General features: G+C 46.6%; 1 protein-coding gene across 2 annotated transcripts; it reads left to right on the top strand.

Moving 5' to 3' along the window:
• The first annotated feature begins 34,462 nt into the window (after positions 1–34,462).
• On the top strand, positions 34,463–69,224 carry PARP1 (poly(ADP-ribose) polymerase 1). Of its 2 annotated transcripts, none has more exons than XM_059829846.1 (23): positions 34,463–34,594; positions 38,509–38,671; positions 39,582–39,694; positions 40,770–40,984; positions 46,261–46,357; positions 48,021–48,137; positions 49,095–49,271; positions 49,720–49,861; positions 51,233–51,373; positions 52,091–52,333; positions 53,456–53,524; positions 54,279–54,411; positions 55,854–56,049; positions 58,211–58,339; positions 61,653–61,736; positions 62,557–62,679; positions 63,096–63,224; positions 64,002–64,100; positions 64,632–64,784; positions 65,063–65,190; positions 65,582–65,643; positions 66,745–66,859; positions 68,390–69,224. In XM_059829846.1, exons 1-23 carry the CDS (start codon positions 34,475–34,477, stop codon positions 68,469–68,471), a joined length of 3,030 nt encoding a protein of 1,009 aa, XP_059685829.1. In that variant the 5' UTR covers positions 34,463–34,474; the 3' UTR covers positions 68,472–69,224. The 2 variants fall into 2 exon arrangements, with proteins under 2 accessions (XP_059685829.1, XP_059685822.1); XM_059829839.1 differs by having other exon boundaries at positions 39,576–39,694.
• Positions 69,225–70,778: the final 1,554 nt, after the last annotated feature.

Genomic DNA, 70,778 nt, shown 5'->3' with positions numbered 1-70,778 from the left:
TAGTTAACCTCAATAACCAGCATTCCTGTGATACAGAAGTATAGCATCTATTTCTCTGTTTTATAGAGCTACGTCAGACTTCCGAGGAAGAGATCATACATTTAGAAAGCAGCAGAGGAGAGGCTGTGGCCCTGGAGCCTTGGTGACTTTTGTGCATCTGCAAAAGGTTAGGACTACTTTGTTACTCGTATTCCCCAAGTGGGGAAAACAGCTAGAAAAGTCCCTAGCAGATCAGCTCTGCAGCAAGACTCAGGCTGCACTCAGGCAGTTGAACTGTGGCTCTTGCGCACCCCTGCCACATCCCACGACCACCACAGAGACTGCGTGCACAGACATTGCTGGGAAATTCCCCTTCCCCAAGAAGAGAAGGAGCCAGGCAGCTCTGGGCTCCTGTTTGCACATTCCTGTAGACTCCAGCTATGCGCCCATTACTGTCACCTTGCAGTGTAACCCCCCCGGCAGGCTGCCATTGTTCCCTGTCTGAGAATCCCTGAAATAAGTGATGTGTCTCTGGTGGCTCTTGGCTGGATGAGAAGTCTGGCAGGAAGCTGAGGGTAGGTTGGCTGCTCCTGCCAAAGAGCTTGCTGTGGAGCCGCCACATTACTTCTTTCAGACACTAGAATCTGGCCATCATCATATTAGGGAATATCCATGCACAAGTAGCCTCTTAATCTTACAAAACAAATAGGTTGTCATGAGGTATAAGGGCATAATTTCATGATTAGGGCTGTGCAAATAAGGCACTTAAGGAGATCGATGTAAAATAACATCGTTAAAGACCTGTGCAAGCAGCTGGCTTTCTCAGCTGGGAAGGTGCTTGGAATCAGCTGAACCCAATTCCTGGCTAAGGTATTTGAGTAGGGCCCTGGGTCAGAGGGAAGGATTGGAACATGTGAATGGCACTTCAGGGTGCAGTTTCTTGTCAGACATGGATGTAACAGCTGCCAGCTGGGGAAGAGGGTGTTCTTCCCCCAACCCCTGTGTGGTCCTGTGGCTTTCCTTATGCCAGCCCTGACATTTATCTGGCCACAGACAAATTAAATTCAGGTAGCAAAGCTGGCAGAGACCCAAGCTCCACAGAAGAGGAGGAATAGATTTTTCACTGGCTCAACTTTGGGATCTGGTTTGCAGTAGCAACAGGCAAGTGGTAGAGCAGAGCTGGAAAGGGCTGGGAAAGGAATGGAGCAGGTCCAGCTCTGACCTGCAGCTAGTTGTAAGGTAGGCTGTGATTTCAGGTTGCAGCTGTGCTAAGTCCCCTTGGGATTTTTTTTAATTGATTTTGCATATGGAATTTTTTCTTAATTTCTTTCTCTAATCAATAATACTTTATTTGACTGAAATTTGCTAACACTTTGCTGTAACAGAAGCAATTGTCAGGTCTGGTGCATAACTACTGCTTTACCTGCAAAGGTCTCTTTCTTCCCCTAGCAACCCTCTGGTTAAAGAGAACTGTGCTGGAAATCTGCTCTGGGAATCCATTTTCAGAAGATTAAAGTCTTTGATGGAAGCCTATGGCTCTTAAATGAATGTCCTTTTGTTATGCTGAGATTGCCTACAGAAACGCTAGCAGAAAGTCTTCAACTACCACTGTGTTTGTAAGGTAGGAACAATTTAATTGCAATAATAACAAGGTGATTCTCAAAGAATAAATCATCTTTGCAGCAAGCTATGCCTTAAGTGTAGATTATTGTTGCAGTGACATGTCTAAACAATTATTTGTCACAGGAGAAGTCAGTTAGCATGAGCTATGGAGCTCAGTGACCCAGCAGCTGGAACATGCTGGGAACAGTTTTCTTGTATTTCCTGCCCTGACCTATTCCTGGGGGTGGGGGGGAGAAATGGTGCTGGGAAAACTGAGATTATTTATGTGTGGTTACCACAAGCAAAATGGCCTTTTCAGAATGAGCTGGGTAATTCTTGAGAAGGGAGAGAGCTTAATGAAATAACCCTTATGCGTGACTGGGAATGGGACTTGAGTTATCTTGCTGATAGACTGTGAGCTTGAAGCAGCAGATTGCTGCAGCTCTTCATCTGAGACCTATGGGGTGGCTTTCGCAAAGTGAGTCTGAGCCTCTTGAATCAGCATGACAACCTGGGAAAAGAAAAAGGAGCCCTCACAGCATGTAAGTATGGAAATGTTCACCCATCTTATTTCACTTGCCCACAGAGCACCTATGAGCCATTCATTTCCTTTTTTTTTTTTTTAAATTGGATATGTAACTAAAATAAAAAATACCAACTGCACTTGAATGCAATTGTAGCATACACTTCCGGAAAGAGTTATTAACTTCTGGAAAGTATAAGTGAAAACTGTACGGATCAGGAAAGACTTCAGTATGTAGTTTGGTGTAGTTATTGTAGTTGACTGCTCAGTTTAAAATGACTAGTTGAACTGGCAATTCTTGCTTTCTTTTCCACAAATTGAATAAGTAGTCCTCTTGAGGAAAATCATGGAGGGAGTAAAGAATGATTTTTCTAATTATTATTTTTTATTTTTTGTGACTGTTCTTCTAGTATGATTCTTGATCTCCCGGTGGTTTGTCAGCTCTCTGTTTGAACTTTGGAGGGGGTGGAGTTGATAGGACATAGTGATCCAAGTATAATTCTGTTCCATGTTGGTTGATAGGGAGTTCAGATACTTGTCCTGGGTCTGGATTCACTTGGATGAGTTAATTTAAAAATGTGTTGTAACTGTGCAAACATATACCAAGAACTTCATTTTCTAGAACACTGATAAGAGAATGAATGAAGCCAGCCTAACTCACATCTTCATTCAAGCAAATACCAGGGTAATATATTTGAGCAAATGACTTAACACTAAACTAAGCATATATCTAGGGACTAATAATCATAGATACTCCTCTTAGTCTGCCAAGTGCATATAGCACTATATATACTCTGAATAACCAACAGGGACATGTATTACATGTAGTGAAATAAAATAGAGTTGCAATCGTGCTGTTTCCATCAGCTGCTGCAGTGGCAGCTTATTTAAGTAAAGGGAGGAAATGTTTTGAAGCTATTTCCTTTCTTACTGGCACTGAGAGGACCAACTCATTCTGAAACACTAAAATAGATCAGGCAGCTCAAATGAACTGAAGCAGGCCTGAAATTCTGTATTTGGATTCACATCTGACCCTGACCTTGGGCCTCTCTTGATTAAGCAAGCCACTGTAAATTCATTAACTTGGAGAGGTGCAGGGATGAGCACTGAGCTATTACAGAAGAATGTGGAATGGATCTTGGTGTTTTCTTTCTTTAGTGATGAGCAGATTATTTTTTTTTTGTAGTTCTGAGTACTACTTTGCCATGACTTTAACCTGGCGGGGATCAGATAGCAAAATGCAAAGGGAGGGCTAACCAGGCATTCACAAGTGCACTTGCCTTGCATTTGGGAGACCAGTGTTGGAAGTCTCTGCTCTGCCCCTGATTCACTGTCTCACCCTGAGCCAGGCCGCTTAAGCCCGTAGCCACAGAAGTACTGAGGCTGCTGTCTCCTTAGGCTGACTCAAGAGTGATGGGCAGAGCCATCAGTGAGATGCTGATGGGGGCCGGTGTGGGAGAGACCAGCTCTGGCCATGGGAGCTGGAGCTTCTTAAGGCAGCATGTTGCAAGCCTGCCTCTCCAGCCCCACTTCTGCACGTGCCAGCCTTGGTGGCAGGGTTGGTGGTAGGGACCACGGGTACCTCCCTCACCAGCTTTTGGCCCTATGCAGCAGGACATGGGTGCTGTGAGGGTGTGCTAGAGCAGCCAGGCCAAATGCAGTCACTGGCACTCGCCAGAGGGGCAGGAACTCCCTGCAGAGCGACAGGGCACACAGCTCAGCTGCTGCATTGCAGAGCCCCTTGTCTCCTTGTACCGTGGTTCCTTGGGGGCCCTTGGAATGGGGATAACAACACTGTCTGCCCTCACAGAGAAGTTATGAGCATAAGGGAATTAAAGGTCACAAGAGTGCAGAGACTAAGCTAATTGGTGACAGACAATTGCCTGAGGTAGATGCGCTGGATTTTGATATCTATAAGAAGGGCTGGAAGGAGGATCTGGGGAACTACAGGCCTTTCAGCCTGACCTCGGTGCCGGGGAAGATTATGGAGAGGTTCATCCTGAGTGCATTCACAGGGCACATGCAGGACAACCAGCCAGCACAGGTTCATGAAAGGCAGGTCCTGCTTGACCAACCTGATCTCCTTCTATGACCAGGTGACCTGCCTAGTGGATGAGGGAAAGGCTGTGGGTGTTGTCTACCTGGACTTTGGTAAAGCCTTCGACACTGTCTCCCACAGCATTCTCCTGGAGAAGCTGGCGGCTCATGGCTTTCACAGGCGTACTCTTAGCTGGGTAAAAAAACTGGCTGGACGGCCGAGCCCAGAGAGTTGTGGTGAATGGAGTCAAATCCAGTTGGTGGCCGGTCACGAGCAGAGTCCCCCAGGGCTCAGTTTTGGGGCCGGTCTTATTTAATATATTTATCGACAATCTGGATGAGGGGATTGAGTGCTCCCTCAGCCAGTTTGCAGACAACACCAATTTGGGCGGGAGTGTTGATCTGCTGGAGGGTCGGAGGGCTCTGCAGAGGGATCTGGACAGGCTGGATCGATGGGCCCAGGCCAGTTGTATGGTGTTCAACAAGGCCAAGTGCCGGATCCTGCACTTGGGTCACAACAACTCCAGGCAATGCTACAGGCTTGGGGACGAGTGGCTGGAAAGCTGCCCCGCAGAAAAGGACCTGGGGGTGCTGGTCAACAGCCCGCTGAATATGAGCCAGCAGTGTGCCCAGGTGGCCAAGAAGGCCAATGACATCCTGGCCTGTGTCAGAAACAGTGTGGCCAGCAGGAGTAGGGAGGGGATCGTGCCCCTGTACTCGGCGCTGGTGAGGCCGCACCTCGAATACTGTGTTCAGCTTTGGGCCCCTCACTCCAAGAAGGACATTGAGGTGCTGGAGTGTGTCCAGAGAAGGGCAACGAAGCTGGTGAGGGGTCTGGAGCACAAGTCTGATGAGGAGCGGCTGAGGGAGCTGGGGTTGTTCAGTCTGGAGAAGAGGGGGCTGAGGGGAGACCTCATGGCTCTCTACAGCTACCTGAAAGGGGGTTGTGGTGAGGTGGGTGTTAGTCTCTTCTCCCAAGTGACTAGTGACAGGACAAGAGGAAATGGCCTCAAGTTGCGCCAGGGGAGGTTCAGACTGGATATTAGGAAAAATGTCGTTCCTGAGAGAGTGGTGAGACACTGGAACAGGCTGCCCAGGGAGGTGGTGGAGTCACCCTCCCTGGAGGTGTTCAAGGAATGTGAGGACGTGGCACTGTGGGACATGGTTTAGTGGGCGTGGTGGTGTTGGGTTGATGATCTTACAGGTCTTTTCCAACCTTAATGATTCTGTGAAAATACAGCTTCCCTTTCTCTCATCTTCCCTAATTACACAAAGCATCTGAAAGACCTTTTTCATTCTCTGTATTATACTGGAACATAATCTATGGTGTTTATCAGTAGAAAGTGACCACAGCAACAGGCTGCTGAAGGAAAGATTGATTTCTTTTTTTTTCTTTATCATTCTAGTGTTTTCATTATTTTGCAAGAAATACAAAGGCTTTCTCACATTTATTCCTGCCGATTTCCTTCTGTGTTGAATTCAGTGCTTCTCCACTCAGATATTAGTTTGTTAGATAGATATACTTCTGCTAAACAGAAGGCAAGAATGATCTCAGGTTAATTTACTGCCCTTAAAATATTCGTCCTCATGAACCATGATGCTGATACACATGCTAAAGCAAAGATGGAGTCTGCCACTGTGCAGTTGCAGCAGGGCCTTCTGCCTCCCCAATCTTTTGGAAGATGAGACATCTGAAACTCTCCAGCTCAAATGTTAAGAAAATCAGGAAGTGAATTATTACCTCCTAAGAAAAAGATGAACTACAACCCCTGTAAATAAAGACGTGTAGTCAAGCAGCTGCTTCACACATGCACAGTACCACTATAGGACCACAACTAAGCCTCTGTCTGCTTGGGGGTTAGCTGAAAAAAGCCTTCAGCATAACAGCTACTGTTATTTTTAAACATTTATTTTGTGATAGTGCTGCGAAGTCAAGCAGGTCAAGCCCCATTGTTTGAGGCACTGCACAAACACGCTGCAGAGAGCTGATAGTCTGAGAGGTGACGCTTTTGAGGTGTCTAAGACAGAGAGGCAGATGAGAGAGACACAGCAATGTAACAGCAGCAGCAGTTAATGTTGTGGCTGTATTCAAAGTGATGCTCTCTGTTCTTTCACCCATAAGAAATGCTAGAGCTGAGTGGCCTCTTCCTCAGGCACCTCTTTGTGTGGTCAGTTATTTTCTACGCATCTCATTTAGGGGAGTTTATGCCCACAGCATAATCCAACTCCTTTATTCAGATACCTTCGTACTTTGTTGTCTGAACCATAAGTTGACCCAGAGGTAGGCATTTGACATGGAAATCTTAAATCTGCTCCATGGAAAATTTTTCCAGGTTGGAGGCCACTGAACATATGGCCTTACAAAGGGGAAATAGTCAGGACACATCATTATAAGCAGGGCTCTTTTCCTCAGCAATCAGACGCTGTGTGCACAGTGCCTTCTAGTCTTTTTTCATGATTCTTCTCCTGCGTGTGTTACTGATCATCTCTGGCAATGTATGGGGAAATTAAACAATTTTTCTATTACATGTAAAAGAGAACAGGAAATGTTAGAAGCAAAACTTGTGCTTTCTTTTTCTCATACTTTGTAAAGACCCCATTTCTAATAAAACAAGACGTTCTACACTGACAAGTCTTCCACTTGCAGCATTTGGCTAAGCTCTGTTACTGTTAGCTGGGGTAATTGGTCTGTTGTCATTGGACTTGGCCAGCTGTCAGTGTTGCCTCCCAATCACACTGGTTTAATCCTCAGTCTTGTTTCATTTTGTGATTATTTCTTGCTGCTCTGTGCTCTTGTTTTGATATTTCAAAAGGAAGTATTTCCATCAAGTGTCAAAGTGTGACCAAATGCTGGTTTACATTTTTTTGTTTCCCCAATGCAAACTTCATTCTCCTCCTCTTTTGCAAGGTTATAGGTCAAGATATGCAATGGCCCAGCTTCATTCCCATTTAATTCACTAGGAGTGTGCCTGCTAACTGAATGTGGGTCTTACTTTACCTATTTCCTCCTGCCTTTTTCTTCCCATGCACACCCTTCCAACCTCTCAATTTCTCTGCACCTCTATTTGCTTCTGATTCCTTTCTCTGTTTTATGGCCCCTCCTGGTATAGCCCCTGAGACCCAACAGCGGTTACAGGATTTGGGACCAAAGAAGCCTACATGAAAGCACTTCACCTGTCGCAGCTATATTTTGTCGCACCTGCATTGGTGGTGTGAGAGGGCACTAAAAACATTGAACTGGATCCAGACTGAAAGGCCTGGCAGTTTTGTGATTCTCAAAGCTCCGCTGCCTGGGAAGGTTTTTAGTAGCTGCTGTCAAGTTCTGAGAAACACTTGGGTCAGCTGAGCACCTAAAATTCAGGGCAGAAACTATTTGTGCAGCCCTTAGTCCGTGTGCCGGCCTCCTCAAGGAGGGATGTGTCAGCTCTTTAGCCCTTTGCAGAGCATGGGGCCTCTTCAGTCCTTCAAAGAAGGACAAAAGTGGTACCTGGTCCCTTCCACAGAGACAAGGGAGTCAGGGAAGGAGCTCTTAGATTTAATCTGGACCAGCAGCTTTAAGGGAAATCAATGTTAATTAAAGAAAACTCATTCCTGTTTAGGATGAAGCAAACGCTGGTTAAGTTGCAGGATTAATCATTCCAGGGGCAGACTGGCATTTCCCGTTCTCTCTTGCTCATGGGTAGAAACCACCTACATGTTTATAACTTCCAGCTCCCTCCTGCTGTGTGATGGCACGAAGGTGCAGATTTGTCAGTCTCTGGGGACCAACCATATGAAACTGTTTTCTTTGCTCAGTCATTTGCAGAGGGTGTAGGGAGCGGAGCTGCCTGGCTGACTTGCGCCTGGGAAAGCCAGCTGGTATTGTGATGGCTGCTTTAACAATTAGGAAGGAGTGCTATTACTGCTGTCTCTGGGGGAGTAATCCATCAGAGACAGCAAATACCTTCTCACTCAGCACAAGTGACCATCTCCACGTGGGTGGAGCCAGGAATACCTTCCTAGCTCACGGCAAAGGTAGTATAGCTATTCTCCTGGGGAGCACGAGGGTGGAGGAGAGAGAAATCAAAGCCACGGGAAGGGCTTTTCCTTTCCCTCCTGATAGATTAGGGTACGCTAACCTTGATTAGAGCATTAGTGTAAAATCCCTGTGTCCAGCAACCCTTCAAGTAGCAGTTCTCCATCTTTTCCAGGGATGCCACCTTTGAGTCCCAGGCCCCAGCAAAGGCAGTTCTGGCCCTGTTTTCCTCTTGCTCACCTCATCACCTTGGGCTCAGGTTAAATATTATGCTCTTCATGCCACTGCCAAAGAGAGCAGGTCTCAGTAGGGGTTAGAGGGAGGGAAGAGGCGAGGACAGAAGCCAACTTCCCTGAGGTTGCTCTAGCCCTGACCGGAATCAATCAACCCTCTCCCACCTGCGAGCAGCAATGCCTGAGTGGGCAAGTTTGGTGTCTGCCCTGGAAAAAGAGCAGCTGGCAGCCGTGAGGGTTGGATAGGAGCCCTGCAGAGAAGGAATATTTGTCACTACCTGCTGACAAGCGCGGGAAAATAACTTACAAGGGCAGGCCTTTTCAGGTACCGTGAAGTTTGGGGCGTTTTGCCAGCTAATTGAAGGGAAATAGCCACATTGACAAAGCTTCAGCCTGAGGCTGCCCTGCAAGGGACCCTAAAAAAAAAAACCAAAAGGAGATTGAGTGTTTTGTTTTCTTGGGTTTTTTTTTTGTGTTTTCTTTTTCTGTAATGGCCTTTTTTAATTAAGAAATCCTGTTAAGAGTCACATGGACTCTTTCTTAAGAGATTCAGATGGATACTTGAGTGGATCTGAGGCAGTGGACAGGCACTTGGACCAGAGCAAGTGGTTGTGATGGCTTTGAGGAGGTAGCCACAGCTGCTAGGTAGCAAGCATTGGAGGTGTGGCTGGGGCTAGGATGGCTGGGGCTGCACAGACAGCCCTAGGCAGAGGTGTCCCATTTTAAGAAATATGCACTAAACTGCTTCTCTGGTGAGGGTAAAGGAAGGCATCCCTGGGGTACAGCAGCAGTCAGGACTGGTGGAAACTGGAGGAAAAAGCGAGTGAGGTATAGAGAGGCAGTTAATGCAAAAACGCATCTCCTAAGAGCACCTTCACTGCAGGAAGACTAGGATTAAGAGGGTTGTCTGCTGTCTTCTGTCCTTCTTTCCCACTGCCTCCCCCAGTATAGCCACCTGTTTTAGACCCCAGTCTCGGTTTCCCGATCTGGGAGAACTCATTATCTGGGCAGCAAGCTGAAATGATGCTGCTCTCCTGTACAGGGTGAAGGATAACACTTTTCAAATTGTCCCCTGAAGTGCTTGAACCCAGCCCCCATTAGAGCCTGCCAGGAAGGGCTTCAGATGCAAATTCAAATGTACCCACAGAACAAACTTTTCCCCATCCTGCAGAGATTGTAGCTTAATTAATATAGCCTAAAAACAGACCATCCTACAGCTGCTTTCCATGCTACTGGTTTTTGCCAGGAGCAGAACAGCTCCGTATTATAAACTCTGTGGTGCCAGAGGCTTGTTTGTGCCTAGGCTCCCACTACCCTGGGAGGGGAAAGAAAATAAAAGCCAAGTGCAGACAAGATGGGGAGGCAAGGCCTGCTGATAGAACTGAGCACAGATGGCAAGCAATGCAGTTGAAAGTACTCCAGGGCTTGCTTCTGATCCAGTGGATAGTTTGGAACAGAAGAGGTAACACCCCGTGGCCTATCCTTGGCCTCTTGTCAAGAAAAGATTGATTACTGTAGGAGTGGTGGTGAGCCATGGGCATCTGAGAGCCCCCACACATTAGGCTTCATGTCAGCTTTCAGCCAGTTCTAATCAGAATCTGATTTAAGGTGCAAGATTTTTGTAGGCTATTCCTGGTCTCTCTCAAGTTTTGTTCAACCTTTAAGTGTCCTTTTCCAAGTTACGTATTTCTTTGGACATTTTTCTACCAGCCCAAACACAAAAAGTCTTGCAAGCTGGACAGAAATGTCAAGTTATTTTCTGGATGTCTCACTTGCAGCCTCCTCTGTCTTATAGTGAAGGCGACTTTCCCCTTCATGCTACCTACAACAGATGCATAAATTAGACTTGCTTTTGCCCATTTGCTAGCAGCTGTACAAAGGCTGTAAGATCTCATGCACTCGATAGTAACTGAATTATCGAACCAGCTTTCTGTACAGTGTAAACCAATATGCTAAGGAAGGGTGTGCCGCGTAGTCAGGCATTTTCTAGATTACTTGTCCATTTACTAAAAGCAAGCAATTGCTCGAAAAAAAGCCAGCTTTTGTCGTGCTGTGCAAGATGTGCACTCCAACAGCTGCAGGTTTCTCAGAAGGCTTTTCGGAGTTATTCAGCAAAAGGGCAGGCAAGATCTGGGCCAGGAGATTTTCTTGGTGGATTCTCAATATCCATTAAGAACAGCTCAATCATTTGTGGGGTGGAGGACCAGACAAGATGCTGGGGGTAAAGGCAGAAGCACTGAGTTGCTGGAAGGAGCGCTGAGCTTGGCTGCATTGTGATGGCTGAGAGAGGGGAGAGGAGTCAAGTTTCCAAACTGGCAAGACCACAGCACCAGTATGTGGCACAAAGCACTGAGCAGTAGCTGGAGAGGGACAGTGTTTCATCATATGCATTTCTGTGCCAGTGGCAGCCCGTGGGTGCCTCAACCATGGGATTGGGGGCTGTGACCTGTGTTCAGTCCCCAGGGATGACAGCAGGGAGCTGTGCCAGGGGCGGCTCTCTTGCCCAGGATTGTTGCCTCCTCTTGTTGCCCTGGCTTCTTGCTCCAGCTTACCATGGGCTGAGAGGCTTGTCTGCATCGTTGTTGTGTTCACTTTTCTGCTTCTGAGAGAAACGGGGCACTTGGACCTTTGCTTCTCTCACAACCTCCAGCATGTGCCCGGCACGGGGGTCACTGGTTACCTGTGCCAGGAGCCAGCAGCGTGTTGCTACACGGGAAAGCTGCTGCGTGGTCCTTGGGAGAGGTTTCCTGGTCCATTAACAACACACAGATATGTCTGGGAACAGCATGGAGAGAAGCTTGCAGCACCCACTCCCTTCAGCCGGCTGCTCTGGCCCCGTGCTCGCCAGCCGCCCTCACGCCAGGAGCCCTGCCACACAGTCCTGAAGTCTGTGCTTCATTCTTGCCACTGGTGTTTGTGTTGGCAGAGGAACCTGGGAAGACATTTTGATGCCAGAATGCGTTCATGTAGTCTGGATGCCACTCCAGACCCTCCTCGGCTGACTCCTTTTCTCTTCCGTTGGGTCAGGAAGCCTCCCCTCTGTGGTTAGTGGGGCTGGATCCTATGTGCCTGCATTCGATCTCTTGCTATCCCCCCTTTGCTGTGTGCTGTTGGCAGGGGCTGGGAGGATGTTTTCCTAATTTCGCAGCACCAAAGTGCTAGGAGCAGATGGGCTAAGCCTGTTGCTGGGTCTGCTTCCTCCCCTCGCAGCGTATTTGGCGCAGGGGATGGGGTGCTGGCAGCTCAGTCTCTTGCTGGGCTTCTATTGGGGCCGGCCCCCGGCAAAGGGTTGGTGCTTGCTGCAGATCCTCAGCCAAGTTTGCAGGCTGGGCTCAGCCCCATGGCTCCCACTGAGCCGTGGCATGAGAGTGGGCAGAGTTACACAAATCTGGTTCTGGCTCCTGGGGACATGGGCATGGCCTGGGGTACGTTGAGTGCTGTCCATGGGCTTGGCTTGCTGGCCAGCAGTAATGAAGACTTTGCATGTCCCTCAAGAGCTGAGGCTCCTGTGCCCAAATGGAGGGAGGGGGGTGAGAAGCTGTGCAGGAGCAGCTATATCACCGGATGTCCCGGTCAGTGTCACTGGACGAAGGGCACTAAATCCGCATTTATCCCATGCTTTGCCCTTTTTCATGTGCAGCCTGTGAAAGGGCTTCCCTTGCTGTTGTGTTTGCTTCCTTACAGCTGCACAGTGCTGTCACAGCATAGAACATGTATGACAGATAATGATTATTCACAAGAGTAAGCACTGCCCCTGAAAAAACCCAAACCTTTAAAATTTATAAAGTAACAGAAATAGGTAGTCAAGATTAGCTTCCACGAGACAAACTTTCTGCCTTGCTTGACTTGCAGTAGCATAAAGCAGGAGTAAATCGATAGGATTTAACAGTGTGGCTACCTAAGCCCTCTTTGGCTACTTCTTTCTTAACCAGGGAAGGCTGGAGGAAAGACTAGCAGAAAAATCATGAGATCACTCCTTTCTCACCTACACCATAGCAAATGTAGGCATAAACCAGCCATGCCGCAGCAGCTCAGGTGAGTGAGCAGAATTGTGAGGCACCCTGAGCAGCTCTCGGATGAACAAAATTGCGCTCAAGGGTAGGCTGAGCCTTTCCACTGACAAAATGAGGAGCCTAGCGATATTAGTCTTCACCATAAATACCTCAGTTGAATGTTTTAGATGGGACAAATCCATGCGGAGGACCTTGCACCAAGGACACATCCTCCAAAGCATTTTTCCCCAGCAGTCTTTTCCATGGTGGGTCCCTGGACCACCCTGCAAGTGCTTAGCTCGCCCTGCCCACAGCCATCCCTGTTCACAGCACTTATCTGGCCCTGCAGCATTGGCTTTGCCTGCCGTTTAGGGAGCACGTCCTCCAGCTTGTACAAGCCCTCCCTGGGCACTGTACCAGCATTCCTGGTAGGCCAGCATGGAGGCAGGGAACAAAGTGAACACAGTGAGCTCTTGCTTACCAAATCGCACAGTGCTAGGGCTAAGGTGCACCTGACAAAGCTTGCGGGGATGGGTTTCCTGGAGAAATAAGGTGTAACTCTCTAGACAGGGGGGAGCAAGCTTCTGCAGATTTATAGCCTGTAACATTCCTAAGCCAACCGTTGTGCATCTTGAGGGACTAAGCAGGGAGTAGGCTGCAGAAAGTGGCCAGGCTCAGGGGATCTGAGACAGGATAATGGGTCTGGATGCCAGTTAGGGTATTTCTTATATTCTTACAGTTATTCAATGAACAAGAGACATAAACCACATTTTTGTGATTCAACAGCCAGTCTAGATGATATTGTATTTCATGACTTTCAGATTCAGACAGTTTGTTAAAATTAGAGATGATAGATCTCTGGCCCAGAAGGGATAACTACGGCATGCAGCAGACCAAACTTCGCTATCTCATTTCAGCATTTCTTTGCCCTCTTTCACACTATTGGTGTTCCCCCCTCCAGGGCTGAAGCCTTCAGGCACAACCCTAACATAAGCAGAGATGAGCAGTAGCCCAAAGGCTGCCGCTCTTTGCCAGACTTGGCTGTAGCCACCGTGATACAGTAGTCCCAGGGTGCTGTTCCCTTCCTCCTCTGACGCTTCTGGCCCAGAGAGCTGCCTCAGCACCTTCCCTTCTCTCCTATGGCTGTGGGCCAGGACAGGAAAACAAATATTTGTTTTTTGCAGGTTACACAGCCCCTAACTGCTGTGTGCCTACTTTTTTTTTTTTTTTTAAGCAATGTTTCTACCATAATTCTATGGGGTAAGAAACTGATTAAAATGTACAAACTATATAATCTTTAGTGCTTTGAAAAATCCCTGCAGTCGGTGGGTGGTTGTGGGGGAGGGAGTGATTGATGCAAAATGTCCCCTCTCCCCAGGAGATCTTTCTCCCCCACACCCATAATCCTACTACTTCGTACTTATATAATGTTGTCATCTCTTGTAGTGCATATGCAATCGATCTGTCACCAGAAGGAAGCTCAGCCAGAAGTTAGAGCAAGGGACTGAGAGTCGGGGGGTCCTGACTTCTGCTGCTGGCGTGCAGTGGGCTCTTGGCTTCGATTTTCCTCTCTGCAAAAGAGATCCCACTGATTTTTGCCTTGCCCACTCAGCTGATGTGAAATGAAGTTTACGTTGGTAGAAATGTTTTGAGATCCCTTGATGGAACATATTAATTTATTAATGGAATCTTCTCTAATCATCACATTTCTTTCAATTAACTAATGTAACTCACTTGCGAGGGTGCAGTATGCAGTTCAGCAAGCAAAATAAAAGCCCTGACCCTCAGGCAGCTCTCCTAGGTGCACAGAGAGAGGCAGTGCTGGAGTCTTAAAGGGTAGCAGGACCAGAGCTTTGCTGGTGCTGCACATTGCCAGGCTGCGCTGGGGCCCGGTAGCCTGCAGCATGTGGGATGGACTTGTAAAGGATGGGGATTTTTAGGGAGAAGGAATTAGGCAATATGGACAAAACAGGTCCCAGCTGAGGGGAAACGCTGAGTGATGCTTAACATGTATGTGCATGATGCGTGTCTGTTAGTGTAGGTGGTCGAGAAAGCTGATCTGTCTGTCCCCTAAAACACATGGCAGTGCTGGGACACGGCTCTTGGGCTCCGTCAGCAGCCTTGTGAAGCACGGGGGACCACAGCCCTAAACTGAACTGGGGAGAGTTTTATTCAGCCTCAAAACACCATAGATGTTCCTGTAATCTTGGCTCAAGGGTGCTAAGGGAGCTGGTCAGCCCAAACACGTTTATAAGAAGTTTTGCATCTATGTAGCAGCAATGGGAGTGTTAAATTACTGGCACGAGTGCCACATGGCTGGGATATGACCAGGTAAGGAGAGGCTCCTGCCAGATCCAGCATGCAAGGGGCAGTAGGGGAGGGAAAGAGTGCGTGCCGAGTCGCTGTGCAACAAGTCAGGACTGGGAAGGCAGAATTAATTTTTGCCTGCTGTGCAGTTTCAGTGTAACACCACTGAATTAATCTCTTCAGCTTTAATATTTAGCTCTGTGTATTTCTGTATATTACATCTGAAGAAGCAGTTCTTGAGGCAGGAGCAGGGGTTATTTGTGTTCCTGCAATGCCCAGGTTGGGTAGCTGTTTGTATTCAGCTAGCAGCAGCGAGTAGCATTAGGTTTAACTGGTGATCAATATGTCATTTCAACTAATGTTGAGAAAGTTTACCAGATAAGAGTGTATTGGATTTGCTAGGAGTAACACAAGGAATGGAAATATTTCAAGAATCCTTGAAATGAGCAGACGCTGCTGCTAGGCCAGGCTTATCTTCATGGTGTGGAAGAGGGATGTGCCTATGACACTTGAGATTAGCCTTAGCGCAGGGGCAGATGGGAGTCGTTGGTCCCTGGCTCCCAAGCCCCTTTTGCAAACTCACTTGTTAGCTTTCTAACTTCTTGATTTGTTAGGTTTTCTTACTTTGAAATACGTGCTATTCATCTGCCCTATTAAGGTTAGCCCATCACTGTTAGAAACACCCTGTCTCTACAAATTTAGCCTGCTTTTTAGCAGAAGTTCCTCTCCAGTAAGGCTCCCTGCTTCGTCAGAGCCATTCCTCCTCCCAGTTCTGTGCGCAAGGCATGCACTGGACATGGTCCTCATGGCGGGACCTCTGGGAGAGCAGCAGGAGCAGCTACGCACCAGCTGGCCACGGTCACAGCACTGTGTGCGCATCCTTTTCTCCAAAAGCTCCGACGCACAATTGCAGTGCGTGACTATGTAGCAAGTGTGTCATATCATCACATCCAGTATGAGCTTTAGTGAGTCTGGTTTATTTCTGGCTTTAGGTTCATGAACAGCAGCCTTTTTTCTTCCTTTCCCTCCATCCCTTACAGAACCTTGGATCTGGTCTTTACTTATAGGGCAGCATCTCTTCAAATTGCTTTTTTTTGTCCCATAAAATATGAGTGCTCAGCTGGAACTTGCACTGGATAGAACACGAGGAATTTCTTTCTTGGTTAATGCAGCATACATGTTTTGTAAATTCTATGTCTCCCATAGTATTCTCTTGGAGAAGCTGGCGACTTGTGGCTTAGACAGGTGCACTATTCGCTGGGGAAAAACTGGCTGGACGGCCGAGCCCGGAGACTCGTGGTGAATGGAGTCAAATGCAGTTAGCGGCCGGTCATTTACCAGAGTCCCCCAGGGCTCAGTTTTGGGGCTGGTCTTGTTTAATATCTTTATCAATGATCTGGATGAGGGGATCGAGTGCTCCCTCAGCAAGTTTGCAGACAACACCAAGTTGGATGGGCGTGTTGATCTACTCGAGGGTCGGAAGGCTCTGCAGAGGGGTCTGGACAGGCTGGATCAATGGGCCCAGGCCAATTGTATGAGGTTCAACAAGGCCAAGTGCCGGGTCCTGCACTTGGGTCACAACAACCCCAGGCAATGCTACAGGCTTGGGGACGAGTGGCTGCAAAGTTCCCCCGCAGAAAAGGACCTGGGGGTGCTGGTCGACAGCCCGCTGAACATGAGCCAGCAGTGTGCCCAGGTGGCCAAGAAGGCCAACGGCATCCTGGCCTGTGTCAGAAACAGTGTGGCCAGCAGCAGTAGGGAGGTGATCGTGCCCCTGTACTCGGCGCTGGTGAGGCCGCACCTCGAATACCGTGTTCAGTTTTGGGCCCCTCACCACAAGAAGGACGTTGAGGTGCTGGAGCGTGTCCAGAGAAGGGTGACGAAGCTGGTGAGGGGTCTGGAGCACAAGTCTGATGAGGAGCGGCTGAGGGAACTGGGGTTGTTCAGTCTGGAGAAGAGGGGGCTGAGGGGAGACCTCATCGCTCTCTACAACTACCCGAAAGGGGGTTGTGGTGAGGTGGGTGTTGGTCTCTTCTCCCAAGTGATGAGTGACAGGACAAGAGGAAATGGCCTCAAGTTATGCCAGGGGAGGTTCAGACTGGATATTAGGAAAAATGTCTTTCCTGAGAGAGTGGTGAAGCACTGGAACAGGCTGCCCAGGGAGGTGGTGGAGTCACCCTCCCTGGAGGTGTTCAAGGAATGTGTGGACATGGCATTGTAGGACATGGTTTAAAGGGCATGGTGGTGTTGGTTGATGGTTGGACTTGATCTTACAGGTCTTTTCCAACTGTAGTGATTCTGTGATTCTGTCATTCTTTTCCCCTAAAGCTTTACTCTCTAGTTAGATGTTGGATTGCGATGATATCCAGTTTACAGATACACCTGGCAGAAGCAGTGAAGGCAAGAAAACATCAGATTAGGGGACAAAAGGAAAAAGGTAGAATGAAAAAAAGAAAGAAAGATGTATAGTTCAATTGTGCAGGTCACACTGTTCCTTTGGGCCATTGAGTTTTATTGGTCTGACTGGGACTTCTGCTCTTTGCTAGGTCCCACTAAGCACTTTCCATGTACCTTTGGGAACTAGCACAAGCTGCAAGAAACAACTTCCAGCCCTTGTTTCACAAGGCCAATCCAGAGCTGATTACACCTTGCTGGCCACTATCCTGTGCCTCTGAAAGTCAGCAAAACAAAATTAGATCTCATTAAACAGGACAGAGTATAGCCCCTGGGTCTGGTACATTTTGATCAGCGTGTCTCTTTGGCTGGCACATCTGAGCAGCCAAGGTTAACAGACGTGCTTCCACTGACAGCTCCTCTGGTCAGGCTTGCAGGACTCACTCTGCAGGGTCAGTGCTGGCACCTGGGTCACCTGTGGTGCTGGGCCCAATTTGCTGCTCTTCAGAGCACAGCAAAAGCTGGTATTTCCATCCCAGCATTTGCTGATTCAAAGAGAAATTAAAAAATATTGAGATGTAGTTGTAGGTTAGCAAAAGGCTATTTGACCATCAGGCACAAAATGATTTTAATGTTGTTCCTTTAGGGCTATCAGTGTATTCACACTCTCAAGCAGTGGGTCTATTGTGTGGATACATTCACACCTCTTAATGTCTCCATTCCTATTCTGGCTGAACTGTCTTAAATATTATGTGAGCTATGCATTCTTCCGCCACTTTCCAGATCCATAAATTCAAAGTACAGCTGGGCTAACACGAAATGTTCGACTTAAGAGTAACTTCAGAAACAGGATTAAGTACTGAAACACAGCTACATCATGGATTTGGATTTAAAAGCACAGCACTTGCACTTTTTGCATGAGTTCCATCATCCTGAGTAGCGGAAACCAGCTGTTTTCAAATGCTTCCTGCTAATGTTGAGTGAAAATCATGTCCTCCTAACATGTCAAACGTTTCTACCCAAAAATACAACGATCTTTTGATTTTAGATTAGAAATGGAGACATTGTTTAGAAAATTGGATTTGTAGCAGGCTACCCTTTAAAATCCAAAGACCTTCCATGTATTTATTAAACTATATTGTAACCAAAATGTCCCAAGCTGTCACACACTAAAGAGGCAGTCATTGGTATGTCACAGTCATTTTCCCTTACCAGTGGAGAACACCCAGCCCAGAGAGATCACTGGCTGGCTGGACTTCTCCAGCGTATGTGACTTGCTGCTCTTCTTCATTAGCAGATATCAACAGCAATAACAACAATTAGCAGATAACAACACCAGACTTGCACACCAGAGGAACCAGAAGGTTCCTACCCAATAAAAAGTAACGTTTTGTTCACTTTGACCTAATAGTCAGAGATACGTCCTTAAATTGGACTCAAAATACGCAGAGCCGCAAAGAAGAAACCACAGGCACAAGGTACTCGGTTGCTACTGCGGTCACGTTTTTAGGCCTTGTAGCTCACCTACTTCTGAGCTGTGGGACCCACAAGTCGTGTCACATGTTGGAGGAAATCCCGCCCAGGGACACGGCTGTCCCACTCACTCTCAAAGCACGCACAGGCGGCAGCTCTCTGCTGAAGTCATACTGAAACAGTATTTTTAACATGACTTGAGAGAACTGCCAGCTCTTGTGCTGCTGAAAATGGGGCTATTTTTAGCAATTAGCTGTATTCAAATGTTCCTTTCATGATTTGCACAGGCAGCAAATGGTTTAGTAGATTACCAGAAAAGATCAGATACTCCCCTGGGTAAAAGCAGTGTTTACCATTTTTAACACAGATGGAAATCTTCACACTTCACAGTACAAACTGACCCTGAGGCAGGGTCGGGAAGGGATATAACCTTGGGGCATCCTGTTAACATTTGTTTGCCCCCATTCTGAGAAGAACTTGACTATTCATCTGTCTTGCCTAGTTCATGATAGCACTTTGCATTACTATAGCTTCTTTCAGCTCACAATCTCAAACCTTTCCCTGAAACATCATGGAGGTGGACAAGATACTCAGTAGGTGAGTGTGATCTGTTCCCATCTGGCAAACTCTTGCTGTTGAATGCAGGTCCTCGATAAAATCCATTTGAGCTTCCTGGCACGTGGCAGTCTGTGCCTTCCCATAAACTATATTGTGTTGTTAATAATAGCCAATTAATATTCCCAGGATTCACAAAAATACATTTTAGGGGAGTTCCCAGGGAGGCCCACGGCTGCAATACTGGCTCTAGTCTCAGCTTAACACAGCAAACTTTGGCGTAAGGCTTGGTGCTGCAGTATGAGGGTTGCAGCGGCAGCCAGAGCCAGCTTTCTACTTGCAGTAGTCAAAGCTTTCTCCTGCTCCCTGTAGGCAAAAGACAAAGGAAGGGGCTGACAATAAGTATCTGGCATTTTGCAGATCAGGCTATTATTTCCTTGGCCTTGCCAGAAGGTGCAAGTGTCTGCGGCAGTAGAGCCTGCCGTAGCCTGTGCCATGGGTTAGTGAGTGTGTGCTTTGCGGTCTGGGAGAGCATCTACTGCTGTGAGGGTGGTGGCAGACAGCAGGGCCAGGGGGGCTGGCAGGCAGTTTCCGAACACATGGTCATCCTTCAGAGCTCAGTGTGTCATATTATATGTGGCACTTCACTAAAATTAAAATTAACGCTGGTTTCTTAAACAGGTCTGTCATCAGCCATCAGGCTGCCGTGGGGTGGCAGGAGGTGGCTGTGATCTATTACATAGACTGTCATGTAACACGAACAGTGCCTCAGATGGCCCTGATTCTGCAGATATTTGAATCGCTATTGCACAAAGCATATGCTTACGCTTTAAGTCTGCAGTCAAGGAGTTTAAGCAGAGACACAAGATTAAACAAGTGTTCAACAGATTTGTTATAATTATAAGTCCTCTGTTTGCTTCAGAGGGCCTGGCATTCGGTATTGCAAAGCAATTTTAATGCCTCTTGCTTGATCTGTAAAGCTGGGGAATTATTCAGCTGGGGAAAAATGCAAAAACATTGATTGCATGCAATGGGCAGGTTTCCCTGACTTCTGGACACAAGCAAGCCGCAGGTCTGCCAGATTCAGTGTTTCTTTGAATGGAGCGTGTGGGTGCTTGAGGTAGTGGGTGCTGGAGGCAGCTCTCCCATCACTCAGAGCCCTTCAGGAAGGACTGGGTGGAAAAAGCTCCCTTCAGACATAAAATCACCTATGCAATCAGATAGCAGAGCTACTCCAAGACAAATCCTTTCCTATGTATGGCAGGGAAGAGGGGCATGGTCTGCCTTTTCTTTCTCTTGACAAGTATCTGTGAGTTGAGATTTCCTCTGCAAGCCAATGTGGAAACTTTAATGTCTGACATTAAATATTCCTTTTTAAAGCTGTATTCAACTGGGGAAAAAAAGCAATTAGAGCTCTTGCAAAGGAAAGAAAAAAGTGTATTAGCTAAAGCAGTGACATTTCCTTTTGATAGAAAGCTGGTGTTTCCAAGAGTCTGAGATAAAGGCTAATAGGCAGTAATCAAAGAACACAGGAACCGGTCCTTACGCAATACCTCTCCCGTCTGTTCAGCACAAATCCGTGTGATCTTTACCATTAAGCAATGGAATTTAACTTCATCCCACAAAAAAAATCTCTTGCAGCACATGAGAAGAGTTGTGTCCAGGCCACAAGCTTTCTGTCTGGGCTCTCCGGTGCATTTCCCCGCAGTTGAGCTACGTTCCTATGTAGAGTTTGTTTTGGCCTACTGTAAAACTAGTCACTAGGCATAAATGTAGATCTCGGAGCTTGAGGAGGTACTAGAGCCAGAGCCCCACACTCAAATTTGTCTCTAAAATGCGGGGAAAGTGCCACTCTGTGGCCCAGCTCTGGATCTTAGGTTGTCCTTCATCCTTCTCTTTCTCTTTTCTCTGTGTTCCTATTCTGTTCTTTTTTTATCCTCCTCCTAGAATCTCCTCTTACTTACCTGCTGATATTTTTTTCTGTAGTATTCTTTCACTATGTCATGTTGCCAATACTAAAACACCTATTTCTAAAAGTCAAAAGTAACAACTTCTTACTCCAAAAAGCATTGCATCTAACATACGAGGAATGCTGTATTAGAACTGAGTTTTCTGGACAAGATTCACTAGATAGAGAAGTAGAATCTCTTGTTTTGGTGCCAGCAGTGGCATTTTGATTACATTTGTTACGTGCAAATAGATAAAGCGCAGAGCACAGCATCCATAGGTAGTGCATCACGGAGCGGGGGTCAGGTTCGCCAAGTGAAGCCACTTCTTGAGCTCGGTGGGCTCCATACTCAGATGCAAAGGAATTTGGAGTGTGACCTGGGGCCATGTTGGCGGGGGTAAACAGAGACCTGGGGGTGGAGGGCTAATCACCAGCATCCTTAACCCCTTCAAGCCTGGCAGCCACCTCTTTTTCAGTCACAGGCAGGGTATCTGGCACTTGTCTTTTCCAGTCAGACCTCTGCTGCTGCCCAGCGAATCAGGCCTTGAAAAACTGTTTGCTTGATTTAGTGCAGCTTCGCCCAGGGCTGTGACTTGTTTTGAAACTTGTGTGTGTATCCTCTTTACATATGCAAAGTGAAGAAGAAGCAGACTTTACAGTCATGGTACGCTGAATTGCAGAGAGGGTAAAGTCTTCTAACTGTGCACCGGCCACTATGACTTGAAGGTGGGGGTATTGGTGAAGCCAAATGTTTGGTGAGAAAGCAAAGATCCAAGCTCTAACATACATACTCTGGAGGCAGCAACAACAGAGAGCCATTCGCAGAAAAGCAAGACTGGTCAGCTGTGAGGAACCAGAGAGAAATGCCCTGCCAGAGTCTTTCCTTGGCAATGCATCTGCTGCACTTGTGCAGGTCCTGGGGGATGGCCGGCTGCGGAGGCTTACAGCATGTCTTGTGCTCCAAGATCTCTGCCCACACTCTGAATGCCGGGGCGGGGGAGGCCGATATGCGTGTGCCAATATCTACTTGGAACAAGCAAACACCAAGAGGTTTATTCCTTTGGCTGCTTTGCTCATCCCAGAGCCTCAGTGTCCTGCGCCGTAAGACTGTGTATTGCAAAATACTTTCAGGGCAGAGTCTACCTCGTGAACTTGATCCAGCCAGCAGGATGCACGGGCTCTCCGTGAGGAGTACCATGGTTTTTCTCCTTGTGGAGCAGGTGCAGAAATCTGAACCCAGGAAAGGCAGGAGCCAGGCAAGGGCTCAGGACCACTTCTCTGTGCTGCCAACTGCGAGCAGAATGGGGTGACCCTGTGGTTTTTGAGGTTGGCTGATAAGGGACAGCCCCCAACTCATGAGTTTGTAGAGCAGGACTGTGCCTGTCCTGCTCGGTGAGTGGCCAGAGCGCTGTCGTACCTGGGGTTAAGGGCTGGGGCAGCACAGCCATCAAGGAAGGGAAGGACTTCAGCACCCAATGCCTTCTGACTCAAAGCCTGTTGGAGTTATCTGCCAGGCTGCAGTCCTGGAGCCTCCTCTGCTCTGAAAGATGGGGTTAAATTCCTGACTACAGCCACAGCTGCAGGCTACAGCAGGAATTCCTGAGCCTCATATGGTTGGTTTTCCTACTGTGAAGGTCAGAGGAGCTCAAAAGGGCAGAAACATACTTTTTCCAAATGTGGGGATTTTTTTGTAGCTTCTTATAAGCAGAGACTTCTGCTGCTTGTAAAGCAAGCTAAAGAAGCTGCCTTCAATGGGCTTTCCTCCTCACCCATGAATGAGATGTCCAAACAAGCATTTGGAAACCTCTGGAATTGTATCAGGCAGTCCAGTTCCTTCAGGCAACACTGCTTTGGTTGTGAGTTCAGGTAATTTCTATTTTGAATACCCAGTGGATTTTTTTCTAATCTTCTTTAGAGGAAACACTAATTAGCCTCAATCAAGAGTAAAGAATCTGATGCTTCATCCTCTGGCACTGCATGTTCCTTGATTGAAAAGAGACAAGCTGGTGTTTGTGTCCTTCCTCCGTGAAGACGAAAAGCTTGAGTGGGATTTGAAACCTGGTGTGGAAACAGGTTTTGCTGAGAAAGTCACTGGAAGTCAGAAAGCCATCCAGAACAGCTGAGGCCACCAGGGAGGGCACTGAAAGGAAATGGTTGTGATTTCAGCCTCCCTTCAGAAAGCAGCCACTATGTCACCTTTCTGGGTGCGCTTTCTGGTTTTAGCTATAAAAAAGGATGGGGTGAAGCACTTTGCACAAATCTTTATCAGACTCCACTACAATGCGTATTCTGAGCTTGAAAACTGAGGCATCCATGCTTGCATTCACTGAACTTGCTGGACATTTTGCCATGTAGTACGAAAAGGTTCTCATATTGGTGCCCTTTCTTAAAAACTGATCTTACAAAATTACGAACAGCCTCAAATTCCATTAAGCTCGATGCATGTGCTCAGCTACTGTCAGGATTTGGTCCCTATGCTTGTATGTAGTTTATGACACTTTGGTGATATGTCAAATGCCATATTACGCCATTGGTTCTTCACCAGGAACACAAGAATTACCTCTCCTTTAAAGAAAATGTGGAAATTATGACTTTTTTCCATGTGCTGCTACGGGCTTCGTAACAGAGTCATAGATGGGGGGGAGTGGAAAGGGACCACTGCTGGCCTCTGCTTGAATCAAGTCCAGCAAGAGCAGGTTGCTCAGGGCCTTATCCAGCTGAGTTTTGAGTATCTCCAAGGATGGAGATCCCACAGCCTCCCTGGGCACCTGTTCCAGTGCTTCATCACACTTGTGATAATCCTTTTTACGTGCTATCAAAGTCATAATCTCTTGTGTTTCAAATTTTCTCTATTGCCTTTCATCCTCCTGCTGTACAGCTCTGCAAAGGGTCTGGCTCTGTCTTCTGTAAACACTCCCAATTAACAGAATTTGGGTGACATAAGAAAAAAAGATGGGCAGAGTTGCAGAATGTGTATCCAGACTGACACTTTAGATATTACAACTCCAGGGGAATTAGTCTGAGCTACTGGTTCAGGTGACCTTTAAAAGTGAGGAAGAAAAATGTACAAAAGTCACGTTTGATCTGAAAGTCAAACATCGCTCAGAGGCTTGCACAGATCAAGAAATTCAGACCAGATCTGTCACTAAGAGGAGCCAAAGAGAAACTCCTTTCCAAACAAGTTTCCAAATAAATTGTCCAATTTTCTTTTGAAAAAGCCTGTGAGTGCCCCAAAACTTTGTGGTGGTCACATCTGAGATGGCCCTTTGTCCTTTCAGGTGGATTTGATATGTGATGTTAAGTGGTGATCCTCTCAGGAATACAGATCCCATTAAAAGTGGTTGGTGTAATGAGTCAAAGCCAAAGACGGAGTAAAAGGCTGCAAATTCTGTCAATGTGTTCAGACTTCAAGGTCAGGTCTGAATTTGGCTCACTGCATTGGTCACCTGATGGCAATGGCAGCGATGTGGGGTCATAAGAGTAACATCTGTGAAACAGGAAACCTTGAACTGTAAGTAAGAGGTCTCTTGGGAACTGTACTCTCAAGTATCTGAAGAGCTATAGTAAGTCTCTTCTCCTGTTGAAGCTCACATTTTTGGGTGCTAGTGTCACCTCGATAGATAACAGTGTAATACAAAGTTATGAAGAAAATATGTGTTGGGCGTCAGGCTTAAGGATCCAACAAGACATGTTAAGTGTATGTTTAACTCTAGACAGGCATATAAGACCCATGCACATGACTGAGTTCAGAAACATTGCTGAATCAGGACTAGGGAGGGCAGAAAGCTTTGCTAGCTCCTCTTTTTTAAAAAAATCGGTGGCATTTGAAAACTAGAGGATACATCAGTCTAAAGGTCTTCATTTTCCTTATAGCAGCTAAAAAAGTACATGCCACTAACCACACAGGCACTGGAGAAAAATTCAGTGCCTATTTCAGCAGCAGGGCTACAGTTCATCATCCGGTTTCAATAATGATACCACAGCAGCGTCAGGGTGGCCAGGAGAACTGCTGACATATAGAAATGGGACTGGCTGCTTCGCCATGGCATCGCCATCACCCGCCCTCGCGTGACTTCTGTGCCTCCATGTACCAGATGCTGCAGACTGGCTGTGACCAGCACAACTGACACCAAACTCCCTCAGAGCCACCCCAGGCTCGGTTTGCTTCTCTGGGTTGTGCAGGTAGGAGTGACTGTGCGGGGCTGCTTTGCCCCAGGATCCTCCCTGGCCAGGATGCTCTGACCTCTGAGGTGTCAGGCGGCCAAAATAGGGATGCAGTATGAAAGCTGCGCCATATGAAAGCTGGTGTAAACCAAAGTGCTGCTATACATTTATTTATTTTTAACTTTGTCCTGAGAAGCATACACTGTCATATACTGGCCTATTTTGATTCCTGGGGATGGGAATAGAAATATGACGCATGATAACTAATTAAGACTAGTTGCAGAATGATTAAACTAAACAGTATTTTCCTTTGGGAGAACCACGAGCGTTTCATGCCCTAGATAACTGATTTCCATATGCTTTCCCTTGGCTAGGAAATGCGAGTTCCTTGCTGCATGTTCCCTGCTGGTTTTGGTCACTGAATTCTTGATGTTAGAGAAGGAGATAATGAAAGTTATCATATCCCATTCACTCCTACAGACTCTCGGTTCGGTGGGGGGTCTGAGCATTTCTTCCCGTCGTCAGCAGTAATGATAATGGGTCTCACTTAATGAGCAGCCACTGAGATAAGTGTGCACATGACAACAAATTAGCAACTACACATGCAACTCTGGAAAGAGAAAGACCGCAGGACTCCAGGATCTCTCCCAGAGGTCATTGATTTGTCGGACCATTAATGAAACAAAGGATTACCAGCCTCCACACTGATCCCTGCAACTAGCTGATTCTGTTAAAGAGACACTGTAAAGGAGGACCACGCTTTCCAAAAGCAGTTTGTGAAATGTAACTGTAGACCATGGGATCAGGCTGACACAGCAGAGGGGACATGACCTGAGGAGGCTGAGAATAGCAACGAAGCCTCTGCCAAAGCTGACTCTGGAGCAGGCGGGAATAACTCCCTTACTCAGACGGGGCAAAAGTAGGGATAAGGCAAAGTACCTGTAAACAAGACCCGGTGAGCAAACTTGGAGCCTTCCACTTTGAGAAATGCCAAAGCTGGTTTCTCTGCAGCAGCAGCAGCCCCTGCCAGCGCGACAAGACAGGCAAGAGCTGCTTGTCCTCGGCATCACCCTCCACAGCGCTGGACCGTAGCCAGCGGTGTTGCGGGAAGTCAGGGCCATGTAAGCTCCCCATAGGTAATTGGAAGTTGATTGTATCCAAAATCAGCTGCCAGCAGCTGAACGTGTGCTGAGCCTCATGAAGTGGGAACCTGGTCTCAGCTCACTTGCAGAAGAGATGCATCCACTTCTCGGCACCAACGGCACAGCCGGCCGGCTCTGGCTGCCCGTGACCTCAGCAAAGAGGTGGATTGGTTCCCCTCCTACCCCTACCAAGAGGTCAGTGTGCCCAGGAATAAGATGTGTTGGTGGCAAAACTGGCCTTGTACTGCCCTCATGCAGTTTTTCTCTGGGTGAAGAGAGGACTTCAGTTTCCAGGACTGCTAATCCTCTGTAAAGTTTACTTAGTAGCTGGAGAGATTGCTGCAGCTTTACTGAAAACTAACATCTTCCTCTGAAATGTGTTGCCTTTGTGGACTGATGTATTTATCGAGCAGTCACTTTCATCATTGCTTTCTTTAATTTATGCCATATATTATCACTGTCCTGTATGCTATAGCTCCCTGGTGTGCTTTATGTATATTTTGTCTACAAACACGGTGCAAACAAAGTTAATCTGATTGTACCTGGTTTGCTCTAATTAGAGCAACACTGAAGCATGGGTACTCAGTGTTGACATTGTTCTCCGAGATCAGGAGAGCAGACATCAGGACTCCTGGGTTCTGCTTCCAGCCTTCCCTTTCTGTGTGATCGCTACAGAGTAAATGGTGTAAATGGAATCTCTAGAATTAGGACCCTGAATAAATGCAAGGCACTTAAATTAGTGGCAGAATATTTTGCAGATTTGTGAATACATAAGATGCCCTTAAAAAATTTCATTTTTATGTGGGCAAAGAAACCAGTTTTTTGGTTTAAGCAACTCCCTAACAGTTATTAGTCACAAAGGACGACTAAGATTCCCTATCAGGAATATACAATTTAAAAGACTGTCAAGATAAAATCCATATTTGGAGATACTTATTGACATGAACTCACGTGATTGTAATAGTCAGAGTTGAGAAATACTTCAGAAAGCAAACTTGATTAGATAAATGGTCAGTGCTCCTTGTTGGGGCATTTTATACAAGCAGTCCACAGTTTTTGGAAACTAGCTGATTACAGAGGAGCTAGGCTGGCTTTTTACCGAGTTATGACCCAGGAAGAAATATTTGGCTCTTCTAAATGAGTGTACGCAATGCTGAGCTCTTAGCTAAACCTGGGGTCCTGTATAGAGAGGAAGCACCTTGCAGATTTTTGGCAGCTGAGGAAAAAAAACATACAAAGTTTCTGGGACCGGACACGTTTGTGTCTGAAGGCAACTGAGAATGAAAGCGAGCCCATAAGGAGAGCGATGAGGATGGGTCTGTCCAGCGAAACAGGAGACCTTCTCATCAAGAGGCAAGGGAGATCAATTATGGGGTAGGGTATTCTCCACTGTCACCACTCATTTGTTGCACTTAATGAATTACTGGAATTAGTCACATAATGGATGCTCAAAGACCTGAAAAAACATCCCGCTGGCTCACCTGGGCAGAACTGCAGAGCATCCGAACAAATGCATGTCTGCCCTTTGCCTGAACAAAAAGAGCCAGTATGCGTACAAGCAAAGCAAAGTCTGTCTTCAGCTGAGCTGGGAAAGCAAGGTCTCAACTGTTTGTGTCCATCAAAATCAGATGGGATTTAGATTTTGGATAGATTATAGGCACTAGCTGGGTCAGTAACTTGACATGTTTCAATTCCATGTGCAGTTTCACGGCGTTTTAACAGAATGCAGGCTGCTGTAAGAAATCGCCATTTTAAAGATGGTTTTGTTTCGGAGGCGGGTGATATCTGCAGAAGGGGCCTATAGATCTGCGCAGCCTGAATCTACCACAAAGCATGCGCAAGACGGTGGAAATGTCATTTTCTTCTGTAGCCCATTAGCGCAATGCTACTGAGAGAGTCATTGGCTACTCTGTCCCTTTTAGCCCTCTGGCTCTTCTTTTTTGCTTTTCATTACTCATTTTCAAGAACCCAAACTGGGAGCCATATCCAGACTCTCTAGTTGGTATCTTGTGCTGCCCAATATGTATTTTGGCAGCTGTGCTGGGGCAGAGGATACCCAGACTGCTGGCAGAGGTAGGGCAGATACCTGCCACCCCAGGGGTGTGGTCATCTGCCATGGGGCCAGAGTGGCATGGTGCTCTACTCAGAAGTCACAGCTTGGTTTCAAGCCTACGTGGAGACAAGATGTATTTGAGATTAGAGCTTCGGATGGGGAAGCTGCCAGCTTTAACTAAACTCCTTCTCCATAACGCTACAGCTTGGGACTGGCACATACCGATCTCAGAGCATGAACTTTCCAATGCTCTCTCCTGGTACCTGCTCTTGAACGTTTCCAGTGTTGCAGCTGGGGCTTCATTCCTTTGGCAGCAAAGGTTTCTACGAGTGGCATCCAGACAGCCAGGATGCTTAACAGGCACACTGCACCACATGGGGGAAAGATGGTGCTTGGGAACTCAGGCAGGGGAACAAGCTTCTGGGCAGCATCCACACAAAAAGGTAGCAAGGCAGCCCAAGAAAGAGTTTGCCATAATTTTTCATGAACTGTGCGCAAGGCTGACCAAATGGCTGTGGAATTAGCCCAGGATTTGGGAGACCTGTGATCTGCTTTTTGCTTGGATGTGATTTCTTATTCTTGTGGCAGGTAGCAGAAATCAAGAATGGACCACAGCTGTCCATTCGGCGAGTGCTCGTCCATCTCCAACTCACTGGACTGAGCGTTTCAAAGGAAGGCCCCATGGTGAGACTGAAGATCATCTCTTCGCCATGTTATGTCTCCTCATGACCATCATTAATGAGGTATGGGCTTAATCTCCAAAGCTCAATGTTTTATGTCCCTTTTAACATTTGCAGTTAGGAGAACTCTAAATAATTTCTTTCAGCATTGCTTTGCCACAACATCTGCCTTTGGCTGTAGACTGTGGTTTAATTAATCTGCCATGAGAACAAATTTCCTTTTACCCTTTTTTAATTTCCCACTCTCTAATTTCATCAAATAGTCATTTGTGTCTCAGTTGCCGCACGGGGACTGTAAAACAGGGATAACGGCACAGTCTCTCCTATACGGGGATAATGTCAGAGTGAATAACCTCAGAGCCTGGCAAGCACCCAGATACTAACTATGGCAAGTACTGCGGCTGCACTCAGCTCTCTGCCACTGACTTCAGACTGGGATCTTCCCCAGGCTCAGGATGTCTAAGTCACACCACTGTTATGTTGTCACTGACTTTACTGAGAGAAGGCTGCTCAGTTAAGCTCCCAGTCAGTCTGAAATGCTGCTTCTCCTCTATCACCCGCTCCTTCCTTGCCTCTTCCCACATCTATTTTCCCAGGCATCTGGAAAGCTGAAAAAACAGGTTTATTTAAGGAAGCTTTCTAAAGAATGGAGGAACCACCAGAGCTGCTTCCCAGAGAGCTCTGTGCTGGTCTGTAATGCAAAATTGCTCAGGAGGGCTGAGAAGGAAGTCAGCTCCAGGCACCAAAACTTCACCCCTGCCCTGTGGGAACACTCCAAATTCAGCTTAAGAGATTGCATATGTTAATTATCATCCAGGAGAGAGGAGCCATGGGAGGTTATTAAGCTATTCAAAACACTTTTCAGAACCCCCAGACAGGAAGTTAAGCCCTCTGATTTATTCAGTGGAAAGAAAAGACCATATGACGCTCAGTTAGATGTGGGGTGCATATTCTTGCATCCCTTTCCCATTGGCATAGTCTTACTGATGTCAATGGGATGATCACTTGCATAAGCACGGAAGGCACAGCTGAGCCATAGCAGTCGTTGCCCGTAGCCTATTACCTAAATGCAAACAGGGTCATACCAGCCATACTGATTACGTGCAGCGGCATGAAAGCAGCAGATCATCAATATAGGCAGGATAACCTAGCACTGAACGGGTTTTTGTTACAAAACTCTCCAGCAGTCCAATGTCAAAGGCCAGATAATATAAAGTCTCCCCCAGCAACAAATGCAGACTTGAGCAAGAACAGTTCTGACTCCCCTACAGGCAATAATGCTCCCTATATATGTCCAACATTTTCTCACCCTTTATGAGATGCTTAGCGGGGTGGAAATCTTGTAGGAAGGCATCTCAAGCATGTGTCAGAAATGGAGCCCAAAGCAACACAGTCCAGAAGGTTTAGTGCTCAGGGTACTGTCAGCACAATGTGAGGGGCAGCATTTGGTCCTGTGACACTGAAGAGATATCTTAGGGCTTCCTGGGGCCAGGAGTTTGGCCCGCTTCCTGCTGGCTTTCAGAGGAATCTAATGCAAAATGGCCCAGAAAGGAAAAGACAATTCTCTGCGGTGCCCTGAAGTCACAAGCCAGGCACCTGAACGCTTGGCATTGAGTTTCATGTCATGAGATACTCAAAACTGTCAGAGCTGGGGTTTCTTGGATTGCTCTTTTCGTCTTCGCTGTTTTTTGGGGTTTGGCCTCTGGATGTCAGAACTTGCTGGGGGCATCCTAAAGGTGAGTGAGATTCCTATATAATCACATGACTCCAGAAACAGAGGCTTTAGGAAAAATACCAAATATCCTGACATTTGTGATGAAGCCTGTAAATCAGACCCTTTGATTAGATCTCCTTCCTCACCTATGCTCCTGTCCGCAGTGTAGCAAGCTATAGGAGCCCACGGTCGCATGTGTGATACGGGTTTTTCCTGGCAAGCACCGCATTGTAAGCACCAGCAGCCAGTTTGGCATCTCAGCCTCAGTATTTGGAGATAAACAAAACTTATCTCTAAGGATTTTGGGGCTGTAACCCACGATTTCTGCTTTGGTAACAAAGAGGAAAACCAAACCATTGGTCTCACATGTCTGGGCAGCATTTGTCATCCAACGGGATCCCAAACGTCAGCAGTCCACTGAGATGGGAATATTGTTAGAAAGGCACGTAGACAGCCTGTATGGGATCATAAAAATTTTTCCCTCTAACTGCCCCTGCTCCTGCTGCAGCCTCTGGTAAAACCCAGCAGCCAAATGCTGGGGCTCTTGAAATACCGGATTTACTTAAAGGGATGTTTCCCCGCGAAACTGGCCTTGCGGGTGCCACCTCTCACGGCTGCCGCCAGAGCATTCTCTGGTTTGTAACAAAACTTGGCATCCTCAGCGCTGTTTGTTACTGAGGGCCCTGCGTGAGCACTAACTCACTGGTCCCCCACTGCCCCGGGAGAGGGGAAGGGATGTGTCGTGATCCGTGTGTCACACTTGGGAAGCAAAGATGCAGAGCGAGGCAGGTCTGTTGAGATCAATAGGTTTATGAAAGGGATTAACGTGATTTGGCAACTCTAACACCGCAAGTCAGGGTGACAGTTTGCTACAGAGGAAATTACATGGTAATAAAAAGAATCATAACGATGTAATTCTTTTTGTGTAGACATTCCTGTTTCAAAGCAAGACTTACACTGGTTATAACCATACAAACTCCTGTACACATTCTCAAAGTAAGATTGAAAAGGTAAAGTGCCCAGAGCTTTGAGCTTGATCCTTTCAAGCAGTGTGTTTGAGCTCATTCATACAGAAGAACCACCTACCCCTTTTAAAAAAGAAAATGTGCTAAGCCCCATTTTGTATAGTATGAATTTAGTGGTTTGCATTCACAACCAAAAAAACCTAGGCTAAACTTCGAACAGCCATTTGTTACTGTCACTTTCTTTGCTTGTTTTCACGCTTGCATGCCTGTGAATGTCTCTGTATGGTTCTGTAGACTGCTTCATGATATCTTACAGATCCCTGGCTGGTCTCTAGGCTGCAGGTTGTGGAGCAGCACTTCAGTATTCAGACAGGGCTGCCTTTCCTTAGAAGTGAAAATGGCTCCAGCCAGAGGAAACACTAACAAGAAGCCATTTCTCTTTCGCTCAAACCCTATAAATAAATCCCACATAAACAAGAGTATTTTCAGAGAAACTGGACAAATTCTTGGAAGAAAAATTCCCCCCAGGATGATGGCATGCAGGAAATCCCTGAGCCACTAATCTCGTGAGGCTGGGAAATATTTGGGAGAGCAAGTACTGCTTGCTTGGCCTTTCTTGTGTCAGCTCCTGGCAGACGGTCACTGGGAGAGGCAGGATCGGAGTTAAACAGGCCATTGACTTGACTCAGGACAACCCTTATTTGTGTGTAATTTGCTTTTCTCTTGGAAAACCTTGGGTGGAGGAGGCTGGCAGTAGGTTTGTTGAAATGGGTGAATGGAACTCCACACTTCACTGCTAGTCACCTTCAAACTGGGCAAAGCCCCTGGCAGGCATGCCGGGCAGCATGGGGAGCAACCTCCTCTGGCTCCCGCTCAGATCATCTAGGTGAGCTCTCTTGGGTCTTTCCCCCTTCTCCAGCGTGAGACTATATACGAGCGTTTGCACCGCGAGGACATTTCACACCAGCACATCATCAGTCTCCAGGTATTCACCTGGAAAATGTGAGCACTCTGCCACATAAAGGCCTTTTCTTAGCACACTTCCATTTTGATAGAAAGATTGCACTGAGCCACTGGGGTCTGGTTCAAGAACTTCTGTAAGAAGTCGCTAGAAACAGCGAAGACTCTGCCGTATTGAGCATCTGTACCTGACTGTGTGTGTGCGGCACCATCTAGTGCCTTACAGAGATTTTTTTTTTTTTTCCCTCCATCCCCAAATCTGTATTGACGTATTGGTCTCTTCTCCCAAGTGACGAGCGACAGGACAAGAGGAAATGGCCTCAAGTTGCACCAGGGGAGGTTCAGGCTGGATATTAGGAAAAATTTCTTTCCTGAGAGAGTGGTGAGACACGGGAATAAACTGCCCAGGGAGGTGGTGGAGTCACCATCCCTGGAGGTGTTCAAGGAACGTGTGGATGTGGCATTGTGGGACATGGTTTAATGGGCATGGTGGGGTTGGGGTGATGGTTGGACTTGATGATCTTACAGGTCTTTTCCAACCTTAGTGATTCTGTGATTCTGTATTCAAGGTACGTCCTTTCACCCCTGGCACACTGCTAGTCTGTAGGCTGTTGGAGGGCTCGCCGTGAAGGCGAACGCTGTGCGCGTTCATAGCAAGCGTGTGACAACCTGGGAGATGGAAAGGACGGGATTAGAGGTGCGTCAACATCTCGGGCTGTACAGGCTTGCCGAGATGCCGGTGTGCAACTCCGACTGACGCCTGCGAGGTGTCTGAAGCCCAGCCGGGATTGAACATCCTGGTTTAGCTGAACCCCAATTCCAGACTCTCTATAATAAAGTGATGACAAATACATAGTAAGGGTCTGGGATAACTTCAGTGCTCTCCTCTTCCTTTCTCCAGTGAAGCTACGGAACCGAGGCCCTCTGCTGATACGAGAGGGTATTACCTCCCTTAAGAGAGAAAAAGGCAAGATGTAACTGATCGAAAAAGCTCTTCTTTTTGCTTTCTGCAGCCCCCATACGGCTATCCCCCGGGGCCGGAGGGAACTCCCCTGCCCAGCACGTGGCCGAGGACAGCCAAGCACAGCTTCTCCCACCACCCGGGCAGGCCGCTTCCCGCGGCGGGCTCTCCCCGGCCTGCAGCCGCCCCTTCGTGCGGCGGCACCCGCCTGCCCGCGCACAAAGTGCCCGGTGCCTCTCCACCTCCGCTCCTGAGGCGCGGAGAGGCTCCGCTCGGCCGTTAACCCAAGGGCCTTTTCTCCGCCCCAGCAGCCGCGGCCGCCGGGCCCGGGGCGCGCAGAGCGAGGGCGCGGGTGATGGGGCAGAGGCAGAGGCGGGCTGTTGTGGGCAAGGGGACGCCCTGCCTTCAGCGCGGGCCGGGCCACCCGGGCCGCTCCCGCCTGCGGGCGCGGGAGGGGAACGGGGCTGCGGGGGGGGGGGCACAGGCCTCGCCCCGAGGGCTGAGCGACCCCGCCGGGCCGGGGCGGGGCGCCCGCGCCACCCGCGTGACCCGCCGCCGCTCCCCACCCCCCATTGATACACCGTAGCAAACCGGAACGTTCCAGGCGCCGCCAGGCGCGCCGAATCGAGGCCCGAGCGGCAGATCCGGCCGGCCGCCGAGGCGGGGGTGGGCGCTCGGCGCTCGGCTAGCGCTGCCGCGGGCACGGGGCGGGGGAGAGCGCGGAGCGGCGAGGTGCGCGGCGCGGGGCGGCTCCGCGAGCGGGAGTCGGCGGCGGCGATGGCGGAGCCGGCGGAGAAGCTGTACCGGGCGGAGTACGCCAAGAGCGGCCGCGCTTCCTGCAAGAAGTGCGGCGAGAGCATCGCGAAGGACTCGCTGCGCTTGGCCCTCATGGTGCAGGTACCGCGTGGCGGGGCCCGGGCGGGCAGCGGGGCGGGCGGACCCCTCGGCTCCGCACCGGCGGCGGCGGCGGGGCCCGGCCGGGGCTCCCCTCCCTGCGCCCGCCTCCCTGCGCCCGCCGCGGCGGTCCAGAGCCGCTCGGCCGGGCCTCTCCCCGCCGCGGGGGCGAGCGCAGCCTATTTTTAGCGGCGGTGCCTTCGCCCGCCGCTCCCCGCGGTGCCCCCGGTCCCCGCAGCATCCCTGCCCGCAGCAGCGGGGCGGTCGGGTGGGAGCGAAGGCATGTTTTGCTGTCAGCCGCCCTCGAATTAGTCGCCTTTTGGGGACGAGACTCGCTCGGCTCCCTTTCGGAACGAAGGGGAGGGCCCCGTCCGGGCTCGGAGGGCCGGGGGGCCGCGCCCGGACCTGTGCTGCCGTTTCGGCCGGCCTGAAACGGCACCCTGCCGCGGGCTGGGGGTGGGGAGGGGATCGGCCTCTCTGCCGGGGAGGCGACCGCCGCTTTTCCCGGGAGGTGGTGGGGTTCGCTGGGGAAGGGCGCCGAGCTGCCTTCCCAGGCCGCGGGCCGTGGCCTGTCTGGCGAGGGAGGTGAAGAGGCACCTGCAGCCTTCAGGCGGCACAGAGGGCCAGCGGCCCGAGCCCGGTGTCTGTCCCCTGGCAGATACGCAAAAGCACCTATGCGTATTTCTGGAAGACCAGCGAGGAGGTGGGGTGCTCAGGCTGGAGCCAAGCCCTGCGGGCGGGTGCTGTGGCTCCCAGCCGCTTGAGGAGCGATTTCTGGAGGCCCTACCACGCTCCGCGGCCCGCAGTCGCTTGTGCCCCGGGAGCGGGGGGAGGAAGGGCCTGGCGGCCCCTTGCCCGGGGGCTGCCCCGCGGGGCATGCCTGGCTGCCCGGGCAGGGCTGGCAGGGCTGCCCGGCTTGGAGGCAGGAGCTGGTTCCCCGGAGGAGAAATACCTGCCTCTGGTTTTGGTTCCCCAGAGCCTCCGTCCCCGGGGAAAGATGCTTAACCGTGCGGTGCCAAGCTGCAGCCTTTGCTCGCACGTGTTCCTGCTGCCTTCTTTTGTTTCTCGGGCTGCCCTCAGCGCTCGCTGGAGGTGTCTGCTCCGCTCCTCCTCCCCTGCTCCGGCTGCTTCTTCTCCGGTTCCCTCACGTTTCTTACCCCTTCCTGTCTTTCCCAGCAGTTTAAGCTGGGTTGGCCTTCCTCACTACGGGGGCCTGTGGACCGCAGCATGCGTAGCTCAGGATGCCGAGCAGGATGGATGTGTTTCATTTTGCAGGGTTAGGTTTATTGAGCGATCTCCTAGGGGCGGGTGAAGGAGGACGGCTGGGACCGTGGCATCCCTCACAGAGCCACTGCCTTGTAGCCAACCATCTCCCCAAAACCGCTGGTCTTACCCCAACCGCTTGTCATTTTCACAGAATCACACAGAATCACTACGGTTGGAAAGGACCTGTAAGATCATCAAGTCCAACCTGGGAAAACAAAAAAAAAACAAAAAAACCAAAACAAAACCAAAAACCCACCACACAACAACAACAAGCCACAACCCACCCAACACCACACAGCACCATGTCCATCAAGCTACATCCCACAATGCCACATCCACACGCTCCTTGAATATCTCCAGGGAGGGTGACTCTACCACCTCCCTGGGCAGCCTATTCCAATGTTTCACTACTCTCTCAGTAAAGAACTTTTTCCTAATATCCAGCCTGAACCTCCCCTGATGCAACTTGAGGCCATTTCCTCTATTCCTGTCCCTCGTCACTTGGGAGAAGAGACCAACACCCACCTCTCTGCAACCCCCTTTCAGGCAGTTGTAGAGAGATGAGGTCTCCCCTCAGCCTCCTCTTCTCCAGACTGAACAACCCCAGCTCCCTCAGCCGCTCCTCATCAGACTCGTGCTCCAGACTTGTTTTCCTCCCAACCTCTTGAATTTGCTTGATCTCTTCTGCAAAGGGCTTTCTCCCCACTGCCAGTTTTTGTGCCGGCAGAGCACTTTTCACACCTTGCTGCTGAGCAGCCCCCCCACAAGGGCCCGAATTTCCCCAGAGCGCCTGGGCCCCTCGTTTCCTCTGGGGGAAATCCCCTGCAGAGCAGCCTCTGCGCCGCCTTCAACACGCCGAGGTCTTTTGCAAATTGTGCAGAAGAAAATTACAGGGAGGCCCAGACCAAGTTGTTAGCTGGGTGCCATTTCTACTGTAACCGCCCTTTTGTTTTGGTTTTTCAAGTGACGAGCTCTGAGTGACAGCGGGATGCTCGGTGTTCGGCACAGGGTGGGCACCCAGGCACTGCAGGACCAGCACGGCGTCGGCTTTTGCTTCTAGCTGGAGCTGAGTGGTTTCTGTTATCTGTATGTGCAATGCGAAAGCGAATTGGTCTCTCCTTTTTCCATAGTTTGTTTAGGAAACTACGGTCTAGAGATAGGTGAGCTGAGGGAAGTTGTATAAACAAGGTCTAGCTCCCCTGGAGGTTTCATTTCCCACACAGAGAGAAGTCCTGCACAACACATGTGGTGGAGCAGATCTACTCACTGCTTGCATGGTTGTCTTAAAGATTGAGCCAGCTCTGCCCCCTTCCATGCACCCCAGTGCCTTGTGCCCCCAAAGCCTTTGCGTTAGGGACAGACCCATGAGGAGTCCTCCAGGAAAACTCCAAACAGAGCTCAGGGGTGATCGACTTTCAGTGCCGGAGGTGCGTGTGACTTCCAGACACCTTGAGAGCACCCCAAGGGTGGCTGCTGTGGTGCTGTGAGGATAACCGGGTAATCCGAATCCTGGCTTGTGGGAAGAGTCCAGCTGGAAATATAAATGTCCTCTTACAGTTTGGGTTGATGGTTAGTTGTAATCGGGTCGCCCAGCTCTCCTAGTCCCACGCTGTGGTCTTCGAAGCCCTTTCCTCTTCCTTCCTGCTCATGCACGAAACTCTCTGCTGTTGTTCTCAGCTTGGAGATCTCCCTCCTGTTGGTGAGTGATACGCAGAACGTTTTCCTAGGTTATTAATTCTGTATCATCAGTAATAATAATTATACAACGCTGAGTATTATTAGTACAGCAGTTGTTTGTGTGCATTACTTGGAGCCAAACCACTATACGGTTATTTTGTCTGATGGGTAACCGGAACGATGCCAGGCAGGTACTTAATGTGTCTGAGTCATAAGCAAGCGGAGCACTTCCACGACGAACGAGGCTGGTGCGAGGCAGGGCACTCTGGAGCTGCATTTCGGGGAGGATTTGGCTGATGTTTCCGTCCTGATGCAGGACTTTGTTGGGCTCTGGTGTTTCCCTCAGATTTTGCCTCTGCCTCCTGCAGCCCCCTCAGGAATTTCTTCAGGCCACAGTCCTTGGAGCTGCTCCTGTGTCTTGTGCCTGGTGATGGGCTCTCCTGGGCACGGACAGTTTGCTTGAGAAGTAGCTCTCAAAGGGACTGCGTGTTGTGCTCGGAGGTCAGCGGCCTCTTGCGTTGCCGGAGTCTCGAGGGAGGTTGTAGCAGATGAGCCAAGTGCTGGTACTCGTGTTACTTTTTCCACAACCTCTGTTTTGCTTTGCTCATCACTGCAGACGGTCTGAATCTCATACAGAAGAAACCTTTCCTTGTCTGCTCAGGGTTGGTAGAGCCACTGAGGCTGTGACCTTTTTGTTTTGGGTAATACAGATGGGCTAAGCAGCAGGGCGATGAACTGGTTAAGCAAGGTAAATGCTTTTTCCACATCTATCCCCTTTGGGACCTCTCTCCAGCAGCTTGTCTCTCATATTAGATTTTCTTCTTAGACTTTGTCCTAAATAGTAACCATCTCTTAATTTAAAAAAATAAAGAGAAATCACTTGTATTTACCCAGATTCTCCTTTTTTATCTTGTTTTTTTCCCCTTGATTCTGTTGGAGTTGCTTCATCTTGGCCTAATGTGCTTTCTTCCTAGTCGCCCATGTTTGATGGCAAAGTCCCTCACTGGCACCACTACAGCTGCTTCTGGAAGCGGGCTCGAATTGTGTCCCACACGGACATTGACGGCTTCCCTGAGCTCCGATGGGAAGATCAGGAGAAAATCAAGAAAGCCATTGAAACTGGAGGCCCTGGAGGAGGTAAGCAGAGGTCTCCTGGTGTTTGGAGGTCCAGCTGGAACCGCGCTCCCTCTTCTCAAGCTGTTATTGTGGTTATTTGATTGCCACGTCCCTTCAGCAAGTGATGTCAGAAGAATTGTTGTGGTGTCCCCACGCTCCAGGGCTAGGGCACTGGCAGTGTGATCCAGCATGTTAAATGAACGAGGGAAAAAGCCAAGTCAGTTGGCAGATGTACTGCCAAGTATTTCTTCTTATCAAGAAATCTATTTTGTTTCCAGTTCTTTAATATTAACAGATGTCTTTAATATTAACAGGTGCCTTTGTGTTATGTTGTTGTTAATGGCACCTTCACTGCAGGGTATGGTTATGGTGGCTCTTTGAAATTGTTGCACCGCAAAGTAGTGAGCTGGGGAGCAAGTTAGAAGGGTCTAGGTACAGACCAGGCTAAACTCTCAGCATCTCTGTGTAAACCAAGGATGCTGGGCAGTTTTAGATTGGTGTCTGCCTGTTGGAATGTAGTAATACAAAAAATAAAAGGAAACTGGCACTTGGGAAGAGGAGTTCTGCTTTGAAGCAGAGCCATTTGTGACTCCTGTTACAGTCAGTTCTTCAGTAAGATCTCATTTTGCGCTACTTTCAGGAAAGAAGTAAAAAGGGTCAGCTCTGTAGACCTTTAAAAGTCTTTTAAAACCATTAAATAAGCAATCCCGTACAATTGCTACATGGCTGTTTAAAGAACTCTGCCTATTTTAAAAGTGCTTTTGAGCATGGACCGCTTATCTTGCTCTGTATTCAAATTCTTGACATAGGGGTTGCTGGAACGCAGAGATTTATTGATCCGGACTTCTAACGATCTGGGACAGAGAGTAAGAAAATAAGGGAATGCCTTTGAAAGCCGAATTCTGTGTTTGCCTTTGTTCTCCAGGAAAAGGAGGGGAACAGGAAGGAGGTGGCAAGGCTGAGAAGAGCCTAAATGACTTTGCTGCAGAATATGCCAAGTCTAACAGAAGTACTTGCAAAGGTTGCGAACAGAAAATAGAAAAGGTAAAAAGCTTTTCTTTAGTTCTCCATCCCTTGTCTTTTCTCCCATCGGTTCCAATTCAAACAGTGACTTTTATAATAGCTTCCTGTCTGTCCTGCATATGGAAAGCACTTGCAGAGCTGCATTTCTGTGTCTGAGGAGCAGCTGTGTCCTGGATAGCTGACAGTAAAGGCATCCCTCAGGCGTTGTAGCCTGGGCTTCGAACCTGCTGATGCTTGCTTTCACTTGGGTCTTAGAGCAGGCTGGAACGCCGCTCACCAGCATTTCTGTGGCGAGAGAGCCACCACTAACTGCAGCTTTTCCTGCTTGTTGCAGCACTGCAGAGGTGTTGGCCTCTTCCTCCTCCTCAGCAAGACCAGCTCTGTTTGTGTGCAGTGTATCCATATTAACGCCACGAAAGCAGACAAAAACAGCGATGCAGCTAATTAACGACGTAGCCCTGTAGTTGAACGTGTCTTGGTGCTCTGCTTTTAAGGACAGTTGGCAAAATGAAGCTGTGAGCCTCTGGTAGATGTAGCTAGACCTGCCAGTTGGGTAAAGTTGGCAAGGGCCAAACACCAGTGCTGGTATGCTTGTATCTGCAGAAACGTTGGTGACTGCTGTGTGGACATCTCCTTGTTGGAGCATGAAGTATTGTTTTAGGTGCTTTTAGACCACAACTACTTCTTGGGCATCTGAAAAGTAGTTTGCAGTAAGGTGGGGTGAGATCGTGTTAGCACTGATGCTTGAGTGGTAGCGACAGAAAGTTAGTTTATAGAGTCGCCTGCATGGTCATGTGAGTTCTGCTTCTTCAAGCTTACTGGGAGTTGGAGTAAAGACTACAGGATTACCCGTTTTGAGTGGGTTTTGAACAGAAAACTACCTAGAAAGCTGAGGTTTTTCAACCTAGAAAGAGTATTGGAGAAAGCAGAGGAACTGTAGTGAAAGGCCTTGAGCAAACGTTGCAAGCTCTGATAGAGGAACCGTTGGTATTTTATGAGTGTTTAGGAAGCATCATGTTGGTAAGGAGCTTGTTAACATCCTGCTCTTACCTGAACGACCTGACAGTTGCTCTTGTGTTGCCTTAATCTGTCTCAGGGCCAGATCCGGATTTCCAAGAAGATGGTGCATCCCGAAAAGCCGCAGCTGGGAATGATAGATAACTGGTACCACCCGGACTGCTTCGTGAGCCGCCGAGCAGAGCTGGGCTTCCTCCCGGCGTACGGGGCCGCCCAGCTCCTGGGCTTCAGCATCTTGAAAGCTGAAGATAAAGAAACTCTGAAGAAGCAGCTCCCGGCTACCAAGAGTGAAGGGTATGTGGGGAATGCAGCAAATTGCATTGTCTTGAGGAGCATCCGTGATAAATGTTATGTGACATTGTTGTCTCTTTTAAAAGAATATTGGTCGTAGGAGGATTTGGTCCTTCCTGTGACCTTAGGCAGATGCCAGCAGAGAAATTCCCCATCCCTGGGAGTGCGCAGTCCACTTGCCCCCTGTGACTGCCTTGAGAAAATGCAGAGACCAGCAGCTGTGACTTGGAGGACTGATATAGGGCTTTCAACCATAAAATAATGCATGCTTAATACAAATGGATGCTGGGCTCTGCGCCTCCTTGTGTGATGCTGTTATCAGTGATGGTTTCTCTGCTCTAACCAATTGTTAGAGAATTGATTTGACATGTCTTATCTATGAGCTGCTGATCTGTGACAGGCACTGAATCTGGTAATGGTGTTTAAGGGCTGCGTAGTGCTTACACTCGGATGCTTTTGTTTGCTAAATCTTTTATGGTACTACTGAAATTTCATTGCCTTGCATTGAAATTTTCAGTGGAGGCTCTTAATGGAACTTGTACTGACAGAGAAGCGCTTCCAGGTGGCTTGCTAGCTTTGGTCAATCTTTCTCTGTTAACGAAGGCTTTTGTTACTTGTTTTTGAAGTGACTTTGCCGAGCGTCATGCTTCATAATACAAGCCAGCGTTGCATTGTCCCCATGGAGGAAGGAACATGAGGTGTTCCTGGGTCTTACAAATAGGAAAGGTCTTGTTTTTGTAAAACATTGGGCTTCTCCATGTGCCTTGTAGGCTGAATTCAGCTTTGCCTTTGCAAGCGCTTGCCATGAAACTGTCCAGCGAGAGTGATGTTGGGTTCTGAGAAGCTGTAGCCATGTCAAATCTGTGCGGTCTTTGTCAGTGTTGGTGCTCCAGATACGTGGCTGATGGGCATGGCATACTGTTCAGAACCATGCGTGTGTGTGAATGTCATCCATCGGCTGAACCACTGGAGGCTGAGATGAGCCGTCTGCATCTGCCCGGCAGCCTGCCGTCTTTTCCTGCAGGCATTTTACCTATCTGTGTGTTGCAGGATGTAAGTAGAAGTACAGTGTTTTAATGCACTGGCAGCTGTTCAAGTAGTCCTTTGCTTTTTGTGCCAAGGTGCGTGCTCAGCTTTGTCCTAGAGCAGTGCGTGAGTTTAATAGGGTTATTTGTAGTTTTCTCCCATGTCTTCAGCAAAGCTCTAGAGATTTGACCGTGTAAGTGTTTCTCTTGTCTGCCCCGACTGCTTTTCTGGGACACTTCTGGGATGCTGTGCAAAATATGAAGGCTTTGTAAAGATGGGCCACAGGGTAGTTTGCCAAGTCACTGTGTAAATAAAAGCCTAGAATTGCAGTGGAAAAAAGCTTAGACGGGTGATGTAGGGTAATGTGAACTAGGACCTCACGCCAGAAAAGCAGCAGGACGTCTCGTCTTTCCTGCTTTCTAAGCACTGCATGAACAAGCCCCTCAACCGTGAAGGTGCTGGCTGGCTCTTACGCTCCACTACCTTTCTTCTGCTGTTTGGGCTGTGTGCTTGAGCCAAAGGTATTAAGGGTCAATTGGAAAAATAGTTGTCTGTCAAATAAACTGAATGAGTGAGCATGTAAATAAATAGAATGAGTGTAGAGGTGTGGTGTGCTTCCTACCTGGTGATTTTTCTGCCAAGAGAGTGCGGAGGTTCTGGAGGAGCCAAAAGATAAACACCCCAGAAGGTTGAATGAGATGCAGTTACCTCCGATAGTTCATCTTGTGTGTTCAATCAGATAACAGAAATTAAGTGCAGAAATTACAGCATCTCGCAGAAATGATGTTACAGCATCTGCTGTAGGTGAGATTCTCAAAATTATCTTTAAAGATACTTCTGATTGTGCTGCGTCCAAATTATATCTTGACTCGGATGTCTCTGCAATTCAGATGTGACGCACACAAACTCATGTGCTGCTTCTGCATGTCTAGCCCAGGCTCCGAGGAGAAGCCCAGACTTTGGGACTGCCCTGTCAGCCCTTTCCCGAAGGTCGGCAGTGTGACGTGCCTATTGCAGATGTGAGGTGCCGAGCAGGGCTACGGAGAGTAGATTGGAAAATCCCTTCCCTCTGAAGGGCAAAAATGGGAAGGTTTCCTGCAAGGGGCCTGGCTCCTTTCCTCGGTCAGCTCCGGGTAAGGCGTGCCGAGCCTCCCCTGGGCTACGGGCTGTCGTGCCCGAGCGCCGGCACTTTGCAGGCCTGGGGAAGGAGGATCTTGTGTCCTTGCCAGCAGCTCCTCTGTGGAAAGAGTGCTCATGTACTGATGTAGGAAATGCAGTAGCAGCTTGTGAGCTCCCTTTGACTGTGCTTCTTTGGTAGCATGTGTTTCTCGCTCCTGCTCCAAGCTGTAATACTCTCCTGTATTTTCTGCCTCACTTGTTTGGGTAGAATTGCTGCCCAGGGCAGGAGCAAAGTGTCATTCTGGAGATGTTGTGCAACGCGGGATTAACTGCAGAGGTTGCCTGAGGCAGAGGGTAAATACTCAGGTCAGCAACAATCTGGCAGTACTTTACAGGGAGAAGGAGAAAAGGGGAGATGTTCCTCCCTGTGGCAGCTGCTTGCTTTATCCAGGGTTGCCATGACTGTCCTTTCCAACCTTCACTTTCATCATAGGGAGGACATGGAAAATAAAGTAGATGGTAAGGAAGGGCTAGGCTAGAGTAGGACAGTTCACCTCCCTCTTCATCTTCTCGAAAGTTGGAATAAATCTTGTGTATCCTCCACAAAGGTGAGACGGAGTGGTTTGCGTTGGCTGGTGAGTACCAGTCCTCCAAAGCAAGCTGTTGGGCTGTACCTGTTCAGCATGGGAAGACTGTCCGTTGGGCTGTACCTGTTCAGCATGGGAAGACTGTCCCTTCCCCAGGAGGAGGAAGGGTGTACGCAGTAGCACCCAGCTGCTATTAGCAGCACACAGTGTTTGGTCCCAAGTGGCAGATCAAGTGTGTGTATTTCATCAGTTGTTCTAAAATGTGCCATTTTGGGAAGGTGTGAGGTGAATTCACCTTTGCCGTTCCCTTCTTCAGGCTGTATAAAATGATGATTAGTGTTTGTTTTAAGCCTTGGGCATAGCCAGGGACAAAAGAGAAGGTGGTGACTGACAGTTTTACACCTCTCTGCAATTGGGATGATCCCTTCTGCTCTGCAGTTTGTTCAAGTGGCTGGAACAGGTACAGTAATCGCTCTGTCCGGGAGAGCAACCCGCTGTCCCCTTGCCTCTGAGGAGAAGCTGCCAAAAGTGTGAGTCCCTGCTGGAATTTGGATGCTTTCCCTGGGTCATGGGGCCTCTCGCCTTCCAGCGGTCGGTGTGCTGGCTTTTCTCCTTTTGGAGACTGGGAAACAAGTTACGGCGTAGAAGCGAGCGCTGGCTTGCTGGAGGAAGCCTGACTGTCAGCCTGCTGAGGGGGAGGCACTGCAGATACACGGGGTTTGGGCACCCGTTCTAAATACTCACATTATTAAGCCCTCTGGCTTGGGAAGGTGCAGCTGAGCGCTTTGCGCTCGAGCTAGTATGTTTTTCCCAGCTTATGTTGTGTACCCCTGGCTCTGCTAAAACTTACAGAAGTTGTGATGCTCGTGGCAGGGCTCAGTGGATGCTCTGGTCTTGCCCCTTGCAGGGGCTGCAGCTGGGAAGGAGAGATGACTTGCTTGCCCTGGGGGCTTTTGAAGGCACGGCTGTGTGTGTGCTGTATCCGGCTGTGTGTGTGCTGTATCCGGTCCTGCCACGCTGCTTCCTGCTTGCCTGATTTAGAAAACAAGATGGAGCTTTGCTCAAGAAATGCAAGCAAATTCTGGTAGCACAATGTGACTGTTGTCCCCACCGAGGCAGCGCGCCTGAAAGCGTCGAGCTCGCATAGCCCCAGCTCGGGCTGATGGGACCTTCCAGGGGGACAGCTGAAAGATGAGCGCTTCTGCAAAACCAGTCCTTAAAGACTTGCAAAATCAGTCAGAGGTGCTGATGACGGGCTAGTGGTAGCCACTGCAAATAGAATGAGAACTTGGCCCAATTTGGGGGCCAGGACAGTTACTAGAACTTACAGGTCTCATGCGTGAATCTTCAGGAGAAGAGTACTTTTTAAAATCCTCCTGCAGCTTTATAGCTAATAAGCTGTCATACAGGGTTAGTCTTAACGGTAGCAAAGTACCAGAAAGTGAAATGTTTAAAATTGTAAGTAGGAGAGCAATCGAGAATGTCAACTTTATGGCTTAACCATCAGCCACAGCTTATAAAGTTAAGACAGATGCTTTCCTAAAAAGAAACCTGGCTGATGTTTCAAAACGATAGCAGCTCTGTCAAAACGAAGTGTGAGATCCAAGCTGTGTTCATGCTCTGCCTTAAGTTCCAGACCCGTCCTGCCTCCAGTGGGGCAAAGTTTCCCTTTATTTCCTCACTCTGAGAGCGCACACTAGTTTGATTTATTGATATTGATGTATTTTTGAAGCCAGGCAGACCAAGGGGATGATACGACTCCGGAAACATAAATGATCTTCCTCTGAGGTCTCTTGTCATTCTGAAGTCTGCCAAAATCCCCCGGTTTTCATTTGGCTTCCTCTTATTTCCAGTTTTTCTCGAGCAGCGTTTGCTGTAGCTTCTCCCTGCACAGCTCTAAGGCCCCAGCTAATAACAATAAATTTCCTCACACACAACTGCACGGTAGTACATCACGAAACCGCTGTCAGCCTCCTGTCTGATTTCAGAGACCCGACTAAACTGCAGTCTGAAGAGAAACTAGCTGCGAAATATCTAGTTTCCCTTGTTAGCTTATTAAAGTTATCATGTTTGCTGTCTTTTATTCCAATATGGACTGTCAAAATTGAAAAATCAAGCTGTCGATTCAGCTGACACTATATTCTTTTAACCTGCATTGCTACACCTCCTCAGATTTGCAGAGGTATGCTTATATTCAGTGATTCTTAGGTATGCCTTTGGTCTAACTAATACAGGTGTAGGTGAATATGCCAGAAAATGTTGCAGTATTTCATGTGCTCTTCTGCCAGACCACATGGTTACCCTGTGGAAAAGCTTTATGTGTACCTGACCTGATTGAGGCAGCTCGCATTGCAGAGCCAAGTACGTGTCTACAATCTAGCACTGAGGAATTTGAAAAATGGGTTTGCCTGCCAAAACGGAGGATATTCAAGCCTCTGCAGATATCAGCAGTCAGTAAACTGAGCTCTGGTAACTGCTGGACAGGCATTTAAATAACTTCCTTTCGTGTATGTGTGTGTGTTTTTTTGTTTTGTTTTTCTCTATTAGAAAGAGAAAAGGAGAAGAGGTAGATGGAAATGTAACTGCGAAAAAGAAACAGAAAAAAGAAAAAGAGAAAGAATCAAAGCAGGAAAAACAGCTGAAGGTGAGTTTTAGCTGATCACATCCTAAAAACGGCTTCGTTAGAAGAGTGCAGTGTCAGACGCTAACTGAAGAGCTGTGGCACCTAGAGAGGTGCCCAGGCAAAGCAGAGTTGCAGCACAGCCAGTCCTAGTGTCCTGGCGCGGGAGATGCCCTGTCACTAAGGCTTTGCTGATGGCAATTCGCCCTGCCGCTTTCGACTGACAGACAGGAAGGAACTTCTCTAGGTCTTGTGCTTATTGGATTTAAACAGATTAGGTTAAATGCCTTCTCTCTCGGGGAGGCTGGCTCTGCCATCCTTCCTGGATCATCTGGCTGGGGTGGCTGAAGCTCTGAGCCTGAGCGCTGCTGTTGCAGAAGAGCTTGGAAACCAATAAATAGCTCATTGCAAAAATTAAACAGAGGTGAAGTGCGGAACTAGATTAATGAGAAGTCTTATCTTTTTCACTCTCTGGGGAGCTGTGTTCAGTTCTTGGGTACAAAGTGGGATAGATCACAGCTTTCTACCTTTCAGTTTCTAGAATACGTGGGAAGAATTCCCAACAGAGCATCAGGAATTTTGTATTCATTGAAAGTTTGGCACAGGTAACTTCCCAAGAAGAAATTAACAAGCTCCTTTTGCTGCAATTGAAGTCTTAATGGAGCTTTAGAAAAATGGTATGTCCACCTTTGAACAGAAGTTTTCTTCTTTGTTGTTAATACCTTAGTTTTCAACAAAACTTAGCTGAGACGTTATCAAGGTTTTGCTGCTGCAGTGCAGATGTTTAGGACAGGTCAAGGCAATTTGTGGATCAGGGTTAACTTTGGGTTCACTAATGTTTTTTTTTTAAACAGCATTTCATCAAGCATGACCATTGACACTGAAAATAAAACCATTTAACACAGTCAACCGGTTATCCCAGGGTAGGCTGCATTTTTGAGTGTAGCCAGTGAATAACATTCAGAAACTGTCTTGAGATATTTTAGGATGCTCTTTGCTGTCCAACCCTTTCACCTTCTGTAGAAAGGCTCAAAAGAATGTGCAGGCTCCTCTGCACCACTGCAGGTGACTGATCCGGTAGAAATTCCTCATATGAAGAAGCGTGACGATCAGCATTGCTGATTTTTGTTTTAATGCAGGGGTCAAATGCAGCCACATCCCTGCTGTTGGCAGTGTGGACTAGTTAGGTGATTTTTGCAAAGGCTATTGAGAACTTGCTGAAGGTAGAAGTGTGGTAGAAACACAGGTTCCACTCTACACCTAAAAGCTAGCTGTCTTGTTAGCGTCGCTTTTACCTTTTTGTATGGGACAGTGCTGAAAAGGTTACTCCGTGGCCTTTCTTCACATGCTCATGATGGAGAAGCCTTGGTTTATATAGAATCCCACAGGGATGTCCTTCTGCATGTCATCTTGAGAAGAGAAAGTACTTGCTGAAGCTACGGTGTGTTGTTCATGATTTCATACTGAAATCTGAAGCATGTGGCTTTAAAGACCTGTTGTAGGTGTTTGGGTGAAACGTGTGACTCTCCCTTTCAATAAAGGTACTGGTTCTTGGTGCTCTTCATCTCACAGTCTGTATTTAAGATATCATGGGCTTGCTAAAACCTTGTCCGCATACTGAAGTTTCAGGAGTGTCCTGAGCTATTTGCAGTCAATGGCTTTCTAAGCTGCTGGATTTTGTCAACAGGAGCAAACAGAACTGATCTGGGGCATCAAGGATGAGCTGAGGAAGGTCTGCTCCACTAACGACCTGAAAGAGCTGCTGATCGCCAACAAGCAGGAAGTGCCTTCAGGGGAGAATGCCGTGAGTTGGTCTGTAGTTGCTTTGCATGTGTGCTGGGTCTTCGAATCCGAATCGGAGAAGCCGACCTGAATCAGTATTGCTGCAAGGTCCGCAAGCCTGAAGCACGTTCCTGACGTAACACCGCAGGAAGACATTCAGTGCAAAACCCAGTCCTTTTGCCCCAGGACTCTGGTGATATTGCTGTTAGGCTTGTTTGTGAAGGGCTGTGCGGTGGTGTGTGATGCCGAATTCAGTGCCTTAGTCTCGGAGATGTGCCTTTATTCTGCAGTGCTCAAACTGGTCCATGTTTTTTTGTTGCTAGCTCTTCAAGAGCAGGTTAGTTATGGCACTTCATTTCGCCTCCCTCAACTGTTAAATTATGCAAAAAGAAGCAAAAACTGCACAAATTCTTTCGTGGTATCTTTTCTAAAAACAGTCACTTTTCAGTCTCTGTAACTTGTGAAATTCTTCTCTCTTTCGGAGCCACACGTCCCTTTAAGTATTTGTATTTATTAAGACTCTTTGTAAGGAGTGTGGGCTGGGATGTGGGAAGTGTCTAGACTCAAAATGGTCAAGAAATACTCTCTAGGCAGGAAAACCGGGACTTGTCTGAGCCTACATTCCCACCTGCCTACTCATGCGCTCAGATGCAGTAGCTGGTCTCCTCCTTGGCTGTTCCGGCACGGCTGCCTGGTCAGGTGCTGTGTGGTAGGTATGCTCTCCTGAATGCCGAATCCGAATAGGAGAGACTGTGAGCCATGGGTGTGAGCAGAGATGGTGTGACCAGGGAAATTTCGTGTTCATGTCTTTTAAGGCATCGTAAATCAATCAGTAAGAGTCTTGGTTTATGTGCAATCTAAGCATGACAAGCGCTGGAAGCATCTTCGCTTGTTTTCTTGTGCAGCCCAGTGTAATGTAGTGCGTGGGCTTCCAGCCTCCTTCTGCCGTGACCTGTTTTTGTATTCTTTGTTGCTTTAGATTTTGGACCGAGTAGCAGATGGGATGGCATTTGGAGCTCTGCTTCCCTGCGAGGAGTGTAAGGGGCAGTTTGTGTTCAAGAGTGACGCATATTACTGTTCAGGGGATATTACTGCCTGGACTAAGTGTGTTGCTAAAACGCAGACTCCCAACAGGAAAGACTGGGTAATCCCAAAGGTGGGTGTTTACTGCAAATGTGATCATCTGAAGCACATTTCTTAACTGATGTTACCTCTTGTAAGGAGGTTGAATAAGCAGCAGTCAGTGTTGGATGCGAGAGAGTAGAGCGTGCTGCAGTGCTGAGCAGCTGTGACAATGGGGAAGTCCTGTCTCAGCTACATCCCTCTGGGATAGGCAGCTAATGCATATCTAAATCATATTTTTTCTGGTAACACTAAATTGAAAGAGATGTTGCTGATTTGATTTGAAACCCATCATTTACCCTCTTCTAGCTTTGTTTTCCCAGTCAGTAAAGCAGGTATTTGCCTACCTTAGTATGAATGTCTCGGAAATCCTTTCCAAGTCCTGCAGTAAATGCCAACATCTGGCCAGTGCTCAAATTAGCCTTTAAATCTTATAATAGTATTTGTTGGTTTTAAACTCTACTTCTGCTTCCATCCCACAGGAGTTTCGGGAAATTCCTTACCTGAAAAAATTTAAGTGTAAGAAACAGGACAGGGTATTCCCTCCAGATGCTGCGACTGTGAACTCTGTGCCTCCTCCCTCCGCATCTGCTCCTTTGACGGAGACTGTGTCCGCACCCAGAGGTAAGTGGCTGGTGGGGCACAGGGCAGTGGAGTTCAGAATGGTGTGGAATGCCATTCCTAGTCAGACAAACATGCCACTGAAAGGCGTGCTGTTCTCCGGCCCCAAGCAGGCAGAACTCTCCTGGTAAAAAAACAGCATAGCAGAGTCTCGTGTGCTTCATCTTCCTAGCACAGGTTGACCCTGATGCAGTGGGTTGCCTGGGGACATGGGCTCGAGATCCCGCTTGTTCTCTAACAAATCATTTTCGGTATTTGTTGATGGTGAGGAAATTATGTGTTTGCGATGAATTGGAAACTTAAAGGCCGATGTCGCAAGATGTGTCCCAGGGGAGACCTGCTATGAAATGCCTCCTTGATTGGTTTCTTGGGGAATATCCAGGGACCTCCATAATGCCAGATATTCCACATCCAATGTCAAGTTTTAAGGGCAAGAGTTGTGGGTTGGTTTTATTTTGTTCTGGTTTTTTTAAATCCTCCACTGAGATTTGGCTTTACCAATCACTAACTCCTCTTACACAAAACAGATATGCTGCCTCCAGCCCACAAATGGGGAAAAGTTCGGACTCCAGAAATTTCCCATAGGCTGTTGGAATGAGTTGCATGCTTTGGTGATATAGCCTGTCCACTATGCTGATTTCTTTTGTATTCAGCCTTTTTAGCCCTGGCCATAGTTTTGGGAGCAGGGGATTATTGTTACATGGTGAAAAGGGTGGGAGCAATTCTGCACAGCTAATTTTATCCAGATCATGTTATTTTAGCATGAAGACAAAATAACCCGGGTCTTGGCTCTCATTGGCAAGCTGATTCTAGCCCCAGTGTGCCTTGAAAGTAAGCTCAAAGTGCTGACCAGAATTAATGCCAGGTTACTTTTTTTGCTGGCAACCTAACTAATCTGAGTGGGGGTAGAGGAGGAAACAAACCTGTCAGTTGGTCAACCAGAGTTAATAGCATTTATTTTTAGCAGTGCGGATATGCTCTTAGGCACTTGCCATGTCCTGGACCCACCTGCATTGCAAGGTGTTAACATGATGGTGTGATGGAGCCTCAGTTTACCAGTTTGCTCCTGACTTGATAACAAGGGTTTGCACAATACAACCTTCTACTGTCTGTAAGATCAAGACCCAAATGTACTGTAACATGTGGGAACACTGCTGTATGAGAGAGAATCCTCTTTCTCCAGCCCTTCCAAAAAAGATTTCCTTTTCAAGAGGCAGGAGCTTTCATGTCACTGTGAGTTTCTCCCATGTTGTCCAGGCATCAAAGGAAGAGGGAAGCAGAGCAGAGTCTGGGGAATGCTGTTCCTTTGTGCTTGTTATTTGCCCGGGGGGCTCTGTGCCTGTTGCTAACATGCTGTTATTTCCGAACCCCTAGACAAGCCGCTGACCAACATGAAGATCCTGGTTCTTGGAAAGCTGTCAAGGAACAAGGAGGAGGTGAAGAGCATTGTGGAGGAGCTGGGAGGAAAGATGACGACAACAGCTAACAAGGCCACCCTGTGCATCAGCACACAGAGTGAGCAGCCGTGCCTTGGTTACTGGTAGCACTGGTAACAGCTGAGCGGATTACAGACGGATCCTTGGAGCTCTCCGAGGATCAGTGTTTGGATTAGGGGGAGTGTTTTGTGTGCGCATGTGGACTTAGTGCGCTTGGAAAAGTAAAGACAGATGCGTGCTGTTTGAGTTTTACTTACCTAGCACGTTAATCCTGCAGGGTTTGCTGTAAGGCTCTGTCGGGTCTGCAGCAGCTGGAGCTCGGGTCTGTACACAGACCGTGGTGGTGTGCAAGCCGCCCTTGTTGGGATGAAAGGTGCCGGGGGCTGTGTCCGTGCTTGCCTTGGGGAAGCTGCAGAGCTGACGGTGGGTGCCCCAGGGCAGTTGTTTTCTTTGCTGGCAACGTAGAGTCTGCTTTCACTCCCTGTTGGAGTGAAGGTGCAAACTGGTCGCTGAGGTAGGAGAACTGTTCCCACCTGCCAGGAGGTCCAAGACGGACTATACAGCCCCAGCCCAGCTCTGGGAAGGGGAGAGCTGGACCAGCCAGATAAAACATGAGTGTTCCTGCTCTACACCAAGCTGCAGCTTTGAGCCAAAGGTGGTTTTGCTCTCCAAAAAACATTGTGAATCCAAAATGTGGTGTAATTGTGTTTCCACAAAGTGTTAGAGCCCTGAATCATGGCCAGAGGGAGGGGCTAAGGTCTGATTTTTCTCTCTGTTTCCCACCCTGCCTCTACAGAGGATGTGGAGAAAATGAGCAAGAAGATGGAAGAAGTGAAAGAGGCCAAAGTCCGTGTCGTCTCGGAGGAGTTTCTTCAGGATGTGAAATCCTCCAGCAAGGACTTTCAGGAGCTTGTGTCTCTCCATGCGCTTTCACCTTGGGGTGCGGAGGTGAAAATGGAGCACGAGGAAATGGCTGTGGATGGGAAGTGCAGCAAGCCCCCAAGTATGAAGAGTGCTGGGAAGGTCAAAGAAGAACAAGGTGAAGAACAAAGGGGTTGTTTCTCCGCGGGCCTGTTCAATGCTGTGCATGTGTAAAGCAAACCTGGGTATAGTCTATCGTTGCCCTTTCCTTGAGTTCTCTGCCCTTTTTCTCATAATACACTTAAATAATGAGACCTCAGGGCAAGACTAGCTTTGAGTAAACACGAAGCTGGCTCTTGTTTCCCCTAGTTCACTCTTGTTGAGATCAGAGATCATAGAATCATTTTAGGTTGGAAAAGACCTTTAAGATCGAGTCCAACCATTAACCTAGCACTGCCAAGTCCACCACTAAACCATGTCCCTAAGCACCACAGATCTTCTGTGCTGTACGTGCCCAGGCTCCCTGACGCTGGTCCAGACTCTTCCTCATAACACCTCAGCTTCTCTCCCAGTTTGGCTCAGTGTGCAGCTCCAAGGAGGTGCTGGGGCACCAAGGTGTGACAGACACTACCATGACCCCCAAGGGCTGTTAGCAAGTGAGGAAATACTGGGGTCCAGAGCAATGGGTCTTTGTTCTACTTGGTTTAGAGCATAACATTTTCTTAACGGAGGAGGAAAAATATCCAACACCAGTGGCATTCCTCACCAGTGCCATAGAGAGCTTACGTTATTAATCCTGGACAGTGAACAAAACCATCGCATCTGCTCGCCTCTCTTCAGGACCTATTCTTCTCTATGTCCTCCAAGTGTAGGTTTCTGTCATACAATTTGGTTTGTTATTACCGGACTATCTCACAGCAGCAGGATCTCCAGGGGACCTGAACACCCCCCATGCCCCATGAGGTTTTTAAATCCCACTTAAAACACAACCCCAAATGTGACTTTTATCTGCTGTGCCAGTGAAGAAATTATATGGCCCACCCCTTGGGGCCAGAAGAAGGGAGATAGGTAGATAGAATCTGGGGAGATCTTACTTTTCATGTATTTGGGGGAGTGGGGGCTGTGAATTGGCTGCTAAAGCTGGGTAAAAAAAGCCACTGAAGTCATCCTGTTCATATACTGGTAATCTGATTTGAAGTCTCCTTAGGGTGATAATTATGCAAATTGAGAATTTAAATGTTGATTCAAGTCGGACTGTGTTGCCTGCCTAGGAAAAAAAATTAACTGTCTTTCACTGCAGGACCTAGCAAGTCTGAGAAGAAAATGAAGCTAACAGTTAAAGGTGGAGCAGCAGTAGATCCTGATTCTGGTGAGCGATAACAATGGCTGTGCCTGCACCACACACAGTCTTCAGGATGCGTGATCGTTTGCAAAATGTTTTTCTGTGAAAGGATAAGGGTTCCGTAAAAGGAGTGTGAATTTTTAAACCACTTTTTTCTTGCTGTCAAAGGAAGGATATTGACTGACATCCAAAGCTGGATATTCCAGGATTTTCTAGTGTAACTTTCAGAAGGACCACTTCAACTAAGGAGTGTGCCCCTTGCTCAGCTTCAGGAGCATCAGTCGGTGGGGTGAATAAAGGCCCAGACGGCAGAGCATCTGCCCCCCGGCCCTTGGGGGGGACCGCTGATGCTACTCTCCAAACCTGTGGTGCACAGACGTTGTTCTGAGAATTCATACTGCATCCAAGGCCAGCCTTTGGCTTTTCAGTCCATTTGCTAACGTGACACCTGCAGAGCTATATCTCTTTTTGAGAATTCCTCCAGCCAGTCATGCAGTGTTAAATCCTAGATTTTTAGATGGCCCTTTTTCAAAAGTTACCATTTTTGTTTTCTCTAGGTAGGATTGAGGTTCACTCCAGTGTATCTAAAGGTGCATGCTCACAATTTATTGAAAGGAAAACATGCTTCAGGTATTTTTGAATGAGCACTTAGTCACTGTTTCTGCATTTTTTTTTTGTTAAGATTCATGCTATTTCATGAAACATTTGGGTGAGCGCAAATGTAGGAAGGAGACCTAAAATGTTAACCTCCTCTGTGTTCTGACGTGTTTCTTCTCTGTAGGTTTGGAGGATTCTGCTCATGTCTTTGAAAAAGGTGGAAAGATTTTCAGTGCAACCCTGGGCCTAGTAGATATTGTGAAAGGAACAAATTCCTATTATAAACTGCAGCTGCTAGAGGATGACAGAGAGAACAGGTGAGTTTAGTTTTCTCTAGAAATACTTTTGTTCACGTTTTTCCAATAATCATTGGATTTTTGGCATCTACAAAAGCAAAGTGAAGTAAAATTTTTGAGGACATATGGTTAGGTGTATTTATTTTTAAAAAAACCAACAATCCCAAAACCACCAAAAAACCAAAAACTGCAAAACACCCAAACAACAAACCACCCCTGGAGAGATCTGTGCTCAGCATGGGGACATTTCTTTGTGGTGTTGACAAAACCTAAGTTGGGAGGTGAGTAATTCTGCGGAATTGCATCTGGTAGTGTTCGTTCCTGCGTCCTAGGATGAGCGAGGCATGTACAGTTGGCGTCTTTTAGGACTGGGTTAATTGGCTAACAGGAGGGCCAGTGTGCTCTGGGACTGATGGCTGCCCTTGAAAGTACAGAAGCAGAATTTGGTGGAGGTTCCTCTGTTCTAACATCAAGACCCCACACGTAAAGTCGGCGATGTTGGGAATCTTTCCCATATTCTCCAACTTACTCTTGTCTTCTAATTGCGGAGCTGTAACCTTGGGAAACAAAACCAGATTCTGGCTATTCTGCCACAGTGTAGTCCTGAATTAGGTACCCTGAGGCTTAGCAAAATGCACTGAAATGATCTGGGAATGATCATGTGTGTTTAGCTTTCCAGTCTCATCAGACGTGTGGCAGAGCTGTCCAGTGGTTGCATTGCTGAATACAGATAAAGAAATGGAGAGGGTTCTTTAAAATGAAACTGCTCCCCCAAGCACATAGGGATGCACAGAAATCTAGGGGAGCTAAAGGCTGTCAGCAACAACCCTGGTTCAGCTCTGGATTTATTGCACTTTAGCATGTTCATAATAAGCTTTTGTCGCTGGCTTTTCTATGTGGGGTTTCTGCCTGGATCTGTGATTCAGTAAATGGAAGGATCTCCGTGCCTGCATTTCATGCCTGACAAATTGGAAAGGTTGATTGATTGTATCCCTGTAAATAATATGGAAGCTTACCCAAGGTGGTGTCAGTAATAAAAACAAATACTCAAGTTACTTTTGGTTTCTCTAAAAATCTGAACCCTAGGACTTGAGGCTTAAAGATGCGTGGTGTGTGTTATTCCAATACATGATCCCAATAGCCTGAAGATTCATATTTACGAAACATTAACACTGAAGAGATAGCAGCCTCTCTATTCCTGCTGTGCACACATTTATCCTTGGGGCTGGTGTGTTAACACTGGGCAATTTTTTTACACCACTTCTTGGCCATATGCTCTGTGGTGGCTTTTCTGTTGCTGTCCTTGCAGTTGCTGACAGAGAATGTCTTCCATAAAATTCATGGTGTGCAAATGGCTGATTCGCATGCAGTTACATGGTTGTTGCAGGATCAGTTTCGTTTGGCCTGAGATCTAGAGCCAGAGTATCTTATGTCTGTTCTTTTCTCATGTTTTACTTCTCTAGGTACTGGGTGTTCAGATCTTGGGGTCGCGTGGGCACTGTAATCGGGAGTAACAAGCTGGAACAGATGCCCTCAAAAGAAGATGCTGTTGAACACTTCCTGAATTTGTATGAAGAGAAGACGGGCAATTCTTGGCATTCAAAGAACTTCACTAAATATCCCAAAAAATTCTACCCGCTGGAAATAGATTATGGGCAGGTAACTCTGACATGTCTGTGTACCAGGTGGAGCACTGCTCAGCTGCTTTCCTTTAGCTGTTTTGTTCTGTGCTCACTGTTGGATCACTTAGACTTTACAAACCTGAGGAACGAAGTGCAGGTGCAACTGTTGAATCTTCTCTGTGCTGCAGAAAGAGAGCTGTAGATCAATGAGTGTCATGCATTAAAATAGATGTGTTGGGAAATTAAGTAGTTTTCATTGTCAAGTCTGAAGTCCCTTTAGTGCTCATTCCTGTCTACTCTGTAATTCTAAGGATGTTAATTTGAAGTTAATTCAGCAGTCATTTCACATTCTTCCAGTCTGAAAACCCCATTTTCTTTTATTTAAAATAGATACTTATCATAGATTTGTTTGGGTTGGAAAAGACCTTTAAGATCATCAAGTCCAACCGTTAACCTAACCCTGCCAAGTCTACCACTAACCCACGTCCTTAAGTGCCTCATCCACACGTTTTTTAAATACCTCCAGGGATGGTGGCTCCACCACCTCCCTGGGCAGCCTGTTCCAGTGCCTGACAACCCTTTCAGTGAAGAAATTTTTCCTAATATCCAATCTAAAGCTCCCCTGGTGCAACTTGAGGCCATTTCCTCTTGTTCTATCACTAGTCACTTGGGAGAAGAGACCAACACCCACCTCACCACAACCCCCTTTCAGGTCATTGTAGAGAGCAATGAGGTCTCCCCTCAGCCTCCTCTTCTCCAGACTGAACAACCCCAGCTCCCTCAGCCGCTCCTCATCAGACTTGTGCTCCAGACCCCTCACCAGCTTCGTCACCCTTCTCTGGACACGCTCCAGCACCTCAATGTCCTTCTTGGAGTGAGGGGCCCAAAACTGAACACAGTATTCGAGGTGCGGCCTCACCAGCGCCGAGTACAGGGGCACGATCCCCTCCCTACTCCTGCTGGCCACACTGTTTCTGATAGAGGCCAGGATGCCGTTGGCCTTCTTGGCCACCTGGGCACACTGCTGGCTCATCTTCAGCCAGCTGTCGATCAACACCCCCAGGTCCTTTTCCACCGGGCAGCTTTCCAGCCACTCATCCCCAAGCCTGTAGCGTTGCCTGGGGTTGTTGTGACCCAAGTGCAGGACCCGGCACTTGGCCTTGTTGAACCTCATCCAGTTGGCCTGGGCCCATCGATCCAGCCTGTCCAGACCCCTCTGCAGAGCCTTCCGACCCTCCAGCAGATCAACGCTCCTGCCCAACTTCTTAGCTATCTTCTGCATCCAAAATCCTCCCAAATGGTGAAGCAACTCCTATGCGGTATTCTGCATAATGCACATATTGAGCAGGCTGAGAAAGAGAATTTATTCATTGCCAGTAAGATTTGGTATTTAGACAGCTACACTAAAGGAGAGTTCTCTTCCTTCTGCCCAGTGGGGGTTTGTGTGTTTATTTAAAGGCATACCCACAACTTAAACTATTTTCAGATGAAATAGTTGGATGCTCTTAATAACTATAAAGATACCAGAGAACGTATTTTCAAATGGTTGCATTTTTCTGTGGCCCAATTTCTGGATGTCATCTTTCAGTGCAAAGTACTCCATGCTTAGCTTTATTTCTGGAAATTTGACTATTGCAGCGGCAAAGTGTTTGTTACTCTGCAATGTATAGTGATACTCTGAAGTATCTGGCAGATGCTTTATTGGTGCAACGCTCTATCTGTGAAAGCATCTAGATGGTAGTATGGCTAATTGATGATTCCTGTACTCATCTATGACAATTTTGATTACAAAAACTTAGTGAAACCTAGTTATTACCTCTCTATTTTGTCATAAAAGCAACAAAGTAAAAGGTCATTTTTTCATATCAAGGTCTCTATGCAGAGAAAGCTTGCAGAAAAAGTAATTAAAGCTGTTGCTTGAGGTGAAGCAGAGATGCACACAGAGTTCATGTTCCCTTAATTCTACTGATATTGTGCAGTGCCACCTCTTAAAATAATGTCTGCCAAATTACTGAATGGGTGGATTTTTAAACCCGCTTTGTTCCAAAATGTCAGAGCAATGTCCCACGCTCCCCATGAACTTCAGGCTAGTCATAGTATGCATACACTAAATTGGTTTTGAGCTGTTACCATGGCAGCCAACCTGTTACTTTATCCTTTGTGATTTTGCTAATTCTGATACTATTTTTACCTCCCAGGATGAAGAAGCTGTCAGGAAACTGACAGTGGGTGCCGGGACTAAGTCAAAACTTGCTAAGCCAATCCAAGACCTTATTAAGATGATCTTTGATGTGGAAAGCATGAAGAAAGCGATGGTGGAATTTGAGGTGACCACACATGTTCATGTTTCTCACTTCTAACCCTCCTTTCTCTCTTTACATCATACTTAAAGAGCCAGAAGAAAGTTCTTTGCAATCTAGGGTGCATCATACTTCTCAGAAGTCGGTGTGAGGTTTAGATCAGCCTTCAAATAAGGGCGAGAGCCTGACCAGAATTTGCCAAGCACCAGAAGTAGTAACTTAGTTATGATGCGTGCAGTTTTTAAAACATGTGCATTCTTTGTTCTTCGGTGGAGAATGTCTCTATCAGTGTCTTCAACTTAAGCCTATGGGAAATGCATCTGCAGGTCCTGGGATCAGTAATCATTGTCTGTTTTTTCCAGTGACACGTGCATCATGAGCACTGTTCGCTGAGTGCTTTTAAAATATTAACACAGATAGCCTGTTTGCTGGTGATGTGAGGCAGGAGGCACTTCTTTTTTGTGAGTTGTGAACCACATTGGGGGGGGGGGGGGGGCGGGCAGCAGTACCACTAATTTAAGTCGCAAATGGGCATGCAGCTCAGACTTGAGAAATGCTGCCAGTTGATATATGCACTAATGAAATGCCTTGACAGAGTCCGGATCCTCTTCTGAACAGGGCCAGACTTGAGATTTTTTGTTGTATTTCTCATTTGTTGTAATGATACCCTATTTTCATCCATTCTTCTTCCCTCCATACTTCTTGATCCATGCTTCTAACAAGCTTTCAGAGCGTGGTCTGGTAGTATCATCTGTCTCTCCTTGTATAGGAACAGTTTTACTGGTGTTCAGAGATCCTGCAGTTTGTTTTAATGCAGCCACTCAAACTGGGTTAGTTCTAAATAACAAATTTCGGGTTTTTTCAGCCAGCTTAGTTATCCTGCTCTAAGACTTCGTATTTAAGCAGCTGTGGTTTGCTCTCTGTATCAGTATTTCCTGTATCTACTTTTCAGAACAGGCTTTTTGCACCATTTCGTACAGCTTATCTGAAAGCTTTCAGATGGCTTGCCCAACATTTTGTAGTACCTTGGGTTGTGTTCTCCTGTATCTTCAGTGATTCTTTACATCAAAGTCTTCTAAAATATTAATAATTCTTTGTAACTGGAACTGGCTGAAGACTCTGAACTGATCGTCATCTGAGGTCTTCTGGTTTTATAGAACTCTGTTGAAACTGTGTTAATTCACACCAGCTGCAGATCTATAGGAGACCTGGGAGTCCAGATGGGCCTGTCTTCCTATTAGATTTATCTTCCTGTACTGTTGCTGCTGAACAGCTGTTTTCTGTTAGAGGAAATAATGTTTTTCCTAGTTGGAGGTTTCTGTGCATCCTCTGAAAATGGCTGCTTGGTTCCTTTAATCAGCCTGATCTCAAGTATTTCATTCCAGCCAGGCACTCTTGCTCTGCCAAAACTGTAGCAAATTCTTAGGTCTGTTGTTGTGTAATGGAAAGACTATCTGATGTGTTTCTCTTCCTGCTTCTAATTTAGCTTTCAAGAGTTTTACATCACCAAGCATACAGAGGTTTATTACAATTATCTATGTCATTACCTTGCATGAAAAGGCTAGTTAGAGGGCTGAGCCTACTGTGGTGCTGTGTCCTCTCTTGCCTCGGTGGAAGGCGAACATCTCCCTTGCCTTTCATGACAATCTTGGTGCACACATCTGATGTGGAGCTAATTTTTTGTGTTACCCTCAGTGCATCTGGCTGTAATTGCAGTGCTGTTGTTTTAGAGCCAGCCCCTTGGCTGCTGTGCTCTTTTGACGGGTCTGATGATAAAGCTTTGGATGCAGCTTAGCTTTATATCAGAGGTTAGTTCTGCAGGGCTCTTTTCACCTCCCATGAGTCATAGGAGACACAAACTCCAGCCCTTTGGCTGTTTGTGGGCTCTGTTGGAGAGGTACTCCTAAATCACATTATTGGGGGATATGTTAGTTTATAGGTGTTAATGTTTATGTGTTAGTGCTTATATCTGTTAGTTCATAGGCTTATATTACTTATAGTTAGTATAGGTATTCTGCACATGTGCTTGGATGTGCTATTCTGCGCATCCAAGTTAAATAGCCCGTTTTACTTTTATGTGTCCTTCACGATATTTCAGCTAAGAATTAGATAATATGGATGGATGGTACTCAACAAGAAAGTATTGGCCCCAGAAGTTTGGGAGCTACAAATCTATTGCAAGTTGGTTTTCATTAGGTTATTAATCTTGGCTTTGTGCCTCTTGTGTCCCCAAGACACGATCAGTTTTGAAGCCTGTCTTCTCTCTTGCAGTCCATCTTGGCTTTTCTTAGTATCTGGCTTTATGTATGCTTAGCTGTAGCAAAGGTGAAAGTTCTCCTAAGCCCAGTACGGGGTGGAGATCTCCACGCAAAATCACATCAGGGCTTTCACACCAGTCTCTGTAGCTTGGAATAGCCTTCTGAGTTCAGCTTGCAGAGAAGATTTGCATACAACTGGGTTTCCTAGCTCCATAGTGAATAAATAATGTGGAACTTACCCAGACGGTATGCAGTGTACATGGATCTTCTGTCCTTGAGCTGAATCTTAAATCCATCAAGTTAAGTGAAAGCTAATTTGACCTGCAGGATGTACGGAGAGTACTGTCAAGAGTCCAGATGGTATATGTATGATCTTTGTAAAAAGCCTCCATTGGACTTGACTTTTGTCGAGTATTTTTGCATTCAGATGGTCCTTAACTATGCAAGGATTTAATGCAAATCTGAAACTCTACCAAGATCCATCAATACACAAACAAAAGCAACACATAAATTTAAATCAGTGGATAAATGCAGGCAACAAGACATCACTTTTAACTTAGTTGCTTTTTTTTGGTTAGTTTTTTGTTAATGAATACAAAGCATCTTATAACCTCTTTGCGTTTGACCCTTGAAAATTGTAGGGTAAAGTCGGAAAAGGGTATCTAGCTTGTACCTAAAGACACAGATGATCATATGAACAAGAATTATTTCATTCAGTTTGCTTCTTTGCCAGCCTGAATGGTATGGTTACTGAAGTGATTGAGGAATGCATCTGACACCAGGTTAATATTAAACTTCTAGCCAGATGCTTAGTACCCTATGTTTGTGTTGCCCTAGCATGCACACTTAGTTTCCTATTGCAGTGTTCCTTTGTTTATAGGATGTCTTCTCAGTAGCGTGCACTGTCCTTCTGACATCATTCCTCAATCCACAGAGATTAATAGCGAGTCTGAAATGTTTCCATTCTTCGTGTGGTCAGTCCTACCAGAATGGAGAGATTTGTTCTCTAGAAACCAGAGAGGGAATACTGCAGTGGCTTCAATGTACTGATATCCTGTTTTAATCCTTTAAATCTTCATCAGATTGACCTGCAGAAGATGCCATTGGGAAAACTGAGCAAGCGGCAGATCCAGAGCGCATACTCCATCCTTAACGAGGTTCAGCAGGTGAGCAGAAAAGAGATGTTAGAGCAAGAGAGGAATTCAGAAGTTGGTCTGGGCTTGGAGTGGGGTGAATGCTGAGCTATGTGTATAAAGATCTGTGCTCTTTCTCACGGGAGAAGAGGACGTGCCTTCCACGGGTAACTAGTCAGTTCTCTTCGCTGTTGTACCAGTTTGGGCAGTACTTTTATCTTTCACACTTTTGTAGCACAAACTTCAGGCTGAGCCAGACGTAAATGGCAATTGAGAAAATGAAGCCAGTGTCTTGATCTAGCAGCGAGCTGGTATTTCCACCCCAAAGAAGTCTGTTTAAGGGTGAGAATAAAGGTTAAGTTGACACAGGAAGGGGTCTGGCTTGATGACATTACCGTATTTACACATCATGATCTACACCATTCCAAGAATCACTACATAGTATTGCCCGATCAGCTTGCAAAAGCGTACCAGCATACCCCATTTTTTGTCATGGGCTCCCTGGCAAAGCATAGATATGGGAAGCTTTACTTCAATTGTCAGAGCAGACCAGAACCGTGCCAAGGACATGCACCCCTTCCATATCCAGAAGCCTTTATTTTGCCTTCCAGAAGCATAATCCCCGTTAGATTTTTCTCGTACCAGAAATTCTGTGTATTTCTGTGCAAGTACTGTGACTTACTACATGCAAAACAAATAGAGTTGCCCTTTTTAGTCCCGTGAGAGTTTCAGCATTAACACTATTTGTATTGCTGCTTCTGTGTATTAGTCCTCAAGTATCTTGTGTGTGTCTATTGCTATGGAGACTGAATCTTACTCAGTAATTTTCTTTGGTGCTTGTTGCCTTGTCTAGGCAGTTTCTGACAGTGGTTCAGAATCCCAGATCTTGGACCTCTCCAACCGCTTCTATACTCTGATTCCTCATGACTTCGGAATGAAGAAACCACCTCTCCTAAATAACTTGGAATACATTCAGGTATTGACTGGAAGCAGTGTGTTGTTTGCAGGCAACAGATCTGATATCAGACATCTAAGACGGAGAATTTGTGAGGGTTTAAGGCTTACTTTAACCTCATGCTTTCATGAGGTTAAGCTTGGTTTTCTACAGAATATCTGTTTGTTTATGTGCACATATGTATGTATACATATACAAATAATAATATATATAAGGTATTAGAAGGTATGTTACATATTATGGTCTATGTATATGTGTGTGTATATATTTTAATACATTTAAATATACAATTTTTTTTTAAAAAGGGCAGTGTTGTTGTGGTGTTAGGTGGTAGTGTGTGGCCAGTAATTCACATACACTTTTATAATTTGGGGTATTCCAGAGTTATTCTGAACATGTCAAAGGCACAAGTAAAATAACCTCTTTAAATTCTTCAGGCTAAAGTGCAGATGTTGGACAATTTGCTTGATATTGAGGTTGCTTACAGCCTTCTCAGAGGTGGAAATGAAGATGGAGATAAAGACCCGATTGACATCAACTATGAAAAACTTCGAACTGATATTAAGGTAAAGGAAATAAAAGGAAATGAGTGACTGTGAATACAAGCTGATGTCCTGTTAGTTTGGAGTATAACAAATCACCTAAACTGTAAGTGGACAGATATACGGGCATGAGTTCAATGAAGGGCCACTGAGATGGTTAAGGGACTGGAGCACGTGTTGTAAGAGGAGATGCTGAGAGAGCTGGGGCTTTTTAACCTGGAGAAAAAGCGGCTCAGGGGATATCTCATCAATGTCTCTAAACACCTGATGGGGGAAGGGAGTAAAGAAGGCAGAGACAGACTTTTCAGTGGTTTCCAGTGGTACAAGAGGTAACGGGCACAAATTGAAATACAGGAAACTGTATTTAAACAAAAGAAAAAGCTTTTGTTGTTGATGGTGTTTGGTTTGGGTTTGGTTTGGGTTTTTTTCTTTGTTTGTTTACTGTGAGGGTGATCAAACACTGGAAAAGGTTGCCTAAAGAGGCTGTGGAGGCTCCATTCTTGGAGGTGTTGAAAGCCTGACTGGACTCAGGCCTTGGCCACCTCCTCCATCTGACCCTGCTTTCAGGAGGGCAGTTGGATATCATCTCAATTTCCAGAGGTGCCTTCCCATCTCAGACATTCTGTGACGGAGTGCTGCCTGTATACCTGTACATCTTCTCTAGCTGGGAATAAATTTACACCTAAACAAATAAGGAGGCTTAAACTTGGGGAGTTGCAAGCATACGGTGGATGTCATCATGTTCTAAGAAGCCTGCTAGTTTGTACGCTAAAGAAGCTTCTTTTGTTTGCCTCTTTGCAGGTTGTTGACAAAGATTCAGAAGAAGCCAAGATTATTAAACAATATGTGAAAAATACTCATGCTGCTACTCACAACGCATATGATCTCAAAGTCGTGGATGTAAGCTGGACAATACTGGGGTTTACATTTGTGAAGATGGACTCTTCTAAGTTGACTTACTTGTTTGCAGTTTTCTTTATTTTTGAGTAGCTTATCCAGTTTCCTCTGTTGAAGGGATGGTTTGATACACCAATTGCTATTTAATGGAACAGTGAATGTCTAGGCAGAGATGAGTCTAAGCTTACTGAGGTATCTTTAATTAGCCTCAAAAAGGAGGTGGAGGAGTCATCATCTTCTAAAACTGAACCTTAGTTCATTGAGTGATTTTTCAGAAAACTATGGTCTCATGAAAATGCAGAAGGGAAGGTGGAGAAGTAATCAATAACAAGTGCTGTGTGATCAATGCTACCTCTTTTTTGCTAGCATGACATAGCAAACTGCAAATACTAAAAACCATCCAGATCAGTTTTCCTAGCAGAATAGTGTATATTCCACATTGGGTGGATTTTTTTTTTCATCTGATTAGTTGCATGAAGGTAACGATTTATTTGCTTGGTTGTTCTTTTTCTCTTATCCCTTTTTGAATTGAAGATCTTCAGGATTGAGCGTGAAGGAGAGAGTCAGCGTTACAAACCGTTTAAGCAGCTTCATAATCGCCAGCTGCTGTGGCACGGTTCCCGCACCACCAACTTCGCTGGTATCCTCTCGCAGGGTCTCCGGATAGCTCCCCCTGAAGCTCCTGTGGTACGTTAAACTGATAGCTTCTCCGGCTGCCTCCATCCCTGTGCCCAGAGGTAGGGATGGTTGGAGACAACCTAAATAGAATTTCTGTGTGGGGAGGGCCCAGCGTTGTCTCTCAGTGTGCAGACAACATTGTGTGTCCAGTCAGTTGCTGACTGGTGTCCGCAAGAGCTTGAGTTCCAGCTTTGCTCTCCTGGGAGCCCAGCCAGGTGGATTCAATGCTGCCTTTGTATTATTGTCCCAATCTTTTTTTTTTTTTTCCTTTCTTTCGCTGCTTGCAGACCGGCTACATGTTTGGGAAGGGCATCTATTTTGCAGACATGGTATCCAAGAGTGCCAACTACTGTCACACATCTCAAGCTGATCCCATAGGCTTAATACTACTGGGAGAAGTTGCCCTTGGAAATATGTAAGTAACTTATGAAGAGTATTTGCCGAACGTGCTTAATATATCTTGGTAGAAGGCAATGCTAAAATTGCAAGCCTTTTTTTCAGCGTGAAGACAGAGCACTTCGTATTTCTTTAGAAACAAAATTTTTTTCTTAAAATGAGAGCTATTTGGTGAGGTAAAAAAAATATCAGTGTTGCAGTTCTAGAATCTTGTACTAAATGCCAATTATATTTTAAAATTAGTAACTGAGACAAAGAAGGAAGGCTGTTGAGTTCCAGAAGAGTAGAATCTAAATTAACTTTATATTAATTCATGATAATTGAAGCCTGGGAAAAAAAAAAGGTGATTTTTCACCAAAATAGTTTAAGGTGAATGTAAAATGCTATTGTGTGTTCTTTGTGCTGTCCAGGTATGAGCTAAAGAATGCTTCTCACATAACAAAATTGCCCAAGGGAAAACACAGTGTGAAAGGTAAGCATTAGTATTTGTCGTTGGTAGTCTGTTATTGATGGCAAACTCATGTTGTGGCTCTCTGCTTAGCAAAGAGAACTATAGTTATTTTATAGCTGTACTCGCTTTAAGAGTGTGCATAATGTTGCCCTATAGTTGCCTCTGTATATGTGTATGTGGTGTTTTGAGATGCGAGTTAGTACACTTGGAAGCTTAAGACTGAAGTTGGTGTGTTGCCTGAAGTTCAGGCGGAAACTTTCATTTGATATTACACAAGAGAAAATGTAAGGTGCATTCTGCAACTTCTTACTCGCTTTCATCATAACAATACTATGTATTTTAGAAGAAAGATGAGAGGTTTGACAGATCAGAAGAATAATTGTTTAGCTTTCAAAGTGCTTTAGAAGCTTGGAGAGAAGAGAAAAGCTAAGAATAAAAATTCAGATGGAACAGCTGTTCTCATTACATTTCTATCTGCAAAAAGTATCCGTATATTGCACTGAAAAAGAAGATGAGAGAGAAGACTTAGCTCTCTAATTCAAGCAAAAGAAAAGGTAATCATGGCTATCTTCTGTACTGAGATGGCAGGGCAGAGAACAGTAACATTCGGTAATGAGTGTCTTTTCTTAAACTGTTCATTTTGAGAGGCTTAAGAAAGCAGTTGCCTAAAATAGAATAAAATGTGATTTAGCATCTTGCTCAAGACATGCTACTCAGACTATTATGGATGTCAAATGAGATTTGTATTGAAAAGTTTAAAGAGAATAAGAATTGGTTTGTTACACTTCCCTGAAAAAGTTGAAATGTGCATGTTTCCATTAATGGACCTAGGATATGAGAGCTCTAAGTCTGGTCTGTTTTAGCTTTGATCATACAGATTAGACAATTAACAGCCAAAAGTCTAAAATTCTCACTTCTAATGTAGCAGAGTACGACTACGTTTAGTATGGTGATGCTGAATTGAATAAACAGACTATATCCTTTGTGTTCTTTTTTAAGATACTTTTGCACTTGGTCAGCATTTGAAAATATACGTGAAGTAATATTTGGCTGACTGAGTTATTTTCTTTATGTGCAAAGTCTGTGTTCTAGATTTGTAACTAAGGTTTTTTCCCTTTCTAGGCTTGGGCAAAACTGCACCTGATCCCACAGCCACTACCACCCTTGGTGGTGTAGAGGTTCCCTTAGGGAATGGGATCTCAACAGGAATTAATGACACCTGTCTTCTGTATAATGAGTATCCTTTGCTGTTAAGTTGGCTGCACGCCATGTTTGAGTGTTGCTGAGTTTAGCAGGACCTCGCTAATGTCGGTCAGGAGTTTTGGCACAGTGTGTTTTTTGTTTCTTTTAGGTCTGCTTTGGAGTACTCACAGACAACTTAGAGTCTCTTCTCCAAGGGAGATGATTTTACAGTTGTCACACTTAAATTGTCATGCTGCAAAAAAGGAAACAATACACGTAGCAAATAGCGTTGCCCCAACACGACTCAATACCTGAAGGTGTTGGAGTGGCCGGGCAACACTGCCCAGTAGTGTCTTGCCCAGGGACGTGCCGGGACAAGGGAGTGGGAATGCCGCCTGTGGTTTCTCATTGCTTCTGTCTGGTGTCTTCCTTGTGGTCCCATGGCTGGCCAAGTTGGCCAGGAGGAGGTGGGGGAGCCAGCTCTGTGGCTTGATGGAATCTCTCATCACACAGCTTCTCTTGTGTTCCCCAGACCCTTTGCAAGTATTGAGGTAAACCTCAGATGCCCATCAGAGATATAGCTATTAAGCCTCTTTTCTAGGCAGAAGTGCCCCCAAATGAATGTGTGCTCAACATTCACAAGAGGTCGTAAGAATAAGCGATGTCTAAGGTCCCAGATCAATCTCCTCGCTCCCGGTGAAGCAGGTAACCCATTAATACAACCTCTGAGTTGTGTAGAAACTGTCTTCCCTCTAGGTAAGCTGTTTTTCTCTTACAAGCAGTCTTGGCAACAGAACTCATGGCAATCCTGTTTCTGTCTTTTGAGTTTTCTTAAATATAGCATCTGTCTTGGTCAGATGATAAAATATAATACCATTAATAATAGCTAATTGACGTAACATGATGTGCATTCATTTTGGTTTCCACTGTTTAATGGGGATGCTTTTCATCTAAAATGGGGATTAGAGGTAAGTTTGAGGCCTAAAGCATTGAGGAACAAAAAGGCGGTCTGGGACTGTCTTCTGAAAAACTAAAATGATGCGGTCATAGAATATGCAAGCACTGCCAGCCATTGTAGAGCTCTTCTCTGTGATTCCAGTTTGGGTTTTTTAGTGGGAAATTAAGAGGACATTAATGACTTTGTGCTGGAAGGTAGCAGTAGAGCTACAATTATAATTGTAGATGCCAGGTCTGTAACTGCAGATCTCATCTAGGCTAGGTCGCTCCACTGATTAGATAGCGAGAGAGGTGTTGTGTGTTACGGCTCTGGCTGACAAAAAAAATCTTCAAGAGCTACAGCCCCATATCCAAGTCAGTTCGCCTGCATGTCACTCAGGATTCCTGCTGCACCACCGTTAATTCTCCATATGACTGTTAGTTGCTTGTTTCTAACTATTGTATAAAACATTTTCAGATTCAAAGAAAAGTCAAATTTAAGGATTTGTGGTTTGAGCTGTTAGAACCACTTAATCACACAGGCATGTGTATGGTAACTTAAGTTCAAAGGTGAAGTTTGACTGTGTTTTAAGGTTTTTCTGCATTATTAATATCAACAGCTGCAATTATTCCTTAACATTCTTCCCAGATATATTGTGTATGATGTTGCTCAGGTAAATCTGAAGTACCTGCTGAAACTGAAATTCAACTATAAGACATCACTCTGGTGAACAGTATTTAGAAGCCCTGTTAGAGTTATACCGTAGTTACACTATAGCGTTGACTTCTGACATGCTTACGCATTGACTTCTCTTACCAAGATATCAAGAGCTAAACTGCAGAAGAGGTTACTAAATCCTATTTAGTACAACACTTAGTGAAAATTTTATATAAATGTGTGGCAACACATGGACCTGAATTCTGATGAGAACGAGTACCTGGTTTTGTTTTATACCACTTCTAATTTTGGGGCTTTCAAGTCTGTCTTTTAATTGACCAAACTGACAAAAAAAAAAAAAAAATCAAGCTTGTGTTTTTAGCCAAGCAGAGCTGGGCAATATCAGGAGAAGGAACTTGAGGATGTTTGTGATATTTGCTCTGTTAAGGTTCCCTCATTTAAGATACCCTTTTTCAGTTTTCAATTGAATAAGTGATAAATGTGCATTTATTTTGAGGTAAAAAATAAAAGCTAATTTCATACTAACAGCTTTATGTTTCAAAACTTCCAAATTGTTTTCGTTTTGAGTCATGATTTAAATGTATTTGGTAGAATGTTCTTAAACATGCTATCTCTCTCTGAAGATCAAATGCCAAATACTGAAATCTGTAGTCACGTTTCAGGAAGTCATGGTGAAATGAAAATTTGGACTTTCCACTGGGACTTCATCTGTCAACAGTTGGTGTGGTAAACATGGAAAATGAACTTGTGGCTGTTTGAATTTAGTATTAGCCCCAATAAACCTCCTTTAAATATCTACCTTCAACGTGATGTAAGTTGGTTGTTGTAGACTTAAGTCCTAACAAAGCCGTACATTGAGTTTGGGCTCGCATCATGACCTGAAGTGAGGTGTGTTGCCACTCCGTGGGTAGTCTTGAATTCCCTGTCTTGAAACATGAATATAAACTAATAATTTCAATATTCAGTGATGTTTGTGACTTCTCTTAAACCAACTCGCTTTCAGTAAGTCATTGAGCCATGTGGGAGTATTTGACTGTAGTGCAACATCAGTTCTTCCTCCTCAAAAAATACTGATTTCCCTGAGCTATTAGGGCAAGTTGGCTAATCCCCAGGGACTGAATGCACTGCCCGTGCAGAGCTGTATCTCCTCTGCTATGACAGTTCCCTCCCAAGAAGGGACAGTTCAAGCTCATTGTGACGGTTGCAGCTTCAGTCGTAGGTAACCTGCATGGAAAAAACAGATCCATTTCCTAAAGCGTTGTGATGCCCCGGTGCCTTTTGAAAGAGGAGCTCCAAGCCAAAGTGATTGCTTACAGTGCAGCTGTTTCCAGGACCCACAAAGGAGAGGAGGATGAGGAGGGATAGATGGAAAACAGAGCAGCTGCTGTTGGGGAGACAATGAAATGTGGAAGGACTGGGTAAGTCGTATGACTTGAGGACAGTTGAACGCAAGGGAATCGATTGAGGTTGGTGCTTATGGATTTGAGAGGAAGTGAAGAGAGTGGCCCTTGTCATCTGGTTCTTCCGTAGCTTAACCAGTGGCTAATCATTGTTTCACTTCCAACAAACTTCTGGTCAGTAAGTGTAATCTTGTCAGTCTCTGAAAGAGAACATGAGAAATGGTTCAGTTTAGTTGTGAGGTAGAATCCCATCCCCCCCCCGTCCCCACCCCCCAAAATAAAAAACCAGCTTACCCAAAAAATTTCAGCTTGGGACCAGGAATTAAAGGTCAATGCTTTCAGTGTTCCCTCTGTCACCTGTTCCAGAGGTGGCTCAGAGTTGTCTTTTGCTCTGAGGCCTCTTGTCCTGCCCTGAGATACGGCCGTAAGCGCTATGTAGCGCAAGGAGTGTTTTACGATGTGTACGTAGTGCTGTTATAATCGCAGCACAAGCAAGTATATCCCAAGTGTCTCTAACCTCACAAATACAGCAGTAAAAGATACAGTGGGACAGGACTTCTGAAGAGGCAACAGGTGCCCTTTGGGGACCATGGGAGAGCCCTGGTGTGAAAGGCCTGTCCTGCAGTGAAATCTAATGTGAATTCAGGGTGCTGCTTCTGCTGCCAGCTTGTCCGACCGCAAAGCAGCCCTGCTCTGAACCCAGCATACAGCCAGCCTCTCCCTGGGGCCAGGCTGAGGAGAGCAGCACGGTGACAACCACTGAAGGCGTTTCTTTTGGAGTATGTGCACGAAGCAGAGCTGGATGAATAGGTAGTCCCATTTCTGTCAAAACTACTTGAAAGGAATGAGTTGTCAAGACATGAGGTCCCATGACATCCTCTGCTTTCTTCAGAGGAGGGATGTTAAGGAATGACTTCTGATCTAAATGTTAAACTACAAAAAGCAGCAATATATAAATA

The sequence above is a fragment of the Gavia stellata genome, chromosome 2, assembly GCF_030936135.1.
Source record: "Gavia stellata isolate bGavSte3 chromosome 2, bGavSte3.hap2, whole genome shotgun sequence".
Taxonomy (NCBI): Eukaryota; Metazoa; Chordata; class Aves; order Gaviiformes; family Gaviidae; genus Gavia; species Gavia stellata.
This window is presented reverse-complemented; position numbering and strand designations above follow the sequence as displayed.

What these genes read in the sequence shown, in the direction of transcription:
- PARP1 (XM_059829839.1), top strand. Translation starts at nt 34,475, where the DNA reads ATGGCGGAGCCGGCGGAGAAGCTGTACCGGGCGGAGTACGCCAAGAGC. An exon ending in TCCTTAACGAGGTTCAGCAG is followed by an intron (nt 61,737 to 62,556) that starts GTGAGCAGAAAA and finishes TGCCTTGTCTAG; the next exon opens with GCAGTTTCTGACAGTGGTTC. An exon ending in ACCTGTCTTCTGTATAATGA is followed by an intron (nt 66,860 to 68,389) that starts GTATCCTTTGCT and finishes CATTCTTCCCAG; the next exon opens with ATATATTGTGTATGATGTTG.